This window comes from Corythoichthys intestinalis, chromosome 21 (genome assembly GCF_030265065.1).
Source record: "Corythoichthys intestinalis isolate RoL2023-P3 chromosome 21, ASM3026506v1, whole genome shotgun sequence".
Taxonomy (NCBI): Eukaryota; Metazoa; Chordata; class Actinopteri; order Syngnathiformes; family Syngnathidae; genus Corythoichthys; species Corythoichthys intestinalis.
In genome coordinates, this window is record NC_080415.1 from 5,215,265 (window position 1) to 5,268,122 (window position 52,858).

The following is a 52,858-nucleotide window of genomic DNA, read 5'->3' on the forward strand; positions in this document are numbered from 1 at the left end:
TAAAATATATGAAAGTCTAATGTTTATCAGTACATTACAGAAAATAATTAACTTCATTACAATATGCAATTTTTTTTTTTTTTTAAAGACTAGTATATACTGCTGGCCAAAAGTATTGGCACCCCCGCAATTCTGTCAGATAATGCTCAATTTCTCCCAGAAAATGATTGCAAATACCAATGCTTTGGTAGTAATATCTTCATTTATTTTGCTTGCAATGAAAAAACAAAAAAGAGAATGGGGGGGAAAAAAGTGAAATCATTATCATTTTACACAAAACTCCAAAAATGGGCCAGACAAAAGTATTGGCACGCTTAGAAAAATCATGTGATGCTTCTATAATTTGTGTAATTAACAGCACCTGTTACTTACAGGTGGTGGCAATAACTAAATCACACTTGCAGTCAGTTAAAATGGATTAAAGTTGACTCAACCTCTGTCCTGTGTCGTTGTGTGTACCACATTGAGCATGCAGAAAAGAAAGAAGACCAAAGAACTGTCTGAAGACTTGAGAAGCAAAATTGTTAGGAAGCATGGGCAATCTCAAGGCTACCAGTCTATCTCCAAAGACCTGAATATTCATGTGTCTACAGTGCGCAGTGTCTTCAATAAGTGTAAAGCCCATGGCACTGTGGCAAACCTCCCTAGATGTGGACGGAAAAAAATTGAAGAGGTTTCAATGAAAGGTTATGGATAAAGAACCTCGACTAACATCCAAACAAGTTCAAACTGTCCTGCAGTCCGAGGGTACAACAGTGTCAACCCGTACTATCCGTCGGCATCTGAATGAAAAGGGACTGTATGGTCGGATACCCAGGAAGACCCCACTTCTGACCCAGAGACATAATAAAGCTAGGATGGAGTTTGCCGAAACTTACCTGAGAAAGCCAAAAACGTTTTGGAAGAATGTTCTCTGGTCAGGTGAGACAAAAGTACAGTTTTTTTGGGAAAAGGCATCAACATAGTGGTTTTCAGGGGGAAAAAACGAGGCCTTCAAAGAAAAGAACACGGTCCCCACAGTCAAACATGGCGGCGGTTCCCTGATGTTTTGAGGTTGCTTTGCTGCCTCTGACACTGGACTGCTTAATCGTGTGCATGGCATTATGAAGTCTGAATACTACCAAAAAATTTTGCAGCATAATGTAGGGCCAATGTGAGAAATGTCTCCTTCAGAGGTCATGGGTCTTCCAGAAGGAAAATGACCCAAAACACACTTCAAAAAGCTCTAGAAAATGGCTTGAGAGAAAGAACTGGAGATTTCTAAAGTGGCCCGCAATGAGTCCAGACCTGAATCCCATAGAACACCTGTGGAGAGATCTGAAAATGGCTACTTTCAAATCTCAGAGACCTGGAGCAGTTGGCCGAAGAAGAATGGTCTAAAATTCCAGCAGAGCATAGCCCCCTGCTAAGAGCTTTGAATAGCTTCTTTGGAGTGTCCTATTCGCCCATCTTAACATGTGAACTGTTAGCGTATGATCATGTACTGTATTTTGATGTGCGAATAAACTGAAACTGAATTGTAGGAAACTCATTGTTGGATATCGGAAGCGGTTGTCCGCAGTTATTTTGTCTAAAGGTTGTGTTACCAAATATTAGGGTGAGAATGCCAATACTTTTGTCCGGCCCATTTTTGGAGTTTTGTGTAAAATGCTAATGATTTATGGATTCATGAATGGGCAGCCTCCGGTCCAAATCTTTCACCTATGGAGAACATTTGGCACATCATAAAGAGGAAGGTGCGATAAAACAGTTTTGTTAAACACATTTTCCACTCTGTAAATAAATGATATTTATGTGAAGTAAATGTTCTTGCAGTTGCAAGACAAGTAAAAATAATTCAGTTTAAAACAAAGTGCTGACAGGAATACTGTTAAAGTGCTAGATTAAATGTTGTTAACATCTTATTGATATCCTTCAAGGGCGTAGGTTTGCATAGGGACGGTAGGGACATAACACTACCAACTTTCTAGGATACTCAAATTGTCCCCACCAACTTTTAAGCAATCTTATTTGCATTCTATAAGTAGTTAAATTATATAGGTCATTCAGATTGTCTTCCCATTTGTTGTAAGGTTAGAATTGACCTCTAATTTTATGTGAATTACTTTCATTATGTTTAGACCTACATTGACCCCTTTTCACTTACTGAATGTGCCAGTCCAATTTTTTCCCCAAACGCACGTTTGATTGTCTATGTTAAAATATTGGAATTTAAATTTGCTAATAGAATCCAGACAGTTATTCTGGAAGTTTCCAAAATGTTTCTTAAGTAGTTTTCGAAAACAAAGGTTTGAATCGAACGGTGTATCACCTGAACCAATACATATGCACTGCAAAAACACACTTACTTAAACTAGTTAAATTCCCTTGTTGTCAGTGTAAATCTACTAGAAATAAGTGAAATGATCTGCTAATGCTTAAATCTTACTCAGATTTCTCGAAATAAGAAAAATAGCCAGCAGAAAATTATTTGAACACATTTATGCAAAAAGTTAGTATATTTAATCTAAAAATATATATATATTCTTAATTCAAGAATAGATATTGTTAAAAACATTATTTGAAATCAATTTTTTTCTTGATTTTGGTGAAAAATGACCAACTTTTAGATGTCTGGGCTTAAGAACAAATGGTAATATTTACTTAAAGTGAATAGAATAATCTGACCCATTAATCTGCTAACTAGTCTTTAAAACTCAAAACAAGATAGAGAAAATTATTCGACTAGATTCAGGAAAAAATATCTGTTTAAGACATTATAAATTTGCTGTGTGAAAGTTAGTATAAATTTATACAGATTTATTTTTGCATTGATCATTTAGCTAAATTAATTAGGTTCATATTCGTGAGAAATGTAACCCTGACCCCGTTCTTACAATCTGTTTGGTCTAATTAATGTTCCGTCCACAGCAAAGAGTGTACATGTGGGTTATGCGATTATATCGTCCCTACCGATATTGAGACCAAACCTACGTCGTTGATATCAGTACCTACCATCAATGTTTTGCATGCCATATCCATCAACTAGCTTCAGTAAATCATGTTGATGTACTGTAAACAGAAAATGCAGATGATTGTATGCACTTAAACATCCTGAAGCGTCAATTCTCATCTCCGTTTATTCCACAACAGGTCATATGACCTTACAATACTTATTTTTAGAACATCATATAAAATTAAAGATACACGATAATATCGGTCGCCGATAATTATCGGCCGATAATGGCAATTATGACGTCACACAGATAATCCAGATAATAAAAAATTCAACCGATAATGCAATCCGATAATTATATACTTGATTTAACCTCCAAATGTGCGCAACCGAAGAATTCAGCACGCCGCCTCCTCAACCCCTCCCCTCTCTGAAGCCCCTGAGGGAGGAGGGGTTGAGGAGGCGGAGTTACACGACAAGAAATAGTTGAATATTATGGCGGCTGTTACTAAAAAAAAACGACGCTCTCGCCATCTGCGAAACATGTACCGGAGAAGTTCCACGAGGCCGAAAGAAAGCGTCCTCATTCAAAACCACTAACCCAGCATTCATTTAAAACTGCATCACAAAGATTTTTGGAACGAATACGAGGCTGCTGCTAGTGGGAATGCTACAGCTATTGTAAACACAAGCTAAACTACGGGGCTTGTGACAATACAGAGTCGGGTTGTTTGGGAAAGCAGCCCAAGGTGGGTGGTAAACTCGCATCTAAGGCTGAAACGCCGGCACGACTGGAGACCGATAGTCTGCAAGTAGCTGTCTTCCGATGGAGCCTGCCGCTCTGGCTGGTCCGGCAGGCCGCTCGGCAGGGCGGGCAGAGCCTGGTTCCCCGGCTTCAGGACCTCCGGCGAACACCCCGCTTTCTCGAGCGTTCCCACACGGCGTGCGAGCAGAGCCAGGCCCCGAATACGCCGCGGCGGGGGTGGATTATCCGGTGTTCTGCCAAAATATGCTACATCGGCGAAACGTTCAACATTAGTCGAATTTGACACCTAAAGTACTACCGTGCGCTCTAAACTTGTTTTGTTTAGATGCATACACGAATAATGTACTAAAAAAATGCCTGCAGAAAATACTTAAATGTAGTTATATCAAATAAGAACGGTTTAAATACGCTACGTGACTAATGTGGTCAACTGCTTCAAAGCTAACACAAAAAACCCCCCACAATAGTTAAAAGAATGAGAGGGTTGTGGTGACCCACATTTGTGTGGCATAATTCACCCACCGTAATTGTGTGTCTGATTGGCCGAGCGCGTTACCGGCTGCGTCACAGTCACGTGACGAGACATCATAAAGAGCTGCGCGCGTTCCGGCTCATGAGAGAGAGTTCGCGAGAGTTACATGGCTGGACACAGCACTTGATCAATAAAGAAACTTAACAAGCATCCCGCTACACTGGTGACCCCGACTGCCTCGCTGAAGTCTCAGAGGCATTTTCGAACACTTTTGAGCAATGGCGGATGCTAGCTTTCTCGAGCTACCGAAGTTCGAAGAGTCTTCTGCGGCCGCGTGGTTTGCTAATGCCGAGGAGCAGTTCGTCCTCCGTGGTGTTTCAGACGACACCATGCGCTTCTACCACGTGGTGGCCGCGCTCGGGTACTCGACGGCGGTTAGAGCACAGCGCTTCGTGGTCTATCCGCCGACGGTGGGCAAGTACACGGGGCTCAAGGCGCACCTCCTCAGACTTTATGAACCGTCGTACAAATCGACTTCAGAGACGCCCAAGGTGCCCGCCTCGCGAACCTTGCTGCCCGTGGTACCCGCCATAGATGGCGGCACTTCCGCCCCGGTTCCTCGCAGCCGTACTGCTGTCCCGGTACCCGCGCCACCGCCGCGCGCTTCCGCTCTGGCTCTTCCCGACGCCGAAGTTGCTGTCTCGCCTCCGGCCCTGCTCTCGCTCGCCTCGGCTCCGTCACCGCTCTCCGTCGACGCCGCTGCGCCCGTCCCTGGCTTTCCCGGCTGCGGCGCCCTTGCGCCGGCCTGCGGCCTACTCAACGACGGTGCGCCCGCCTGCGGCCTACTCGACGACGGTGCGCCCGCCTGCGGCCTACTCGACGACGCCCCGTCCGCCTGCGGCCTACTCGACGACGCCCCGTCCGCCTGCGGCCTACTCGACGTCGCCCCGTCCGCCTCGGGCCTACTCGACGTCGCCCCGTCCGCCTCGGGCCTACTCGACGACGCCCCGTCCGCCTCGGGCCTACTCGATGACGCCCCGTCCGGCCCTGGTCTACTCGACGGCGTCCCGTCCGGCCCTGGTCTACTCGACGGCGTCCCGTCCGGCCCTGGTCTACCCGACGGCGTCCCGTCCGGCCCTGGTCTACCCGACGGCGTCCCGTCCGGCCCTGGTCTACCCGACGGCGTCCCGTCCGGCCCTGGTCTACCCGACGGCGTCCCGTCCGGCCCTGGTCTACTCGACGGCGTCCCGTCCGGCCCTGGTCTACTTGTCGACACTGAGCCTGCTCTTGGCCTTCCTCACGACGTCATTCCTGTGCCTGCGTCTCTGGCCTCTGCTGACGTCGCTCCAGCACCTGCGCCTTTGGTAGTCTCCGAGGTCGCCCCTCTCCCGGCGCCGCTGGACGCCGCTGCCTCTGACCTCGCTCCTGCGCCTCCGGGAGTCTCCGAGGTCAGTCCTCAGCCTACGCCGCTGGCCATCGCCCCTAGCCTTGCTGCTGTGCCGGGGCCTCCGGAAGTCTCCGAGGTTGCACATCGGCCAGCGCCAGCGAACGTCGTCCCGGACGTCTCTTCTCGTCCGCCGCCTGTGGACAACGATGGCGTCGCTCCGGTTTCGGCGTTTCCCCCGCTCCTGCTACGACCGGTCGACTTGGTTCGTCTCGCCTGTCGCCCTTGTCCACAGCCGGGCGACTCCGACCGCCACGCCGGTCGCCCTCGTCTCCGGCCTCGACCGGTCCATTCCGACCGCCGCGCCCGTCGCCCTCGTCTGCAGCCTCGACCGGGTGGTGCTGCTCGTCGCAGTTCTCGACCTCTTCCTCGACCGCTGCTGAGCAACGCGTGCCGCCTCTCTCTGCGTCCGCTTCTCCGGCCTCGCCTGCGCGGTGCTGCACGGTGCGCTCCTCGTCATGGGCGTCCTCCTGACCGTTCTGCTCGGACGTCCCGCATCTGGCGTCCTGGACGGCCGCCTGATCGTCGCGTTCCGTCGCCCGCCGCCTGGCATCCTGGGCGTCCTCCAGACTGTTCTGCTTGGGCGTCCCGCATCTGGCATCCTGGACGGCCGCCTGATCGTCCGTTCGGTCGTCTTCCACAGACGCCCCGGCCGCGCAACCCTTCCGTTCCGTACTTTTGTTTCGGGTTGCGTCTGGCGTCATGTGTGGGTGAATTCTGGGGGGACCTGTGTGGTGACCCACATTTGTGTGGCATAATTCACCCACCGTAATTGTGTGTCTGATTGGCCGAGCGCGTTACCGACTGCGTCACAGTCACGTGACGAGACATCATAAAGAGCTGCGCGCGTTCCGGCTCATGAGAGAGAGTTCGCGAGAGTTACATGGCTGGACACAGCACTTGATCAATAAAGAAACTTAACAAGCATCCCGCTACAGGGTAATACATGCAAAAAGTATCTTTGAGGCAGTGAAAAGGTTCTAAATAACTAAATAAAAACAAAAATATTGAGTACTCGCCGCTTCTAACCGATGTGCGCATGCGTGTGGATGCATGCGCAAGCGCCCTGAGCATTGTGTAGACGTTTCGCCGTGTAGTAAGGAATGGCCGAACACCGGTACGAACGTAGCCGCCGAGACGAGACACGATTTTTTTATTTTTTTTTTTACCGAAATGACCCGAGAGCCAAAGCCCTACGACCACCATTCTTCATGAAAAACATGCCAATCACATTTTCACCACTGATATTTGTAAATGTGATGTCCAGTAAGCAAGCTTATATCATGACGACACAGTGGTTAGATGATCATTTAAACATGGAGAAAACGAAGTCAGCCAGTCAATAATGCATTCAGTATGTAAAATGACGAGCGGTCAGATGATTTTGTAACGCTGCCTTTATTTTCGGCTTAACAAAACTCAGGCACAAAACAACACGCACGGAGATGCGAGCTCCAACTCCATCCAATAGTACTGCCGTGTATCAGTTTAGCTGCTGTAAAGCACATGTCGTGAGTGCCGCAAATGTAAACAAAGCGCTGCGGAATGGGTACATGACATCTCGCTCTTCAAGTTAATCATTTTCACAGTGCGCAATAAAGCATATAACATTAGCAATCAGTTCTCAAATTAATTTAACGTATTTGTCTGCTCAATTACAGTCACAGTAGATAATCAAAACTTATTGGCACTTATTAACACTCATCAATTTAAATATGCACATTCCTGTTGTAATGAAATAACAATAACATTCTGTAGCCACAAATATTATTTTAAAAAAAGTTTTTTTTTTTGTAGGATTAAGTATAATAATGTATTGCTTAAAATAAGGCTGTTAAGATTATTTTCAGCTAGCTATTTTTCTTCCAAGAAATCTGAGAGAAATACACTTAAAGCGCTGGCAGATAATTTCACTTATTTCTAATAGATTTACACTTATAAAACTGACTAGTTTTAAGGAGGTGTGTTTTGCAGTGTATTAATGTTATATATGTTAGGAATGGCTTACTTTTAAAGGCATTTTGATGCAATTTAGGTATTTACTCTGTAAGTAATTGTTGCCAAAAGTTTACCATTACACAATGTCAGACAATCTGTCATTATTTAGATGTTGGAATTGAATACTTGTTCATATTTTATGTTGAAAAAAACAGCAATAAATCATATTTTTGCACAGTAATATTTTCTTTTGTGTATACTTAAAAATTTTACATAAATCTTTCAATAGAATTATCGGCTTGACATTATCGGTTGGAATGAGGAGGAAATTATCGGTTATCGTTATCGGTTGAAAAATGTATTGTCGTGCATCACTATATAAAATGATGTTATTCAATATGCAATACAACAAACATTAAAAGAATCTCACTTATTATACAGCTGTAAACCTAAAATATATCATACTATTGTACACACGTACATATAAAGCTAATTCATATAGGTTACTATTTAAAAATACACTGGCAGAATTCCTCTATAGCCTGTCACCGCTTGTGTTTCATCAGTGTGATGAGGAAATCAGTTGAGACGAAAAAAAAAAAAAAAAAACCTCGTGTTTGTAGCCGAGCATCTTTGACGATAATTCTTCATGTTGGGGTTGATCCCCTCCCCCATGCATGCATGCAGTGCTCTTCTCCTACACCCACGGGCCACTGGCTTGAACCACTTCAGCAGCAGAGTCAGAAAAATTTATGCTGACATCCCTGATGTGAACATGACCTATTTCAAAGCGCTCCAGAAGCTTGGAGACTTGGCTGTATTAGGGCTGTTGCCTATACCTGCATAAATGCCACATTACATACTGTATGTATGTATGTTTGTATACAATTACATGATATACTTTATACATTAGCTTTAAAAACCTGGAAACCGTTACAAGCCGGAAGTCAACATGCTCTTAATTTTCTTGTCTTTCCTGTAATAATATTCTTATCAAATTTTTGCTAGAATCCTTTGATGTAAATATTATACCGTGGGTGGTCTTGTCAAAGAATAAAATGTAATTCTCTGGTGCCATGTGTCCTCTTGGAATAAGCTCGTGGAGATGTTCGACATGACGGAGGACACGCTCGTTCGCCCGCCCCGCAGCATCCACCGAGGCTCCATCTTAGGACTCGTCAACAACTGTTGGACAGCATTCTATTGGTGTTCTTTTAGCTGACCCACATCTGACTGCTAGTTAATTATTGATATTTGTTTTGTATGCACTTAAAGAGTGTGTTTCATGACAAAGACTATGTTAACTATTATAATATTACACTGCAACCATCATTTTAATTGTCTTGAATTCAGGTCGGTTGTTATGCAATGCAATGTTTTAGGGGATATACCATTTATTAATTGAAGCAGAAAAATACGGCACCCTTGCACAAATGCTAAAACTGATATTCATTCATAATTTATTACGTTATTTTACTAAAGTATACAAAATGTATACAGCGCTTGTATCTTTTAAGCGCTTTTACCCTATCTGTTAAATTGATTATTTGTCATTTGGACCAGCGGTGGAATGTAACAAAGTAAAAGTACTTCGTTACTGTATTTAAATAAAGTATAAATACAATAAAAATGTACTTGAGTACAAATAGGAAGTGGTACTTTTTAGTTTTACTTCATTACATTTTACAGCATGTTATGTGAGCACTAGAGGCAGCAACATGAGTACACACAAGATAAGGCTGGTGAACAAGATATTCAGTGGTGGATCTGGAACTCACTTTTTTTTCTTAAGTAAAAGTGCAGATACAGGTGCAAAAATAACTTAATTAAAAGTACAAGTATCTAACAAAAATGTAGTTAAGTACAAGTACAAAACTACTTGAATAAAATTTACAAGTATTTAAAATATTTTCCCCCAATACAAAAATGTAATATATGTATATATACATACATCTGAGTCAATATTAAAGAGCCAGAAAATTAATTGGCTGCTCAGTTTTATTTAAAACTGCAGAATGATAAAAAACGAGCAGCAAAATTGACTGCACTGTAAACAATCTTAACAAGCTCAACAACTCCAAGACTTAGGCTAGCTAGGTTCATACTGCAAGTCTTAATGCACAATTCAAATTTTTTGTCATATCTTTTTTTTGGCGTGTTTGTTCACTCCTTTGTCTATTAAACCCATTCAAGTATTACGCATGCGCACCAATTCGCAAACTGACCCACATGCGCAGAAGCATCAAAACAACGCACACACACCTTATGTGTGTGGGTCAGTTTGCCCCAACTCAGCCATGTAAGCAGTACTGAAATATTGCTCACTTAGCGCAGAGTAAGAAACCAAGCATTACCAGGCTTATCCTTTTCTTCATTGTATATTTTTTTACTGTTGTCAAGCCCACCTCCTGCGTAATAAAAGCTGAGCTCAATCTAGGCCCTAACGCTAGTGAGCCGCTATGTACATTGCTACCGTCTTGCGTACTGCTCTCGCTCTTTGTGAACACAATTGTTGCATGAATTCCGATTTGAGAGACTTGACAGTAAAGACCGCTGCCACATTCTGGTATAATGAGGCCCAGATCGGATTTAAACCACATACGAAAGTGACCCAGATCGGATTTGAAATGGTCAACTTCTACGCGACTTGTCCCGTTCAGACCGTCAAGTTAATGCCTCACTCGAGTCGGGAAAACACAAATAAATCGGATTTGTGCATTAAGACCTACAGTATGAACCTAGTGTTGCGGATGATGTCATTGAGTCTCGTAGCTCGTTGAGATAAGTTTGTGTAGCCGTGTTAGGCTGCTCGCGTTTCTTCTATCGCTCCAGTCTCTTGCCGGAAAACGTGCGCGCCAAACAAGTTTCTCCCTGGAACACAACATACCCCACATTAGTTCCATGGGTGAATTATGAACACAGAATGATGGGTCCACCACAGTAGCCTTAGTTTAATGGCAGATTGCAAGCAACTATCAGGTGCATACCGCCACCTACTGTTCATGAGTGTGGTGTTTTTTCATGGACAATATCTTGTTCACGTGTCTAATCTTGCTTGTACTTGTGTTGCTGCCTCTAGTGCTCAGCAGTGTTCTTAATAACGGCGTTAGAGTATAACGGCTTTATAATTGTCAGTAGTGAGTAATCTAATTAATTACTTTTCCCATCTTGGCAACGCCGTTACAGTTACTGAGGATGTGAAGGCGCGCGTTACTACAATTTGGTTGAGTGACGCAGGCGATACGCGGAGAGCAGTGTTGAAAGGGGGTTGTGACGCCGTTGCAAACGCAACACTTGGTGGCTTGGAGCATTGGCATTGCATTTACGTTCTCGCTAGCATTTAATGTGGCGGCGTATGTATTATCATCACTAAGTGGGTGTCGTCCTTGTGGATGCTGAAATATTACTTTTTTATGACCAAAAATTGTCATTTGACTCAACTTTTCTTGAATGATGTATCCATAAACCTTGTGTGATTTTTTTATTTTAATCAATCTAGAGCAAAGATAGGAGAGGCAGAAGGTTCAGATCCTCACCTGCCTATTGAAAAATGTATCTATATACATATTAGGGGTGTGACGATACACACAAGTCACGGTTCATCACGTACCTTGATACGGAGATCATGGCTCGTTGCAGGTTCAGTACAACAGGAAGTTTTTATACCGTTACGCTCTTACATAGGTGAAATGTTAAAAAATGTAAAAAGTGTGACCGATGTTTTTATTTGGAGTGAAAAAGTTCATTTCCATTCAATCAGTTAATATAAACATAATAGATGTGAAACACACTATAGAATGGATCATTTAATAACGTGTAAAACATTAAAAGTAGCGTCAGTTACTTTGCTGAGTAACTAATTACTCTTACATTGAGGTAACTGTGTTACTAACGCAATTATTTTTTGGCAAAAGTAGTTTGTAACTATAGCCAATTACTTTTTTAAAGTAAGATGAACAACACTGGTGCTCAGTATTGTATAGTTGCACCCGGCTTATTGATTGCGCCCAAGAAATGAAAACGAAACCATCAATTCACAATGAGGAAAAAAAGAAAACAAACGAAAGTAGGTGGCAGTTTTAAAATTAGTGGAGTAAAAAGGACAGATACCGGCTGTAAAATGTGGAGAAGTAAAAAATAAAGTAACGAAGTACAGTATTTTGACTTTTATATTCGAACACTGCTAACCGAGGTGACATTTTGTGCTAAAGTTAGCCCTCAGCCTTGCTTGGCTAGCATAATAGCCACCATGACTTTGGATATTTGATGAGAAATCTCTAATTTTACAAATAAACCTTTTGAAATGATTCCGTTTAATCAATTTCTTTGATATATAGCTTGAACAGAGTGAACATGTGATGAGCAACCACACTGAATGTACTTCATAAAACTGCAAAATGAGTTTTTTTTACCTGTGTTGCCAAATGTATCACATTTGATACAAGCATTTCTGGACCTCAATGCAGTTTAAAAAAAAAAAAAAAAAAAAAAAGCTTATTGTGTTCATTCTCACTCTAGCTACTATTTGTTTTACCACAAGAACTGGGTGTCATGCTTGACGTATAGTTTATGATACGAAGTTGAGAATATAAATGCAAATTAATTAAAATATATGTATATATATATATATATATATATATATATATATACACATATATAGATAGATATATAGATAGATATATACACATGTTTAAGGACCATATAAAACTTTAATTTATAAAAAAAAAAAAAGAATTTTCTGTTATTTATTTCTAGGGTCAGGGATTTTATTTTTTAGTTTATAAAAAATATTTTTAATTTATAAAAAAAATAAAATTGCTTACCACAATTGAAATTCCCGTCACTATTGTGATGTTATCGCAGAAGAATTATGTCACTAATAAATGGGGAATTTTCTTAAAGGGACACAAACACAGCTTTAACCAGAGTGGAAAGTAGTGCTGCAACGATTTATCAATCAACTCGAGTAATTTGATTAGAAAAAAAGCCTTGAATTAGAATTAGAGTGGCGTTGTAATGGTTTCTTTTCAAAGTGTTTGGATTTTTGTTTTATTGATTTGGGTGGATACAATGCCCTTAGTAGCAAAACTGAAAAGTAATCTTATAAGTAAGTAAGCTTTTGTTTTACATCTCCTGAAATTTATTCTGCAAATCATTAAATGTTCCTAATCCGATGACTCGATTATTCGAACTAACTGGTTGATAGATTAATCGATTACTAAAATAATCGCAATTGCAGCCCTAGTGGACAGTGGCAATGGCGACAAACAACATTTTTTTTTCCTCTCTAAATTATACATTTTAATTTTAAAATGGGGGCACGGTGGCTGAGTGGTTAGCACATCTGCCTCACAGTTCTGAGATCAAGGGTTCAATCCCGGGCTTCGGCTTTCCTGTGTGGAATTTGTATGTTCTCCCCGTGCCTGCGTGGGTTTCCTCCGGGCACTCCGGTTTCCTCCCACATCCCAAAAACATGCATGGTAGGCTGATTGAACACTCTAAATTGTCCGTAGGTATGAGTGTGTGCGTGAACGGTTGTATGTCTTCTTGTGCCCTGCGATTGGCTGGCAACCAGTTCAGGGTGTCCCCTGCCTACTGCCCGTAGTTAGCTGGGATAGGCTCCAGCACCTCCGCGACCCTCGTGAGGAAAAGCGGCCAGGAAAATGAATGAATGAATTTTAAAACAACACATAGTGTATCCCGACAGAAGATAGTTGATCCAGGACAATAAAATCATAACAAATATTTTGGCTTTTCTTCCAGACTTGGAAAAAAAAAAAAAAAAAAAAAGTATTCAGTAGCCTGTACCTTATATTATAGACGGTAATTGATAATACAAATTAAATAAGTTGAATGAGTACTTGTCCAACTTCAGTGAAAACATTTTATACTTGGGACACTTATGGCACACTATTATTATTATTATTATTGTTTTTTTTTTTTTTTTAATGAACCATATACACAAGGACTTGTCCTGATTCACCGGTGTTGCCAGATTTTCTAATTTTCTTGCATAATTGGGCTATTTTCAAAGACTCAGGGTAGGATGAGAAATAGAGTAGGATGAACAGTTTTCATTAGTTTTAACCTTTGAACCCATTTGTCTGCATCTTGAATTTCAGATACGGTGCAACTGGACTGACATTTCATCGAGTGAGCTGTGAACTGCATGTAATTTCTGATTTGTGGGTACACAAATTCAACAAAACAATTCTAAAAATCCTAGCTAACTATGGGCAGGAAAAAGCAGCATGGAAAATGAATGAATGAATGAATTCTAAAAATCACATAACATTACACGCATTAGATGCACTGTAATTTTCTTTTGTTGTGATTTTTTGTTGTTGTTTGAAATCAATTTCTTGCGAGAGCTTAATTTCCTTCTGCTTTTGATGCCAATCTCAATAGAACTATTTGATCCAGAATGCACTTCGAATTGGCTTGAAAATATTGTCAAAGTTGCACTTCGACAAGGATTTCTGTTGACAAACATGTATTTTCACATTTAATAGTGGATTAATATATTGTTAAATATTTTGTGTTTGATAAAATGAAAATAATCCAATTGTTATAACCATTTCTAAAAATGACTACATCTCATGATGTTTATCAGCTAAACTGCAACGAATACACTACAATTTGTCTCCTGCTGTTAATTATTTCTTGACAGTTTTCATACCTGTCAAGTTGTACGGTTGCGGCGTAATTTGTACAGGTGAGCACTGATTTTTAAATGTGTACGCCGTATGTTCAAAATCTGTACGTTTTTCATGCATTACGTTTTTTTTTCTCCGTTCGTTTCCGCACCGAGACAATGTGCGTCCCCGTTACTACGTTGGTTGAATGACGCGAGAAAAGTCAGAGACACTGAGAGAGAAGAGTGTTTTGACGCTGTAGCAAACGCGATGCTAGGCTAGGTGGCGCCAATATTTCCTGACTATAGACGACAGCCTACAATCTACGCCTAGATATCAAATGCTTATAGAACTCCATGCGAAATGACAGACAGCGGCATTAATAAACAGCCGCCATTTTGAAGCAGTAGATTTCTCAGAAATGCTCTGTTGTAGCGAACCTTCCGAGTGAACTTAAGTAACTTTTTATCTAAAATACTCCTAAATTGACAAAATCTTGACTTTTATCTATCTTTAAATTATGAAACAGTTTTAAAACTTTAACATGTCGAAAGTAGACAGAAGGGAACTAATGCAAAAACGGTAGCAATTTTAACAACAGTTGATTCACATTAAACGATTTCCAAAAATAGCAAAGGTTACTGTTGTTGTTGTTTTTTTTTCGTTTTGTTTTTAATGAAAAACAAAACAAAACATGAAAGCACCAGGTTATATGTTACAATATTATAAAGAAATTCATATTATTCTAAAAATCGAGTTTTATTTTTGTTTCATATTGCACGCTATATAGAACGTTGTAAGATTAGTCACCAATTTGTAAGGGCATACTTGTAATTTATTTTAATTATTTATATTTGTAAGATCACCAATGGCCTCGGGTTGACAGGTATGAGTTTTGATATTAAGGGAAACATCATATCTTGAATGGGAAACAAAGAATGAGAATAAACGCCATCTTTTCCCCATCTCAAATTGTGGCAAATATTGCCATCTACAGACAAGATTGCGCAATAGAAATAATTTAATAAAGGAGGAGTTGACAAGCCTGAAATGAGTAAACCGAAGGTACAGCTTTGTAGAAAGATCATTAATATGACAATCTTTGGCAATAATTCAGCAATTCATGGGCATTATCTGCTGAATGGATTGTCCACATTATACTTAAGATTCACATTAGAACTGTCCTTGTTTACAAAGTTGCATAATACGTAACTACTATAATTAAAGGAATACAAAATATAGCAAGTGACCACAATAATAGCGTAGGAGTTGAATTCACCAACTAGGAATGACTCTTGGTTGGTCCTATGTTGCCCTCTCGTGGTAATTTTGGAATATCCCTCATTTTTAGAACATAGAAGCCAAAAATGTTGATAGCATTTTAAGTTTATATTTGCATAGATCAAAATGTATATAGTATATACTTATTATATTAAACATCTATTTGTAACACTTATTATTTAGAAATAAATATTGAATTTGCTCTATATTGTAAATTTTAAAAATTGCCACACCAATTTTAAACATTGGCGCGCAATATGAAAAAATTTTCAGCATGTGCTGCTTTACAAATGTAAATATACGTTATATATATGTTACTCTCTCTAAGTAATATCATAATTTCCCTGTGATAATTCAGCGCGATTATTATTTCAGCATTATTCACAAATCACTAAACGAAAGTAACTCATTCAATAGTATGACCAACAAGACAGACCTCATGGTTTAGCTCTGAATTGCAACTACAATGGTGTTATGAATTACAAGTTTGTCATGAAAACAATGGAACTTCAACCCTTGTAAACACGTAGCATACTGAGGCTTTTGCCAGAGTTCATCTGGCGGAAAAAAAAAATGTGCCACGTAGATGCTACCAGGAAGTGAAACGCAGCAAGAATATTTACTGTAGTCCCAATCACCAATGCGTTTATTTTTCATTGTTGCACAAGAAAACAGCAACTTTTCCAATTTCAAGTCGTAGGAGGCATTATAAAAGCCGTATAAAGAGTTTTACTAGTTTCAGTGAGAAGGTGAATTGTTTTTTGTTGTTGATGGTGAACTATATTTCCACACAAATGAACATCAAACTACTATTTAGCTTAGCAAGGAGAGGTAGGAGTCATCTTTCGAGTGTCCCAGAGCTCGCGAAACTTTAAAAAGTGCATTTATCAAAGTTTCGTCCGCCGAAATAGCACATACCAGAGTATGATTGAAGTCATTATATAATGCAAATAACGTTGCTTAAAAGTTGGTGGGGACAATTTCAGCATCCTGAGAAGTTGGTAGTGTTATGTCCCTACCGTCCCTATGCAAAACTACGTCCTTGATTTTGGGGTACTTAATTCCAATTTATGCAGAAATTCAGGTTATTACATCACCAGTGTAGGAATGGAACCTGTTCAAAATCCGGGGACTACCTGTACAGGACAAAGCGCTTTCCTTTAAAGCTCAATAAGGGACGCTACTTTTGTTTCTGAATACTGAACGTTTGTTTTTCAAGGAACGTTTGGCAACCCTACTCGCCTCTAAATTACAGTAAATCATAATTCACAATGGCGTACTGCACGAATGCTATTTTTAGACCGTGTTTCGCGGTCATAGAGCCGAAGTGGGACATTATAGACACGCCCTCGCATTAAATCCATTATATTTCTGCTATCTTTCAAAAAAGAAAATACTGCTCAACCAATGCTACTATGAAACTTGTAGAAAACGACTAGACATGACGACATATGAAGGGTGTTTTCTTCGTACAATTCCCGAAAACAAAAACTGAGGAAAAAATGTGAAAAATGGGTCAACTTGCGCAAACGTCCAAAAGACAAGTTTAATGCCAGCAAAGTGAAGCCATTTGCATTTCATATGCAGTAAACATTTTGTTGTGGGTCATGGTACTGCGGAGGACGAAGAAGTAAGCCATTTTGATATTTTTACTTTTTTTTTTTAGCGTGGCGTTTTGCCGTGGTGCTTGCGTCTGACAATGAATGACCTAAAAATAATTTAGGTGGTGTGTGGATGAGCCCGGCTCTTTTTTAGCCCTCGACACTCAAGCCATCTCTTTAACTGAACATTTGTATGCTCTTCCACATCTTTACCAGTTATTTGGCGCCAGGGACATCATTTTCAGACAGAATTGGTCAGTTTAGCTCTGTAAACATCTCCTTCATACACTATTTCTATTCATTTAGTTATGGGGACAAACAGAAGCTTGTCCCCCCCTTAGCTAAAAGCTGGCTAACAGTAGCTAACATCATGAATATTATTCAGCGGAAGTGACGTGTAGCGTGCAGTACCCCATTCAAAAACCCATGTATGACAGATCTTTTAAACTCCATTTAATTTTCCAGAAAAAAACAAAAAAAATATGTACTACAAATAAAACAGTTTGCATTTACAAAGAGAAAATGCCACACTATGTACATACAGCTCTAATCCTCTGTTCACTTATTTAAAAAGATAATGGAAAACTTTTAAAACAGTTTATTCCAGTCCCTAGTTGCCTCCATGAGATGTCGCTGGCCATGGCCAATCCACTGTTCCTGACTGCTAAATAGACGGCCACAGAACCAGCAGTCAAACATCACTGTCTTTTTTCTACTGCGTGATAACGGTTCCACAACTTGATACTTTTTTTTGCTTTTCTTCTTGAGCTTCAATTTGAGAAGGAACCTCTCCCGGACTGAACTCTGAACAGCTCGGGGGCTCGGCACTTTGCTTTGTAGCAGGACGTCTTTAGTCATCATCTCCCCTCCGAGGGTGCCGAGCTCAGCGAGCGCTTTAACCGTTTTCTGCGACAGTGACACTTTAGCCACGGCGCCTCTGTGTCGATGAATTACCTTCATAATATTAGCCACTTCGGGAATATCAGCATCCGGGTGATTTAGCACCACCACAGGCTGGTATCGACGGGGGCATTTAATTTGCTGTAGACAGTTGTACGGGGCAAGTCTTAGTGTTCTTTCAACTTCTTTTGATACGGGACTCCAACATACAGTCGTGTCTTTTTCAGTCTGTACTTTGTTTGCCACTCTTCTCGCTTTATGCGCCGTTGTCGTAAGCTCGTCGAACAGCACTTTCCTGCGGATTTTTCTTCCACTCGGAGGTCGAATTGGCCTCGGGGCCAGCCGAGGCCTATCCCCGTCGCTAACTTTTATCAATAGTGGCGTCGGTTCCGGGACATTTGGCGCTGTATTAGGCTGGGAAATTATCTTTTCCAGGTTGTTGGACAAATTGGGATTTGTTTTGTTCGAAGACATGAGAACACACTGGGTTTCAGGTGAGTTGGTCAAAACCAAAGGATGAGAACTGGAGGAGGGTGGGTCACTTTTAAGCATGCTCATTGGAGGCCGGACAATTTTATATACAACTTTGTTGGCCCTTTTTTCCCAGGTATGGCAAGACTGAGGGACGGATTTTATTTCTTGATGATTAAAAAGTATGCTGGACTTGGGTGTAGAAATATAGCGGAGGAGAAATGTTTGGCGACCGGTCTGCATTTGATGAGATTTGTCAGCAGGCGTGGACAGAACGGGTCTGGAGTTCAGTTTTGCACTGGCTTGCATGAGGACAGAGCTAGTTGGCGCTTGCACTAATGGAATTGACCTCGGGACCAAGTAGCACGTTTGAGGGACTTTCTCTTTGGAATTATTAAGTGGTTTACTTGAAAGAAGAACAGAACCTTTTAGGTTTGGGCTATTAATCAGGAAGTGTGGCGAGATACTAGTTTGCGTAGAAGAACCAAGTGTTATTTTATCACTAGCTCCTGGCTTAAGAGAACCTATATTTGATTCTTTTGGAAGAACCGTCCTACCGGTAGGACTTCTTTCGCTTACTAACCTAGACTTCATATAAGAGACATTTATTTGAGGATTTACACAACTAGTAATTAGTTGAAAACTCGGAGTGGCCTTGATCTGCATTGGCTGGGCAAGGGTTTGCTCATTATTTTTCAAAACCTCTCGCTGCATTTCATCTTGCACTTTAAGATTTTGTACAATAGACTCTGTTTGTTCGGAGGAATCGTCGGAAAGTGAAGATTCAATTCTTTCCTTCCGAAGTTGTGTAATTATTGCATCTGCGTGTTGTTCCATAAAACTATCTAGAACGGATGAAGTACTTTTCTTATCCTGTGAATTATTAGATAAAGGAATGAGTTCCTCCTCAACTTTTACAACGTTAAAATCTTCGAGAACCAAGTCTGTGTTTTCATCATCGGTAGCAGGACATTCAACCTCCTCTAAAGGATTCGAAAACTCGGACAAAGGGAGAGCAAAATTAGATATGCCATTCATTTCTCCGCCTGCAGTAATTCCAGGCATACCATCACATGCACTGGATGAAATATCAAATGCGTCCTTGGAATAATTGTGAAAACTGAATACTCTGTGGTTTAAAGAATTTTGTTCTCTCATTGCACTTTCTCCAAATGAAGCAGGTGAGTCCAACTCTGCTGAAGGAGCCGAATTTTTTAAATGTTTCTGACAATGTTGGTCATCATTTACGTATCCAATACCGGCTGTTGCACTGTCTGTAGTTTCTGGAGGTCTTTGGATAACCTGGTCTGCATTTCCAGTCAAAATCACAGAAGTCTCTTTATGTTCTTTTCTCGTTTTGGTTATCTCTCCCTCACGTACTGCTTCGCGATTCTCAATTTTGGTGGTGCTGCTCGATTTTGTCTGGAACGTCTCCGGGGAAACATTTAAAGGATGATAAGTGGATGAGTCAACCCCAACATTTGACACTTTACCTCCATTTTTAGAAATGGTCTCAGATTTTTCCAAGGTTGATTTGCTGACGACATCAAATTCAGCACAAGCTGTTTGGCTTGGAGGACTTCGGCGGACATCGGGAATAAGAATATTTGTCCCTGGATATATTGTATCTGCAGTAGAAGTTAATGAACCATTTACAGAATCACCACATTTAGCCCCAAAATCATCACCATGAAAAGGAGACTCGAGAGTGAAAACAGATGTTTCTTCCTCTTCAATCTTGACTTTAACAGCCACGATATCCTCAGTCGGTACGCAAGATCCACTTCCTAGTGGAGCAGCAAAGCAATGTGACGTGGCGCTCTCAACTGCAGATTGTTCACTATTCTCGTCGAGGTCACGATGCTTGAAAAATTCAGAACTGGTGGCCGAGGAGTCGAAAATTCCCACTGATGAACTGTCTTGAGGGCAAGCGTTTTGCTTGGCGACTGGTATTACTTTCAGAACTAGATGTTTTTTCCCATCAACCACCTTAAATCCCATCGCTTTGGTTGTACAATTTGGGGGAAGAGATATTTTATTCTTGACCATAAGAACTGTTAGTGCGTTATGATTGCTTTGGGAGCCACCATTGTCTAGCGACAATGCAGGAGGGGATTGTTCTACAGTCAAATTGTCCTTTTTTGCCGTCGTGCTATCGACAATTTGGTTGGAGTGCTCTAAACGCATCTCTGATTTCATTCTACCATTTTGGTTTGGCAGGATCACAGGTATACCAATTAATTTTGGTACCGTTTGCATTTCTTGCCGCTCGCATATATTCATGAGTATATTTTGACAGCTTTGTGAGGCATTTGCAGGAGCAGCTCCGTGTTCTAAAGTCTTCCGTACATTCGTATGGATTTGTTGGTTGTGACAAAAGGCATGTCTTTTAAGATGGTTCATGGTGGTCGAACAATATCCGCAGATTTGACAAATGAAATGTAAAAGTGTGTGCGCTTTGAGATGTTCTTGATGATCCACTTCATTCAAGCTGATGTGTTGACACTGGGGACATTTCCAAGGACTCTCATTATGATGATGAATGTGCTGTACAAATGTGCCCGCGTCCACGGTCGTAAAGTCACACCAGTTGCAGCGAAACTTTCCGTTTCGACTGTGACGCACGACAAGATGTCTCGTAAGCAAAAGCAGTGAATATTGATGTCCGTCGGAGCAGAGTTCGCATGTGACCAGAGGATTTTTGTGTTCCATTCGATGACGTTGAAGAGATGCAAATTCATTTGTAAAAAATCCGCACAGATCACACGGATAAGTCGGCAAAATTCCTCTGTGGGATAGTTGGAAATGTTTAAGGAGATCATTGGGACTGTATGTCCAGTCGTCCTTACACACGGAGCAGCCAAAACTCAAGATGTTTCCGGAAAAAAAAGCCCTTTGCTGAATTTTACAACTGGCTCTCCTTGTGAAACCATGTTGCTTAACGGGTGATTCACTTGGTTTGCCCTCACTAAGCAGGGCTTTTTCTTTCAAATGTGGAGAGTCTTTAGCATCATCTACAGACGACATGTTGAAATGTGTCGGGCAGTACAGCAACCTTGAGTCTTCGTCCGTAGTTGCGGATCTGAGGGGGGGAAAAGTTTTATATTAATTCTAGTAAAAGACAATTGTCACGCATGTGTGTTGACAAACCTTGTGGGGTTAATAAGAATTGCAAATTAATCCGTTGTCTATTATCGGTGGGAGATGGCCATTGTTGTTCAAGCTACTTTTGAAAAGTGAACTTTTAGTTACTATTCTAATAAAGGACCTAATTATTTGACTAGATATTATTAGGATTATTATTATTTTTTTATTTTTATTTTTATAAACCTGTCCTGTTCAGCTGTTTGACCCAGAGAATGGTAGTCTAAGTGTCCGGTTGTACTGAACAGTTTTAATGTTTCACATTGGAGTATGACCTACTCCCATTGTGATCATTCAACATATCTAATTTATTAAGACAAAGCAGCAAACAGGAAGGGGTTATGGGGGAACAGAAGAAATGTAGGTGAAATGGACAGAAGAAACACAAACAACTATAAGAAATACATTGAACGCCTACACCAACTATGAATATGTTGGGGCTATCGTCAGCTAGATGTGCAGGGTGTTGACCCCATTCTAAATGCCCATATCTCGGAAACTACTTGATGGATCTTAATGAAACTAAATACACTTTATGTTGAAGGTCATAAGTTTTATTGGTTAAATTTACAAAGAAAAGTACAAATATTTGTTGGTTCTATGACAGATTTTCATTAATGTTCAATATGAGCACCGCCTGCAAAATATCATATCAAATGCCATTTCTTTTGAAGTGAACGACATTTCATAACCTGAAAAGATAGAAATGCCAAACGTTACACACAAAAACTTGAAACATTTCTACACAAGCTGTGAAAATTTGAGGACATTCCAACGAAAATTCTCAAAATTATTACGAAATGGGGTCAAACATTTTGGAACACCCTGTATTTCCGGTTGACACCATGTGGGGGGCCTGTTAACTAGGGAAAGAGACTGGGGCGGAATCTGGAAGATAAGTGATTGGGAGGGGTGGAGTGTACACAAACCAGCTCTGTGATCTAGAACCCAGTAATCGTGTGAATCGCTTGCGAGTGTAAGCCCGTTAGCATCCCACCCTACGCCGCCCTATCGCCAATCCCGGCACCGAGGTCCCCCACCCAAGCGCGCCCAATCACATCCAGCCATGTACGAATCCCAACAAACATGCGATTGCCACACAGACGAGCCCATCCCTCCGCCCATAGCCCAGTAAAGGGGCCATCGTCACCCCCCACGGATCCTTATTTTACAAAACAACTAATAAACAAACAAACAAGGTTTTTTTCATCCTGCTGCTGAGAATTGGAATGTGTTTATCACTTGCAGACTTCCAATCCATTTGAAGTGGGAGGGTGGCTGCAAATGAACATTTGTTCATTCCCTTAAATTTCAAACGGATTGGAAGTCTATGGACATCAGTGGCTGCCAATGGCAAGCACAGAGTTCATTTTGTAGCATATGATGTCATTTCCTGTTGATTTTCGATCACTTTCTTTTCTTGTTGAGGCATTTGACCACTGATAATCTCCCTCGATCTTTGGCCCTATGCAAGATCTCACCCCATGGCGTCAAAATGATAACAAGAACGGTGAGCAAAAATCCCAGAACCACACGGGGGGACCTAGTGAATTACCTACAGAGAGATGGGACCGCAGTAACAAAGGCTACTATCAGTAACACAATGGGCCGCCAGGGACTCAAATCCTGCACTGCCAGACGTGTCACCCTGCTGAAGAAAGTACACGTCCAGGCCCGTTTGCGGTTCACTGGAGAGCATTTGGATGATCCAGAAGAGGACTGGGAGAATGTGTTATGGTCAGATGAAACCAAAATACAGTAGATCTTTTTGGTAGAAACACAGGTTCTCGTGTTTGGAGGAGAAAGAAAAATGAATTGCATCCGGAGAACACCATACCCACTGTGAAGCATGGGGGTGGAAACATCATGCTTTTCTGCAAAGGTAGAAGGACGTCTGATCTGTGTAAACAAAAGCAGGAATGGGGACATGTATCGAGAGATTTTGAGTGAAAATCTCCTATAAGCAAGGGCATTGAAGATGAGACGTGGTTGGATCTCTCAGCATGACAATGATCCCAAACACACAGCCAGGGCAACAAAGGAGTGGCTTCGTAAGAAGCATTTCAAGGTCCTGGAGTGGCCTAGCCAGTGTCCAGATGGTAAATGGTGTTATACTAATATAGCGCTTTTCCACCTTTCAAGGCGCTCAAAGCGCTTTACACTACCTCGCCATCCACCTACTGGTGATCTAAACCCAATCGAAAATCTGTGAAGGGAGTTGAAAGTCCGTGTTGCCCAACAACAGCCAGAAAACATCAATGCTCTAGAGGAGATCTGCATGGAGGAATGGGTCAAAATACCAGCAACAGTGTGTGAAAAGCTTGTGAAGAGTTACAGAAAACGTTTGGCCTCCTTTATTACCAACAAAGGGTACATAACAAAGTATTGAGATGAACTTTTGGTATCGTCCAAATACTTATTTTCCACCAAGATTTGCAAATAAATTCTTTAAAAATCAAACAATGTGATTTTCTGGTTTTTTTCCACACATTCTGTGTGTTCTGAGGTTTACCCATGTTGCAAATTACAGGCTTCTCTAACATTTTCAAGTGGGAGAACTAACTGACTAAATATTTATTTGCCCCGCTGTAATTGCACAAGGTTTTCTAATCATCCTTCTAAGGCACCTAGCAGGCACAATGTACCATTCAAGCACTGGAGTGATGTTGGAGTGCTGTAAATGGGCCTCTTTACAAAACTACGTGGATATTGCATTAAAACCAGACGTTTTTTTACCACATTAATAATGTAGAGTTTTTCTGATTAGTTTAATGTTATTTCCATTGAAAAAAAATGTGCTTTTGTTTCAAAAATGAGGGAATTTCTCAGTGACCCCAAACTTTTAAACGGTGGTGTATATTTATATATCTTTTGTCCCAAAATATACTAACTTTAGCACTAATGTACATGTTGATAGTCGGGATGTCCTCATCATATATTTTGTCTGAGTCACCTAATTTTGAGGATCAAATTTTGACTCCTGAACCAATAGCTCGGCAATGTACCGTATTTTTTGGACTATAAGGTTTTTTTTTATTGTTTGGCTGGGGGTGCGACTTATACTCAGGAGCGACTTATGTGTGAAATTATTACCACATTAGGATATCATTTCACATGTTATTTTGGTGTTTTTGAGTGACACTGATGATTTGGTAAACTTGTTAGCATGTTCTTTATGCTATAGGTACAGTGCCTTGCAAAAGTATTCGGCCCCCTTGAATCTTGCAACCTTTCGCCACATTTCAGGCTTCAAACATAAAGATATGAAATTTAATTTTTTTGTCAAGAATCAACAACAAGTGGGACACAATCGTGAAATGGAACAACATTTATTGGATAATTTAAACTTTTTTAACAAATAAAAAACTGAAAAGTGGGGCGTGCAATATTATTCGGCCCCTTTACTTTCAGTGCAGCAAACTCACTCCAGAAGTTCAGTGAGGATCTCTGAATGATCCAATGTTGTCCTAAATGACCGATGATGATAAATAGAATCCACCGGTGTGTAATCAAGTCTCCGGATAAATGCACCTGCTCTGTGATAGTCTCAGGGTTCTGTTTAAAGTGCAGAGGGCATTATGAAAACCAAGAAACACACGAGGCCGGTCCGAGATACTGTTGTGGAGAAGTTTAAAGCCGGATTTGGATACAAAAAGATTTCCCAAGCTTTAAACATCTCAAGGAGCACTGTGCAAGCCATCATATTGAAATGGAAGGAGCATCAGACCACTGCAAATCTACCAAGACCCGGCCGTCCTTCCAAACTTTCTTCTCAAACAAGGAGAAAACTGATCAGAGATGCAGCCAAGAGGCCCATGATCACTCTGGATGAACTGCAGAGATCTACAGCTGAGGTGGGAGAGTCTGTCCATAGGACAACAATCAGTCGTACACTGCACAAATCTGGCCTTTATGGAAGAGTGGCAAGAAGAAAGCCATTTCTCAAAGATATCCATAAAAAGTCTCGTTTAAAGTTTGCCACAAGCCACCTGGGAGACACACCAAACATGTGGAAGAAGGTGCTCTGGTCAGATGAAACCAAAATTGAACTTTTTGGCCACAATGCAAAACGATATGTTTGGCATAAAAGCAACACAGCTCATCACCCTGAACACACCATCCCCACTGTCAAACATGGTGGTGGCAGCATCATGGTTTGGGCCTGCTTTTCTTCAGCAGGGACAGGGAAGATAAGTTAAAATTGACGGGAAGATGGATGCAGCCAAATACAGGAACATTCTGGAAGAAAACCTGTTGGTATCTGCACAAGACCTGAGACTGGGACGGAGATTTATCTTCCAACAGGACAATGATCCAAAACATAAAGCCAAATCTACAATGGAATGGTTCAAAAATAAACGTATCCAAGTGTTAGAATGGCCAAGTCAAAGTCCAGACCTGAATCCAATCGAGAATTTGTGGAAAGAGCTGAAGACTGCTGTTCACAAACACTCTCCATCCAACCTCACTGAGCTCGAGCTGTTTTGCAAGGAAGAATGGGCAAGATTGTCAGTCTCTCGATGTGCAAAACTGATAGAAACATACCCCAAGCGACTTGCAGCTGTAATTGGAGCAAAAGGTGGCGCTACAAAGTATTAACGCAAGGGGGCCGAATAATATTGCACGCCCCACTTTTCAGTTTTTTATTTGTTAAAAAAGTTTAAATTATCCAATAAATTTTGTTCCACTTCACGATTGTGTCCCACGTGTTGTTGATTCCTGACAAAAAATTAAAATTTTATATCTTTATGTTTGAAGCCTGAAATGTGGCGAAAGGTTGCAAGGTTCAAGGGGGCCGAATACTTTTGCAAGGCACTGTATCTGAATAACTCTTAATAGCTATGGCCACGTTCGCGTTCTGCCTTTGGCAATGTGTGTTCAACTGTATTATTGACTTTTTTATATTGAAATGCATACTTTTACTTTGTGGCGCTTTCACGCCTGCGTGAGGGCGTACTCGCACTTGTTTACGTGAAGAAGACCGCTCACACACCAGAAGAAGACGGACAGCTTCGCAGCTTGAGTGAGTGGGCGAGTTAGCGAGAAAGAAACACTGCTACGAACCTACGTTCATTGTTAATGCTTGTAAAATATCTCTACAGAGGCAACGCCTGTGTGTATCATCTTTTCTGTTGGTTTTCCACCCGCAATCGGACACTTAAAGCCAGTTGTGTGGTTGTTTGACCGATGTGCTAATTAGGGCTGCAGCTATGAAATATTTTAGTAATCGAGTAATCGTCTGAAAATCCTATCGATTAATCGAGTAATCGGATAAAACATATTTTTTGAGGTAAAGAGCAATTATAAATATACATGAGAAAAAAAGACATTTCATCTATTATTGAACAATTTTCAGTCAATCAATGTCTTTATTTTCGATGTACATTGTTGAAAACAGCCAACAATTGCTTCTCAGATGTGACTAGAATAAATAAATAAATAAAAAAAAGACTAATTCACTGCTTTCACTCCAAAAACTTTTAGATCTTATAAAAAATTTATATATTTCTTACCTAAAAATGCCATTACGCTTGATAACACATCACTTGAAAGTTAGGTGTTTTTCCCCACGTGTTTCAATTGAATTTCCATTTATGTTAAGCCATTTTTAAGTTCTAGTTAAGTTTTAAGTTAGTCTTGTCTAGTCCTAGTCTAGTCCTGATAGGATTTTGAGGTTTGCAGTGTTCAAAATAAATGCATTGTAACATACCAGTTTATAATATGGCGGGGATATTTGCATGCGTTCCTGAATGCACCGCGTGACGTGCGGGGGTGAGGGAAGTGCGGGAGAGCGAGAGACGTGCCTTCCTGTTGTTGTTGTCGTTCCACAAGTTCCCAAAAAAGAAATAATTGCAACCTAACGAAATGGGTTACTCTTTGTCAACGTTACAGTATGATACCTGCTGTATTTGAGCACATTAGGGGCCAGTGCTACTTGGTGTTTTATCCAGCAATGACTACTGAGCTAAAATTGACAGTTAGCTTGATCATATTTTAATTTTACACCCTCATCACCGTACAGCGCTATGTTTCACAGATTAAATAAAGCCTGTATGTAAGACACTTTAGCCACGCATCGACAGTGGTCTTAATAGAAACCTAGCCCTCCGTAGGTAACTAACGTTACGTACGTGAGCGAGTGACAGTAACGTTAATCTTATTTATTCACGCTGAGAAGTGTACTGCTTTAATATGGCGGCTGTTTACTAACACCGCTGACTCTGTCATTTAGCATCTAGTTCAACATACATGTGATTTCTATGAGACGCATCAGATGTTACCTGCTACCACCGCATCATACGGGCTATATTTTTAGCAACGGCGGCGTAGTTGATAGTGGCTGTCGGCTGCAGAAAGGTTTTTTTATATTTTTTTATTGCTTCTTCCTCTACGCACGTGACATCAGCACGTTGTCCCGCATTAAAAGTAGTCCAGGCGAAACGTGATGCTTAGTGCTGGCAAAATTAAACGATTCCTCGAGGTGAATAAAATTACTCAGATCAGTTTTTAAACTTGAGTTGCTCGAGTATTCGTTTCAGCTCTAGTGCTAATGCTAGCGAACGCATGCTAACCGTTTGTGTCATTGCTGTAACAGCATCTATTTATCATTTATTTACGTTGATACGAACCTGTATGGTATCGAGGACGAAATTGATTCCGCAAATTATACGGACGTCCAGCATCGTCATTTGGGAGTTTAGCTCGCTTTATAGCCAGGACCGAGCCGTAGCGTCCTGGTGAGGACAGAATATTCGCATTTCGTTGTTCATGCACTGTTCACTTATTCAGCATGTCGTTCTCTATTGTATTTTTATATTAAATTGCCTTTCAAGATGACAGATCTGTTCTTTGGGTTGGATTTTATCAAGTGAATGTCCCCCAAAATGCGACTTTTACTCCGGTGCGACTTATATATGTTTTTTTTTCTCTTCATTGGGGAATTTATGGCTGGTGCGACTTATACTCAGGTGCGACTTGTAGTCCGAAAAACCTGGTATTAAGGAGGGAAAAAAGTCAATAGTGAAGCTGACTTAAGTGTAAAAAAATAATAATTTATTATTTCTGAACATGATATTTAAATGTGAATTTCCTGTTTAAATGGTCAAAAAGTGGATTATTCATTCCTTTCTCGGTCTAAAAACCCCTGAGATTTCAGTCCCATTCAAATAAAGAGGATAACAGGTTCATAAAAAAATTAATAATTTTTTTTTTTTTAAAAAAGCCTCAACCTTGAAAGCACACATTCCCTGAGACACCACGCAGACAGGATTGGTCCAGGGTGTGTCACGAACTAACCCTGCCTCGCCCTGAATGTTGTCTGCGTGTACTTCACAGTGTCTCACTATGCTGACCTCAGGATTGTGTCTCTACATTTTGTAGATAATGTGGTTCTGTTGTCTTCCTCAGGCTGCGAACTCAACTCCCGCTGAAGCAGTTCGCACCCAAGTGCGAAGCTTTCAGGATAAGAATCAGCATCTCCAAATCTGAGACAATTGTCCTCAGTCAGAAAAATGTGGAATTCCCTCTCCGGGTTAGGGATGAGGTCCTTCCACAAGTGGAGGAGTTTATGTTTGGTCTTGTTCAAGAGTGAATGGAGCGAGAGAGCGACAGGCAGATAGGTGCTGTGTCGGCAATGATGTGTACCCTATATTGGGCCTTTGTGGTGAAGAAGGAGCAGAGCCTGCGTTGTGCAGCACTAACCTAAAAATAGCATCATGAAAGGGTGAAAAATGGCATTTATGCAAGGGTGATAATTTCCACTGGTTGAGCTCCTGGGGGGGCATTTTGACTCTTCGGCCAATCATATCGCGAGAATAACCGAATGTCAATGTCAAGCGCAGGCCCCCCGAGCAGATTGTCCACGCCAAGCATTTAGTGCCCTTACAACGGAACCAAGACCGAACAATGTAAACGCAAACAAGAAATGTGTTGTATTCTTGGAGGGTCACCATGTAAAACAGCCCCTAAAACAAAAGCTCAAATAAAATAAAAAAAAACAGCTAAAATGCTAAACCCACAATATCACCTTGAATTTGATTTGGTACATCATTTTTGAACATTTCAGAAATGCTAGCAGATGTTGACGTTAAGGAATGTATAGTATATGTATAGTATAGTATACTATGAACTGAATTGATTATTGTAGGCACAGTGCACATACCTGAAAAACCTATATTTAAAAGCTAATGATGGTTATATCTAGAGCTGTCCCGACTAGTCGACATAGTCGACGTCATCGATGACGTAAATCCGTCGACGAGCACAACATCCCGTCGACGGTTAATGAAGGGTTAAAAAAATATATGCGTAGAAAGTTAGAATGTCGGATGCTCTGTTTGCAAGCGGGGAAAGCGGCACAAAGCCAAAAAAAGCGCACCAGAGTGTCCAAAACATTGACTTATTTCAAAGAAACAAAGGAGAGTACACTCTTCTGTCCTGTCTCTTCAATGCCAAGCTTGGCTGCACGTCGGCCGTGAATAAACACCTCAAGCGCCTTCACCCAGTTTGTAATTTTGTTTTTTCATTTTTTGTACACCAGAGGGTGCTGTCGCCTTACTAAATAATAATGCTTCATTGACAATGGGTCTATAAGTGCTATTAGTATTGTTCTTAATGCTAATTGAAAGGTTTATTTCATGTTATGGTTTATTTTATGGTATAGAAAATTATATAAGGTTAAAAGGTCATAAATATACACAGTATATACAGTGATTGCACTCAAGGGAGAGATTGTCAATGATAAGGTAATAAATTAAGGTAAAGGCAATTCATATAGGCAATTCATTGATATATAAATAAGGTTTAAAAGGAAAAAGGTGAAAAGTTTTTGTTAATTTCTAATTGTGTTCTCTTATGGTGTGTTTACATCAAGGATGGAATAAAAGTTGTAAACCATCAGTTTAAGAGACCATCTTCTCAATCGGGATGCTACACTAGTTAATTCTATCAGCATTTTAACTCATTGTTTATTTGTGATTTATTATTGTTATTTACGTGTTTATTTGTACTTTAATAAATAATTTGAGTGTTCCAATATGCTTTTTGTGAATTGATAAGCGTCAACAAAAATGTCATTGCTAAATTAGTTTAAATTTTTTTTTTTTTTTTAAATTAATTATTAGATTAGTCGACTAATCGTAAAAATAGTCGGCTGACTAATCGGGAGAAAATTAGTCGTTTGGGACAGCCCTAGTTATATCACATCACTTGCTTGCTAGCATGACAACATGCGTTATACACCCATGGGCAAAAGTTTTAGGAATGACACAAATATTAATATTTACAAAGTCCACTGCCTCGTTTTTGTAAAGCGCAATATAAATAAACTTGATTGAGTGATTGATGCTGGTGATTTGTACAGCATGTAGTCTAGAATAATATGAAGAGTGATCTGATGAATTGCAATTAATTTCAGAGTCCCTCTTTGCCATGAAAATTAACTTAATCCCCCCCAAAACATTTCCACTGCATTTCAGTCCTGCCACAGAATGACTAGCTGACATCATGTCAGTGATTCTCACGTCAACACAGGTCACAGTGTTGACGAGGACAAGGCTGTCATGCTGATTGCAATGAAAAAAGCACCAGGACTACAAGTGGTGTTAAACCCTCTGTGATTTTAAGCGGGCTGTCTCTGAATGTAAGCATACATGAAGCAGAGTTTCCCCTACATATAACAGATCGTTGCCCACCGCCACATCAAAATAAAAGCTGCCATGGCTTGCATATAAGATTTTTTCTTTTTTTAAGATTTAAAAATCCATTCTAATTCATAATTTAACTAGACGTCTAAAAGAATATAAGACGCTCATTTTTTATGCACTATTTCCCATAAATCATCTGAAATAGCATGTCAAATACAAATTGTTCCTTTACACGCTTTATTTTGAAAAGCGCATCACGTCGGTGCGGACATGTACAGTATTTCAGGATAAAAATCCACATAAAGGCATTTGAAGTTAATGAATATACTTCAGGTTTAAGCCTGCGAAAACGACCTTAATATTCACATTGACGTAACGTTAACGTAAGTTCTTTATGGCGTGTCTTTGAACCGAATGGTCGAATCCTACTAGCATAGCATTTGTTCGGCGCTGCCATCATTTGTTGTAATTTCAGATGAGTATTTTTAAGTACAATATTTTGAAAAAAGAAAAGTTCCTGAAGATGAGGGTCCGCTTACAAAATGACCATTATTGTTGTGGTGACGTCACGTTGCAAAATATTTAATTACCGTCTGAGGCCAATGCATCGCGATTTGACACGTGACGATTCGATTACAATTCATAAAGGTTAACAAACGATGACTTTGCCTAATAACTTTATGACAGCCGCTCATCGTAGAACGAAATTCAAGACATGTCTGCCGCCTAAACACCTTTAACGGACGTGCGCACAACGTTATGATGGATGCTGCCAGTTACTGAGCGAGAGATTTACTCCTTTTCAAAAGACTGGAAAATAAATTTGTGTATGAGACAGACAGGGACCCGGCGGTCATGCTTCTGAGCGCAAGTTATTTTTTAGAGCGAGAGGAGAAGAGAGATAGTTCGTTGCTCTTGTCTTTCAGTTGTCCAGCAGTAGTTTCAAGTCATGTCAATTGAAAAATGTCCTGAGTGTGTTGCTAAGACCCCTGTGCAGCTATAAGAGGTGAGTACACGAACCCTCTTGTATTGTTTAGCCTTTATTGTTGTTGTTTTTGAGATGTTAACAGTTAGCGCCGAGCACTAAGCTAATTAGCTAATTCGCTAACGTGTATTTCATAAGCAGAACGTGTAAAGCCATGATAAAGTACAACGGTAGCGCTACAAACATGCGAAATAGTACAGGGTGCTACGATTCGATCATTGAATGATTATCTTCATGGTATTAACAATAATCACAATTTTGGATGCATCTTTCCCCCCTACCTTTCAGGATTTGTTTCTTCTTACTTTGTGGCTACTTCATACTTTTAAGCAATATATATTTGCCAGTATTCATTAATTAAAGTAGCTAAACAAATTTATGTCCGTTAAGTTTTATTTCCAATCAGCTAATGATCCAGCAGGAACAATGGAAACATACCTATACAACACAAAGCTGACCTTAAACTGCTCTTCTTCACAAGAAGGTGCAAAAACATTCTCTGTTTCAAAGACAGTGCTCATTTCTGTCTTAACAATACAATAACATTTACACTGGTGGAATGAAATCCACATTTTCTGCAAAAAAAAAAAAAAAAAAAAAAAAAAAAAAAAAAAAAAAAAAATTGCCGTTAGAAATAAGACTTCTTTTAACCAATATATAGTGGTACCTTGACATATGATCGCTTCGCGTGTCTAGCGGTGGTAAAATGTGGTGGTTTTTTCTCTCTGGCAACTGTTTTGAGAAAGCGTGTGTATCTAATGTAAACATGATACAAGTCTCACGCACGTGCTTTGTATGGAAAATCATTATTTTGCTCAGATGATAATGTTGAGCTGTGGCTGTGGGTTCAGGCTAACCTAAAGGATTTTATTTAGAATATATTTTTAACTTAACATTATACTTCTGTTCCAACTTGCCAATATGTTTTTAAAAAATTAAAATCCTGTACAATGGTTTTTAATTTTAAACCCAGATATCTCGAAGTAACACATTTTAGAGCTGTAATTGCAATGCCGTGATATTTTGGCTTAAGGTTATCATGCCGTCAAAATAACAAAACGGCATATGACTATTTGGTTGTTTATCTCAATCACCCACACACTCACTGTAAACTACCTGAAGTAGGCAGGTAGAAAATCATCAACATCAGTCTCTGAAGCAGAAATCTGCAAAAAAAAGGGGAGAAAAATTAATGACTCCGTTTTATCTGCAAATGAAACTTAATGAGAAAATCAGAGAAAAAAAATGACAGATTTTTCAAATGGAATCATAAATTTCACTGTCAGTGTATATTGACAACATGGTATAGCAGGGGTCTCAGACTCGCGGCCCGGGGGCCAAGTGCGGCCCGCAGTACAATATTTTGTGGCCCGCACCTTAATATGAAAGTATAATATTAGTGTGGCCCGCGGAGAAAGTGGACCTCCGAGGGGCCAATCAGCCAGCTCCCGCGCGCCGTACCTTGTCGGGGTTAGGATAAGCTACACCAGCTTCGTGCACTTCACGCTTGCAACAACAGCACGGCGTGTGATGAACAGCCAGACAGCAGTCGCCTTTGCGCTTGCCATCTATCGTACTTTCTACCACAAATGTCATGATCGAGCGCAAAAAGAACGGCGACTGTTAGCGGGCTGTTTATCGTCTATGCTGCTGTTACAGATAGAAGCGTGTGACGGAGCACCTGTAGCTGCCATGACATTCAGCTACCGGATCTCAGTGAGCTCCCGACCGGCGCCTCTCGCTCTGGCTCGAGAGCGCGGCAGAGCGCGCTCCCAGTGAAGGCGCGCTCCGTCACAAAGCGGAAATTACGTTTTTGCGTTAAGACGTTCTCTGTGCGCAATTAGCTAGCTAAATACTTGTTTGAAACGTGAAACAAGAGCGCCACTGAGCGGAATCAATTAGATTTTGTCATACCCCAGTCATGTCTTTATCAAAGCCTGCAGTGAAGAGAAAGGTTGGTGACGAGCACAGACAATTTCAAGAAAAGTGGGAGATGCAGTATTTCTTTGTTGAGCACAGGGGCATCCCCACATGTCTTATTTGCACAGAGAAAGTTGCAGTGCACAAAGAATACAACGTTAAACGCCATTATTCAACTAAACATGCTGAGGAATGTGCAAAATACCAGGGGGATGAGAGAGCCAAGCGGGTTGCCAGTCTTAAAGCATGTCTACTGAGGCAACAAGATTTCTTCAAGAAAGCAACCAAAGAGAATATTGCAGCAGTCGAAGCTAGCTACATGGTTAGTGAGATGATTGCTAAGGCAGGGAAACCATTCACAGAAGGCGAGTTTATTAAAAAGTGCATATTACAGGCTGCAAGTATTGTCTGTCCGGAAAAGAAAAGTCAGTTTAGCAACATGAGCCTTTCTGCCAACACTGTGGCAGAGCGCATTTCTGACCTGTCAAGTGACATTTATCATCAACTGTGTGAGAAAGAAAAATGTTTTGATGCATACTCAGTCGCTCTTGACGAGAGCACAGACATAACAGACACTGCTCAGCTCACAATTTATGTCCGTGGTGTTGATAGCAATTTTGAAGTGACAGAGGAGCTGCTCACAGTAATTCCAATGCATGGCCAGACCACCGCTATCGAGATATTTCGTCAGCTGTGTGATGCCATTGAGAATGCCGGTTTGTCATGGAAGAAGTTTGTTGGAATAACAACTGACGGCGCGCCATCAAAGACAGGGAGGAAAAATGGACTGGTGGCACTTGTTCAAAGAAAACTGGAAGAGGAGGGTGTAGAGGAGGCCATTGCTCTGCACTGCATTATCCATCAGCAGGCCCTTTGCAGCAAATGCCTGAGGTGTGACAATGTGATGTCTGTTGTTGTGAATTGCGTCAACCAAATCAGATCCAGGGGCTTAAAGCACAGGAGGTTCCGTGCTTTTTTAGAGGAAATGGAGTCAGAATATGAAGATGTGCTCTATTTCACCGAGGTACGTTGGCTCAGTAGGGGAAATGTCTTGAAAAGATTTTTTGAGTTGAGAGAAGAAGTAAAAGCCTTCATGGAGAAGGATGGGAAGGCTGTTCCTGAGTTGAGTGATCACAAATGGCTCATGGACTTAGCTTTTCTTGTTGACATCACACATGAGCTGAATGTACTGAACAAGAAGTTACAAGGCCAGGGGCAGCTCGTCAGCGCTGCCTATGACAACGTGAGAGCATTCTCCACAAAACTTGTGTTATGGAAAGCCCAGCTCTCTCATACAAACCTTTGCCATTTCCCAGCATGCAAGGCACTTGTGGATGCAGGCACACCATTCAGTGGTGAGAAATATGTTGATGCTATTTTGAAGCTACAGAAGGAATTTGATCACAGATTTGCAGACTTCAAGACGCACAGAGCCACTTTTCAAATTTTTGCGGACCCCTTTACCTTTGATGTGCAAGATGCCCCACCTATGCTTCAAATGGAGCTCATTGACCTGCAATGCAACTCTGACCTCAAAGCCAAGTTCAGGGAGATGAGTGGAAAAGCAGACAAGCATGGGCAATTTTTGAGGGAATTTCCCCCCAATTTCCCTGAGCTTTCCCGAATGTTCAAGCGGACCATGTGCCTTTTTGGCAGCACATATTTGTGTGAAAAGTTCTTCTCCACCTTGAACTTCAATAAGTCCAAGTACAGGTCCAGACTTAGTGATGATCATCTTCAAGCCATACTGAGGGTCTCAACTGCTTCCTCTCTCAAGCCAAATGTGGTTCAGATTTGTGAGAAGAAGCGCTGTCAAGTCTCTGGCAGCAAGGAGTAGGCAACAGAAGCCATGTTCAGAAGAACCGTTCATGATTTTCACTCAATGTTCCATTCACGTTCAGGACACTTCATGTTCAGAAGAAATCATTAAAACTGTTAATGACATTTGAGGACTTTTTTTAACTTGTTTTTTGTGGAATCCCTTATGCGGCCCACCCTCACCCAGACTCTGCCTCCAGCGGCCCCCAGGTAAATTGAGTTTGAGACCCCTGTGGTATAGTGTAGTGCATATGCAAAAACTTATTTTGCTGGGGTTCTAAAAAAAAATTGATTTAAATCAATGAGTATTTACCTATCGCAAAAAAAATATATGTATATTTTGACAGGCGCAGATTGACTAAATACTGTATACCGGACATAGTAGTAGAAGAATCCGGACAATTTGCATGTCAACAAAACATTGCCCCACCCACTTCTACCTTACTACTTAACTTCTACCTAACTACTTAGGTGTGCGAAATTTCCAATCCTTAGATTATTCGCAATTCGGCCGTGGAATATTCAAGAAGGATTCACAAACATCCAAATTCCAATGATTCCAAATTTGTATGTCAAGTAAAGCTAAAACACAGTCAGCACGGCTTTCTGAACGCAATGAGGAACGGACCGAGAGTAAACATCATGCTTGTCATAACCCGGGCAATGACAATGCTCAACTCAAGGCTCTGGCCCAACTCACGTCACTAGATAAAAAAAACAATAATACCTGACCGCTGCCGACAGCCGCTACGAACTACGGCCACATAATGCTACGGTAGATATCACATGTAGAAAGAACTAGATGCGAAATGACAGACTCGGCGGCGTTAGCAGCATGTTTATAGAAAACTCGATGTGAAATGACAGACTTGCCGGCATTAGTAAACAGCTGCCATCTTAAAGCTGTAGACTTCTCTGGAAGGCTGTTGTAGCGAACCTTCCGAGCGAACCTAATTAACTTTTTATATAAAATACTTATAAAACGGCAAAATCTTGACTTGTATCTATCTTTAAAACAGTTTTAAAACTTTCACATGTCTAAAATAGACAAATGGGAAACTATGGAATATCTCTAGTAATTTTAACAACTTTAACAGCGGATTCACAACATTAAATTAATTGAATGTAGTTTAAAGCTGTTGATACAGAATGGGGACTTAAGTATTTTATTTACTGTTTTGAACTGTTAACTTGATACTGAAATAGTGGTTTATTTAAGCCTGAGAGGCTTTTTGTACAATTTTTGTAACTGATGTACGAAACATTGAAAGCAGCTATTAGCTTGGGGTAGGCCTGAACGATATTGGAAAAAACTATTGTTGCGATTTTTTTGAGGTGTGAAATATATTGCGATATTATATTGCGATAGTAAAATATACATATATATATATATATATATTTTTTTTTTAAAGAAATTTTCACTAGATGACTTGAATAGCTGTTTGGAAATACTTTGCATGACACACCGTGACCACAGTGTATTCATATAATACCGTTTCATTTGTGAATGATTAAGATTGCTGTATTATTATGAAGGGATCCAGGAAGCAATGTCTGCACAAAATAGATAATTTATTGAACACAATATTTGACACTTCAACAGCAGCAAATACATTAAATGACAAATAAAAGAGCAGGTGCATTCGTCCCCTAAGTTTTTGACAAAATATAACAATAAATAAAAACTTCTGTAAAATAACAACAAAGTTGTAAACATAGTTGAACAAAAATATTAAATATGACAAATAAGAGTTGTTCACAAACTGTAACAATAAATAAAAACCTCAGTAAAACAATAAAGTTGTCAACATATTTGAACTTAAATATTAAATCTGTCAAATAAAAGTACAAGTGCATTAGTCCCCTGAGTTGTTTACACAAAATATAACAATATAAAACTGCAAGACTGCAACAAAGTTGTAAAAATATTTAAAAAATATTAAGTATCAAAACTTTATGTGCAGCTGTACTATAGTTATTTGAAAAATACGATTTACAATTAATTTAAATATAAAAGAAACAGAAACTCAATTGAACTTGTAAATAATTGAACTGAATAACAGCAAATAACTGATGAATAACAGAACCATTTTAACTCCCAAATTTCCTGCCTTCCTGTTAGCTGTCACATGAATAAAAAGAAGAAAAGACATTCCTGCAGCTGTGTTATGTATTTGTCTGCATATCGTCCACCTTCCTTGCTCAGCAATTCTCAACTGGGTCTCATAGGTTTTTGGCCAAGACTACTAGTTTATCCACCATTGCAGGCTTGAGACAACAACGTTGGCACGTAACAATGTTCCCACCTGTACTAAAAAGCCTCTGATGGGAAGCTCGTAGCAGGAATGCATAGATACCTGCGTTTTAAATGGTCCCACATGTTCGACGGATTACTTCTTGTTGAGGCAACCATGGCGAGGCACTGTCAACAGGGCTGTTTTTTGTTCCTTATATTCTTGTCGATAGCCAAAATACTTCCAAAACTCCTTTTGGAGACACAGTGTTTCCCCTAGGATTTTTTGAAGCTGTGGTGGTGGGCTGCATCGGAGTCGGACAGCCTCACCATGTCGTGCCACAGCGAATTTTTTTCTTCTTCATTTTTTCCCCCAAGAAGAACCATAACAAAGATATATTTGAAATATTTCATTAGCCAGGCTAATGTTGTACCTCTCAGCTACAGTACATGTATGTAAAATGCGTAGCTGATTACAGCTACGTTACCCGATGTACTAATGCGACTTTTTTTCTCGTGGCAATAGTACGACTTACATCTCGTAGTGACTCAGGGTTGGCAACCCAAACTGTTGAAAGAGCCATATTTGACCCCCAAAAAAAACACAAAAAAAACTGATACAGTATGTCTGGAGCCACAAAAAATTAAAAGCCTTTTACAAGCCTTATAATTATCGATACTAGCTATATTAGCCTACTATAGAAATACGTAATTAGCCTTCATGATTAAATGTTTGTTTTCCCTGCAGTGGATCCTATAGAGAATGACGCACCACGTGACTACTCTGTTGTACTATGCCACCACAAGTTTAACTTCATTACAATATTAATGAATTGAAAGAATGTTTGTGTCATGTTTGTCCTCCTAGAAATCCTATTAAAACAAAAAAATATATTTCCCTCCCCCATCTTTTTCCATTTAAAAAAAAAAAGAAGAAGCTCCGAAGCATCGCTAAAGAGCCGCATGCGGCCCGAGAGCCGCGGGTTGCAGACCACCGTCGTAGTCCTCCTTTTTCCTTTTATTTGACCCTCATAAGTACTACATTACCACAACAATAACAGTCCTTCTGTCAACTGACCCATTTAGAGCACTGGGGGAATTCTAATAGCCGTGTAAAGAGTTTTACTTGATTCGGTGAGAAGGTGAATAGTTTTTTCCCCGTTGTTCGTAAACTAAATTTCCACACAAAGGCACGTCGAGGTACCATTAACTTAGGAAGGAGAGGTATGAGAGTCATTTTTCGAGTGTCCCAGAGCTCGCGAAATTTGGGTGGGGGGGGCGCATTTATCAAAGTTTCGTCAGCCGTAATTGTCTGAAGTTGGCGCGCCGGTGTTGTGCCGAAAAATAGCCACTCCACGTGAAATGTCCCCCCTGACGGGAGCGCCCACACGTCACTCGTACAAACAGCCTTTTCTTACCAATCGATGGACACAGAAACGACGTTCTTGTACCGTGAATATGTATCATTTTACTCTGCTTGAACTGATAAATCGTTTACTGTGACCAACGCTCTGAAAATAGAGCAAGGCTTTATTTTGGGCCCCGCCTCTCCGCAGTCTCTCAGCGCAAGTTAGTCAAAGTTTGCTTTCCGTCCAAGACGGCCGTCCACCGCTCACTTTCGCCGAAAAGTCCGATCCAAATTATTGTAATGCCCCGGATATGGGCAAGAAGGAGAGAAGTCTGTATTTGCTTACCCACTTTATTGTGGTAACAATAATAAAGAAAAACAATAACAAAATAACAGCGGGCTGCTACAACATGCGACCGCTCTCTCTCGCTATCTCGCTCGTTCTCCCATTCTTCCTACTCGTTCCCCTTGCGTCTCTTAAGGGGGGGCCTGCATAGTTACGAACATTAGGCTACAATACACAATGAATAGGTGTCCGCTGAACTCCTCCCACTCGGCTGCAGCTAGTTTGAAGCGGCCTTAAAAATTTTTTTTTATTTAAATAAATAAATAAAATACATCTCATTTGCCAGGCGTGGCGGCTTTCATTTTAGTGTGGCGGTGCGCCACAATCTGTTGAATATAGGGGAATCCCTGGAGACAGTCTTCCCTATTCAACGTGTTGCTTGCTTTCACTTTGAAAACGGCCCCTCCTCCCTCCACTCCGCTGTAGCAGGGGAGGGGGAGGAGCCGATGACTGCGAGTTGGAGGGAATGAGATGAGAGGCTGTGCGCTCTCCTTCGCGCTCCTTCCTCAAAACAAACGTTTGTGGATTTAAAAAAATGAAATGAAAAAACTATCGCACGTCCTTGCGATGGGACTATTGCGCATGCGCACATCGCGATGGCGATGTTTAAACGATATATCGTTCAGGCCTAGCTTGGGGGGTTTGTGAGTGTCATCAATAATTGATTTATAATCGAATAGTAGCCTTTGAATCGTAATTGTAATCGAATCGTTAGGTGCCCAAAGACTCCCACCTCTACGACTTACCCTACTTCCGCGTATTTCCCCAGCTTTTTTTCAACAATTTTAAGATCTTTTAATATCTCGAGCAATGTGTTTGTCTCAGATACAGATCAGTTGTTTTGCGCCCGCCCTGTCTTCCACTTGCTATGCTTCTACTAGCTTACAGGAATAACAAAAACGTGTACAGGTAGTCCCCGGGTTACGACAGACCCGACTTGCGCGATTTCGACTTTACGACGCCAAAAAACAAATAAGGGGCCTTAAAGTGCTTTACAACAATGAAAAACATAGTTCATGATGAATAAAAGGCAGGAAAGTATCATCCAATAAAACTGAGAAAACTCGCAAAAACGCAAAAATATCTGATCCAGCAGGTACAACTACAAATGGCAATTAAACATAGCAAAACAAATAAATAATAAATACAAATCGGAATAGTAATAATTTATTATACTAATAATAATGTAACGAATCGGGTTTTAATGTGGCGGTTATGTTTTGAATGCTGTTCCTGAACGTGTGACTGATGACAGAGTGAGAGAGGTGCAGACTGTGGAAGAGTGGGACAATTTTACTTTATATTTTCATATTGTTGTTGGCGTCTGCTACGGCGGACAGTGGCCTTGTTGTGTTGCACAAGTTCTGAAATAAATAATTCAAAACCTGACAATGCTGGCGACTTCTTTGCCGATGTTACAATAATAACAACAATAATAAGTTTGAAGTATGACATGAGTCGGAGTTTGAAGGAACACACCGGTATTTTATTTTGTATCCGCATTTAATTGCTCTTTTGAAAGTGCAATCTTAGCAAGCCAAAAAAAATGTTATTACAAGCATAAACACTTTACATCTCCTAAAATTGGTTCTGCTATGCATTAAACGTTTATTATCTGATTACAAGATTATTCGAACTAACAATTTGATGGATTAATCGATTACTTCATCGACTTAATCGATAGCTCCAGCCCTACTCTGTACCCTGCGTACTGATACGCCTATTTTGGCAGTATTGGATTTGGTCATAAGATGGGATCTGATCCAGTATTGTGCGTTTTCAAAACTATTCCGTGTTTTGATTGCTGTAAATAAAACCACTAGGCCAACATAACATGTCCGCGGTGTGGGACTGCATTCATTTAGAAACAAATAACCAACGTGTAATATTTGTGAACAGCTCATTTCGTGCATTAATTTTATTAGTCTAAAAATATGGGTATCGTATCGGTATCATTTAAAACATATCTTGGGGGAAAAATGGATCAGAAGTTTCAAGAAATAATAATAAGTCAGCATTAAGACATCCCTACTTAAAACATTTCATTTGTAATTACATATGAAAGTAAATTTACTCAGTTTTATTATTTCGTACGTGGGTTATTTAAAATTTGAAGGGTGGGACATGAAATGTCTTCCAATTCTTGAATGACCCCATGAATGAATGTATGAATGGGCCTCACAAAGGTTGACTTACTAAATTATTGGTAGGTTTTCAGAGACAAGAAAAAAAGTTGTTTCTCAACGTGATACACTATAAAGGGGCAAACATCACATCGTTTGCTCGACAGTGTGACCTAAAATTGTTGACTTTCTGAAGTTTAGAAGAAGCTAATGGGACACTCAATCGGTAGAATTAAAAGTTAGAAATAAAGGATAAAATTTCATGACACCACTGCCGAGTGTAGAATTCTCGCCGTGTATAAAATGCATGATGCTTAGAGTTTATTGATTAGTTAGTAGACATGTAAATACAAGCACCACCCAAGCGAAGCTATTCAAAGTTACGGCAAACGAAAATTGTCTTACCAATAACTTGACGAAACTTCAGGCTCGGTCCCTTTGAGAGCCAACATTATCAAACACGGCTGGGCTGTAAAAGAAACACAGCGAGAACATTTGCCTTTCTTTTCAGCTCTCTGTGGCACCACAGCGACGGCGGCCATGACAGTCCATCCGGGTTCTTTCGTGGATGCTCCTGCTCCTCAAGTAGAAGCGGATGGATATGTCTTGTCAAATACCAAACTAGTTCTGACATCTTTGCGAAAACTGTTGTTAAAACATGAACAGCAAGTTAAATCAAATGGTCTCGACGTGTCGTCAACCGAAGACAATAAGTGTTTACCTCGCATGTCTACAACGTCATGGTTGAGCACGTATGTGTTGAAAATATGGTGGAAGGAGAAACCATGGCTCATGTGCGCCATTTCCTTTTCATTTCAACATGGCTGACTCACAATTGTCAGTCATCTTTATTTGTTTTGTTATCAACTAAAACCAGGATTGAAAGTGCCTGGAAAAGTGCCTGAAAAACGCCAAAACATAAATAAAACCACGGAGCACTATTATTATTATTATTATTAATACATACCTGTCAACCCGAGGCCGTTGGCAATTTTACAAATAGTGACGTATGCCCTTACAAACTGATGACTAATCTTACAACGTTGTATATAGCGTGCAATATGAACCAAAAATAAAACTCAATATTTAAAATAATATGAATGTATTGGTAATATTGTCACATATAACCAGGTGCAATCAAAGAATATCTTCAGCTACATCATGATTACTCAAATTTAACAGTGACTTTTGTTATAATTGTATATGTAGCACTTTTGGCAATTGCTATCATGTCTTTTGATGGCTGCACTTCACGGCACTTGAGCTCGCAATTCAGTTTGACTTGAAGGTAGTTCGGTAGTGTGTCCAATTATAAATTAAAAATGTAAATTGATAAAATTAACTTACCGATGAAATCTTTCAGTCAGGGAACATTTCTTTATCTAATTCTGAGGCAGGGCAAGGCAAATTTATTTATATAGCACAATTCAACACAAGGCAATTCAAAGTGCTTTACATCACATGAAGATCATAAAAATCACATTAAAATCAATAGGACGTAAAAACAAAGAAAGTGATCAGCAATAGTTGCAGGCAAATTGTATTCGGCAACAAATTGGCAGAGTAAAATCTCAGCTTTCGTCACTTTTCATTCTGCAGACTTCATCTTTATGACCAGTGTTGTTAATCTTAATTTTAAAAAGTAATTAATTACACTTACAAATTACATTTCCCAAAACGTAATTGAGTTAGTAAAAAATGTAAGAGTAATTAGTTACTTGGCAAAGTAACTCGTGTTACCTTTCATGTTTTTTTTTTCCCTTAATTTTTTCACAAAAAAAACAAACAAAAAAAAAAAACATAGTAACCTTTGCTATATTTGGAAGTCATTTAATGTTGTGAATCAACTGTTAATGTTGTTAAAATTGCTCCTGTTTTTGCATTAATTCCCTTCTGTCTACTTTCGACATGGAAAAGTTTTAAAACTGTCATTTAAAGATAGATTCAAGTCAAGATTTTGCCGAATTCGGAGTATTTTAGATAAAAAGTTACTTAGGTTCGCTAGGAAGGTTCACTACAACAGAGCATTTCTGAGAAGTCTACTGCTTTAAAATGGCGGCTGTTTACGAACGCCGCCGAGTCTGTCATTTCCGATGTAGTTCTATATACATGTGATATCTAGGCGTAGATTGTAGGCTGTCAGCTACAGTCAGGAAATATTGGAGCCACTTAGCCTAGCATTGCGTTTGCTACAGCGTCACAACAAACACTCTTCTCGCATCATTTAACCAACGTAGTAACGCACAGTAATGCACATTGTCTCGTTGCCGAAACGGTGACAAAATCCGAACACAGAAAAAAAACCGCAATGCACGAAAAAAGTACAGATTTTGAACGTACGGCATACACATTTAAAAATCAGTGCTCACTTGTACAAATTACGCCGAAACCGTACAACTTGACTGGCATGTTAATATTTGTTTCGGGTTAAACTTCCTCAAACCACCGAAATGCAAAGAAAACTTCTTTTGGTACAGATATACCTAAAACGCAACATGTTTTACATAAGCATTAGGCATTAGCATTAAATTTACTGTAGGAAGGCATACATGAGAAATTGATTTTCATTCAAATTTGTATTTTTTTTCAATGATTTGCAAAATAACAGTTAACAAAATACCGATAACCTCCAGTAAATTCCATCACCAATCTTTATTTCCTCTTATTCTACAACATGTAAATGCTAAATCTCAATTTGAACTTCTTAAGACTAAGAGGCTAGAGTGGACATGAAAATTGAAGATAATGTAAAGATTGTATTACTATTGTATTATACCGTATGTAACATACGTTAACAAAAATAAGTACAAATGACTTACATTATGCACAGGGAAATATATCTTCACTAGAAAAAAATGCCACTTCTAAAACGAATTAAAAATTACTTGAAAAGAGGTAAGATTTGCTTATAACAATTAAGAAATTTTACAACAAGCAATTTTTTTTTCTTGGCGAGAATTCTTAAAATAAGACATACATTCAGAATGAAAGAGATCTTGAAACCAGTTATATTAAACTAGTTTTAAGAAGTCTTTGGCATATAATAAGCCTTAAAAATAGTATTACATGCTCATCATAAACCATACAAAAAGTCAGTATTGCTTATAATTTGTATTTTACTTATTATGAAAGTAACAAAAAGTCTCACAATAAATGCCACTTCTAAAACAAGTTAAAAAAAAGTATTTGAAAATAGATAATACCTACTTATAACAAGTAAGAAAAATCTGAAAATGGAACAAGCCCTTTTTTTTCTTAGTAACATTTCTTACCAAGAAATTACAAGTACATAGAGTACAAGTACATGCAATTTAATGTACTTGTAAACTTGTACTTGTAAAAGTACACGTATCGGTACAAGTACATATACTTGTGGTACAAGTACAAATTTGTACTACACGTACTTGTATTACATGTACCTATAGTACAAGTACACGAACCTGTTGTACAAGTCCACGTACTTGTAATATAGTACGTTTATTTGGATTACAAACACGTATTGTATTCCTTGTTGTATTACAAGTAAACGTGTTTGTAGTACAAGTACACATATTTGTAGTGCAAGTACACATGCTCATAGAACAAGTACACATGCACTTGTAGTACAAGTACTTGTAGTACAAATACACATACTTATAGTACATGTCCCCTGACAGAAAAAAACAATTTTGTTTGGTGTTTATCAAAAAGATAAGTATTTAGAATTTGTTTTAACTGTGATATTGCTTATGCGGAAGTTTTTCATTCATAAGTGTAGATTTTTTTTTTTAAACCAAACCATGTATGGCTCACTGGAGAAATGATTTCACTATCTTTTGCAAAGCTTTGAATTCGATTGATGGGAGGGCCCTTCATCTGTTTTCTTTATTCCAACAATTTAAGTTGGTTTAGAAAGTCCTCTCTCAAAAGAAAATTTGTTGATTTTTTTTTTGTTGTTGGTTTTTTTTTCCGTGTTTGTTGATTTTTGTTGTGGTTGTTGTTGTCGTTGCTATTGTTTGTTAGATTGTGCTCAATCTATAAAATTATATTTGATGTTGATACTTGAGTGCTTTATTTTGTGTGTATATGGTTCAATTAAAAAAAAAAAATTGTAGTACATGTACTTGTGGCAGACTTTGTAATAACTGCAAATCCAATAGTGTTATCCAAAGAATCAATTTTGTAACATATTGTGATGAAATTGATGCGTTACAGACAGGGGCGCTGCCAGGGATTTTGGGCCCCTTGAAAAGATATCACTTTGGGCCCCACCACCAGTGCCGGGACACACACATTTAGAGTATCAACTAAGTAATTTCCTGCATTGAATGGTCTCCCTCTCTTTATGGGTTATATTTGTAGGCCATAAACCTTAGTCCTCCGACAGAAAAATAATCTGCTGCATCCTCCATTTCTCTGTCTCTTTTTGGGGTCTCACGTCTGTCATTTTCCTCATCTGTGGAGCCAGTGCCAGTAGCACTGTCTTTTTGGCTCTCTACACTCCTCCCTGACAAAACTGAAGATCGTCCTGGCTCTGTAGTGTACATACAATTACACATATAACAATATCTTTCATATTATTCTATATATTCTTTGACATATTATTCTTAGGGCTGTCAAAGTATTAAAATATTTAATCGAGTTAATTACAGCTTAAAAATTAATTAATCGTAATTAATCGCAATTCAAACCATCTATAAAATATGCCATATTTTTCTGTAAATTATTGTTGGAACGAAAAGATAAGACACAAGACGGATATATGCATTCAACATACGGTACATAAGTACTGTATTTGTTTATTATAACAATAAATCAATAAGATTCATTAACGTTATTAACATTCTCTTAAAGCGATCCATGGATAGAAAAACTTGTAGTCCTTAAAAGATAAATGTTAGTACAAGTTATAGAAATTTTATATTAAAACGCCTCTTCATGTTTTCGTTTTATTAAAATGTGTAAAATTTTCAATCAAAAAAATAAACTAGTAGCTCGCCATTGTTGATGTCATTACACCATGCTCACTCCCCAAAACCATAAAATCATTTGGACCCAAGTGCCAGCAGAGGGCGCCAAACAACAAAAAACAAGTAACAAGCGGACATTACACTGCTGTCATTTTAATCTGACCGGGGCATGTGCGTTAATTGCGTCAAATATTTTAACGTGATTAATTTAAAAAATTGATTACCGCCTGTTAACGCGATAATTTTGACAGCCCTAATTATTCTTAATATGCATATTCTCTCACAGCTGTGTAGATAAGGGGTTTACCCTTAACCACTAATATTTTATGCGTGGTGTGGCAGTGTTTGAATTAATTCCTCACCTCCTTCAATTGGGTGTAAAGATGAGGCTGGCTGGTTAACAAACTAAATTCAGTTGATGACAAACTAATTTCCATAAATTCTTGACAAACTGGATTCAAGCCAATTTAAAAAAAAGCAAAATTCCACTCAAGTATCAACATCAAATATAATTTTATAGATTGAGCACAATCTAACAAACAATAGCAATGACAACAACAACCACAACAAAAATCAACAAACACTAAAAAAAAAAACAACAAAAAAAAAAAAAATCAACAAATTTTCTTTTGAGAGAGGACTTTCTAAACCAACTTAAATTGTTGGAATAAAGAAAACAAATAAAGGGCTCTCCCATCAATCGAATTCAAAGCTTTGCAAAAGATAGTGAAATCATTTCTCCAGTGAGCCATACATGGTTTGGTTTTAAAAAAATCTACACTTATGTATGAAAAACTTCCGCATAAGCAATATCACAGTTAAAACAAATTCTAAATTCTTATCTTTTTGATAAACACCAAACAAAATTGTTTTTTTCTATCAGGGGACATGTACTACAAGTACGTGTATTTGTACTACAAGTACTTGTACTACAAAATTGATAAGTAGCCTAACATAAATTAACAAAAATAAGTCCAAATGTGCACCTTAACATGGAAGATGTTCTGATCCTCCCCATCATAGCAAGTAAACTAAAATAAGCCTCAACAGCTCTTTCCTTCTCTTTAAGATCTGCTCAACTTTCTGTTGTAATGCCCTTTTTTATCGCATTAATTCAACAAGGTTGTGTTTTTTCCCCCCTCTTTGTTGTTCCAGAAAGCATGTGCATTCGAACCAATCAGAGCCAATCTATCCATGCTGATCACATGTCAGCATATCAGCGAAGTGAACGGGCAACTGACTCCAGGGTGGTTTACTGCGCTTGTGCATATCAACGCGACTCATCAGTAGGGATGGGAATCGAAATCCGATTCCAAAACCGAACCGGTTCCTAGTGTTTCGAGGCCTCGACATAACAATGAAAAAGCCTTAACGATCCCTTTAACGATTCCTAAAGACGCGTACTGCGTCGTCACGTGACGTGACGCGTCTTGTTGTCCAGAAGCATTCCTGGACGTATCAAACTAGCACGGCGCCAAGAACCACTTGCTCCAAAGTTTGGCTACACTTCACCATGAAAGAGGGTGAAAATGAAAGGTTACAATGGTTTAGCATGAGCATTTCAGCCGTGAACATAACAATGACAACACGTAGGTTCAAACGCTCGAAAATGTGTCTCCATTTCACGAGGAAAAATAACAATAAAGCGACTTGCAGCCATTCAGGCATGAAAATCACTCACCTTTCGGCTAAATTCGCCATTTTGAAGTCAAAGAGTTTGACATACTTGAATTGTGTAGATGAGACATTTTTAAGAGGGGGGTCGTAATTCCATCTAACTAACTAACAACATGTTTTACCTGTATTAAAGTTGCTAAGCCTGTCACGATATGAAATGAGTCCATTTGTCGCAATATAAATAAAATTGAGGGCGATAATTTTCACGGCAGCATTTTATCAACGCGTGCTTGCGTGCATGCATTCATTTGTTTGTGCGTGTAGATGACTAATAGACTCCAGTTCATTTCACATATGTTTATTAGTAATCAAAACGCCGTAGAATTACAGTTCAGACATACAAAATAAGGACACACGTGTATATTAAACACTGTAAGCATTAGCATTGCTACTTTGAGACAAATGGGGGGAAAAAAAAGACAACCTATGGGGTCAGATTAGTCTCAGAAATACACGTACACGTCCATATTCCTGTTAAATGTGTACGTGTACTTATGAGACTAATCTGACCCCATAGACAACCAACTTCACCACTTTACCTCCTATAAAACATTGGCAGTCCTTTCCAAAACGCAAACTTGCGGTTAAAAGGTCACACTTCAAACATGAAAAATCGCTGGTTAACATCATTTGCAAACGAAAAAATTGAGGGGGAAAAAAAAACTATGAGCGACAGTGACACCACAAGCAATGACTAAAAGTGATTTTTTTTTGCGGAGTGTGAAGCTGTTAGCGGTTTAGCGAACGTACTTCCGGTGTACATTTCAAAATAAAAGCACGCCACGTTCATATAAATAACGATTTCTGGAGTTAATCCCACCTATTTAAGAATTAATACTATAATATGTAAATAGTATAATACTAAAGAATTCATATTCTACACTAAAAATAGCTTTAAAATGACTCCCTTTTTGAAAAATATGATTGGCAATGACTATTATAATTATTATAATACTATTATATATAGTAGTATACAATAATAATAATGCTAGATTTTTTTTAGAATTGTTTTGAATAATTTTGGAAAGGCTAATGGCCCAAGTACACTGCATGCGTGATCGTTGCGGTTCCGGTCCGGTTCAGTGTTGCCTGCGTGCCACGCAGTCCGTCAAAAACAGGCAAATCATACCGGCTGCTGCACGGCTGCGGTCCGCCAACCTCGTCGCACCCCGTGAGCTCTCGCGTGATCGCGCGCGATAATGTGCCATTTAAAACAACGAAAAACACACGGAGTCTATACTCATCAGAGAAGCAGAGAGAGAGCACATATTTTCTTTGCATATTGATATTTTAGTTAATCTGGAATTAAGAGACAGACATGACTGCAGAGGCGGACTGGGACTAAAAAGCAGCCCTGGACTTTGACTCAGCCCAGCCCACAAGAATCACTATACGAAGGGAAACACAGGGGGCATGCCCCCCAACCCCAAGGGGCGATTTTTAAACTTTTTTTTTAAAACATTTTATTGTAAAATGCGTAAATTTCGTGCACTTTGAGAGAAAATGAAGAAAATGTGTCCAGCCTGTGACTCTCTGACTTGGGGCACTTAAAGTACTGCAAGGCTGAACTGGAGTTGGGTTAATTTTCTGGTCTAGCTCTATGGTCAACCTGAATAAACAAATGAAATAATTTATTTCTTATAATTTAAGTTTTATGTATCCAATGGATTATAATATATCTCTATATATCTCTGTCTATAAAATGATTTCATTGTTTATGCCATAATTCAGTTGTCTCCAAAGTATTCCACATAGGGCCGCAGCGCGCGCAGGATTTAATTCCTACATAACAAGACAACACCTATGCACCAATCTGGTGTCTTAAAAGTGTAATCAGTTGATTGCAGTCAGGTGCTGCTTGTTTTAGCAGAAACTTAATTGGTTAAACTGTTGGTACTCGATGGTTGAAACAAAAACCAGGGCCACAGCGGCCCTTGAGGACCGGTTTGGAGACCCCTGCTATAATTAATCTTGCCATACAAATAATAAATTTCAATGAAAATACAATAAACATTTCAAGAAAAATCCTGTATACATAACCTTTATTGGAAAGTATTAACCAGAAAACAAAACGATATATAAATGATTAAAAATATATATCATATCAATTTAACTACCTAAACTTTAAAGTGAAACCATTCATTTTATTAATATTTTGTTATATTTCTTCTGAATTAATATTGCTGCTGCGTGTGCATACGTTGTTTTACATCTAAAATATTTTTTCTGAGGAGAATGACAGTCGGACTAGCTAACTTGACACGATTGCAAACGGGTACATGGACTCACTGGCACTAACCCTTTGTCATTTATTTCATTTAAAATGTAGCTACCTGGTGGATAACAATTGCCAGTACACCGAGCAAGTGACCCTCTTCATCCCTTTTTACTTGCCCTGCGCTTATCTGAGGAACTTCCACCAGCTTGTTTCGGATTATTGCTCGCTCAGAATAGTGTCAGAAATATAACCCCATATTCCTCTTCTTTTCTCTCTCTCCCTGTACCGGTTGCACGTCACAGAGCGGCTCCCGCTCCCCCTCTCACCATCGCCGGGGGCTGGGCTGCTTTTACCCGACCTGGCCGTTGCAGCCAGACTGCTGCTTGCGAAAATATGTCAACTTATGACATTTTAATGCTTCGCTCTCCAGTTTCTTTAATTTTTTTCTCCCTAACCTTCTCCGCGCCACCCTTCTCTTTCTCTTTTTTGCCACCACCATCCATATTGTGCATTAACGCTCGTCGCTATTTTGCTTGCACAAAGAACCAATGAAGGCTACTCAGTGCTTTCTTCGTTCTTCTAACAGCCAGGCGCATTGCTGCCACCTGTCGGATTGGATGCGAACTGTAGATAATCAGAGGCTAGGGGGGGTAAAAACAGTGATGAATAATGAATTGCGGCCGCCGGCCGTCCAGGGCACCGGCCGTTCTGTGATCCTCCAGAACCCACAGATTACCAGTCCGCCCCTGCATGACTGCATCATGATGAGATCAGGACATAAAAAACACACATAATAGGACACCTTGCAGCTTCCTTTTTTATATTGTCCTTATAGAAAGGATCTGCTGCATCATAAATGATTTTGTGGGTTTCCACCTCCATGATGAAGCGCTCATCATCCATCTTCGCTCGTGTTTAAACCGTGATTAGGCACCTGGGCTCTTACGTCCAGGCCCAGCTCCGCCCATTTTGCCGGATGCGTGTCCGGCAAAAATAGAAAATAGCGTATACCATCCGGCGGGCATGCGGCACGCCGGAGGTGGTTCGCAGTCAAGCCGGAGCACTGACACGGCCGGTATACGTTGAACAATAGGATATAATGGGAACGGATTGGCTCCGGCGCTATTTTTTACCGGAGTCGGACCGGAAACGCAACGATCACGCATGCGGTGTACTTGGGCCCTAAGTCAGTGTTCTGAATCTGTTTACACTCCATTCTTTTGCACTAGTTAATGCTATTGTTAGGGCTCCTGCTCCTCCCTCCTGAGCCCTGGCCCACCTCCTGCAGGTGTGCCTGTTTTTATTTTGATTACAGATTGCACGAGACGGGGTGAGCGGCCACAGGTGATGGTGATGATAATCAGCCCTCTTTAAAAGCAGTGGACGCCGCCACCTCGTCGCCCGATCAACGTGTCTGTTTGCTAAGTCAGTTGTATCTCGCATTCTTTACTTATTTCTCTGATCACCGGCTCACGACATTTTTTGCTCTTGTCCCAGATCCTGTTTTTTGCGCGCCCCTTGTCGGATTTCACGCCTGCCTCCTTCCCGAGCTTCATCGCCTCACGTCCACTCGACTACCCCGATCAGGAAGTTCCACTGCTTTCGTGTTGGACACAAATAAAGCATTTTTAATCATTGCCACACCGTGCCGGTTTTTTGCATAAGGATCCTCTCGAACCCACGAATCCTAACAGCTATGAGCATTTGACCTCATTGTTTTTGTGTGATTAATTATTGTTATTTACATGTTTATTTGTACTTCAATAAAGAATTTAAGTGTACTCAATGTTTTTGTGAATTAATAAGCGTCAACAAAAAATTCATTGCTAAATTAGCGACAAATGAATATATAATTTTTTTTTTTTTTTTGTTAGTCGACGGATTGTAAAAATAGTCAACTGACTAGGGAAAATTAGTCGTTTGGGAAAGCCCTACCGGAACGTATTTCCTCCACATGCTTGTCACCTTTTTAACCCCTGACCCATTGTCATGCCTGGTCATTGCAAGGTG

The 52,858-nt window shown here is 39.8% G+C and overlaps 1 protein-coding gene across 1 annotated transcript; it reads right to left on the reverse strand.

Annotated features, from left to right (window-relative positions):
- Positions 1 to 15,812: 15,812 nt before the first annotated feature.
- On the reverse strand, positions 15,813 to 42,890 carry si:ch211-214e3.5 (zinc finger protein 518A). The gene is made up of 4 exons (XM_057826647.1): positions 42,726 to 42,890; positions 42,410 to 42,649; positions 33,333 to 33,382; positions 15,813 to 21,525 (listed from the first exon to the last, which is right to left on the reverse strand). Exon 4 carries the CDS (start codon positions 21,468 to 21,470, stop codon positions 17,661 to 17,663), a length of 3,810 nt encoding a protein of 1,269 aa, XP_057682630.1. The 5' UTR covers positions 21,471 to 21,525; positions 33,333 to 33,382; positions 42,410 to 42,649; positions 42,726 to 42,890; the 3' UTR covers positions 15,813 to 17,660.
- Positions 42,891 to 52,858: the final 9,968 nt, after the last annotated feature.

Bases quoted from the DNA above. Each gene is read 5' to 3' on its own strand.
- si:ch211-214e3.5 (XM_057826647.1), bottom strand. From the start codon at position 21,470: ATGTCGTCTGTAGATGATGCTAAAGACTCTCCACATTTGAAAGAAAAA.